This window comes from Poecilia mexicana, unplaced genomic scaffold (genome assembly GCF_051168715.1).
Source record: "Poecilia mexicana isolate PSO_F unplaced genomic scaffold, ASM5116871v1 scaffold_14, whole genome shotgun sequence".
Lineage (NCBI taxonomy): Eukaryota > Metazoa > Chordata > Actinopteri > Cyprinodontiformes > Poeciliidae > Poecilia > Poecilia mexicana.
In genome coordinates this window covers 24584082-24639711 of record NW_028263383.1, presented here as the reverse complement: position 1 = coordinate 24639711, position 55630 = coordinate 24584082, and the positions used below count along the sequence as shown (strand labels likewise).

The 55630-nt window shown below is 38.7% G+C and overlaps 2 protein-coding genes and 1 long non-coding RNA gene across 10 annotated transcripts; 1 reads left to right on the top strand and 2 right to left on the bottom strand.

Moving 5' to 3' along the window:
* Positions 1-27906: 27906 nt before the first annotated feature.
* LOC106909426 (hexokinase-4-like) lies at positions 27907-31677 on the bottom strand. Its single transcript, XM_088012635.1, has 7 exons — positions 31597-31677; positions 30624-30746; positions 30424-30519; positions 30169-30262; positions 28912-29095; positions 28240-28395; positions 27907-28141 (listed from the first exon to the last, which is right to left on the bottom strand). Exons 1-7 carry the CDS (start codon positions 31675-31677, stop codon positions 27907-27909), a joined length of 969 nt encoding a protein of 322 aa, XP_087868761.1.
* Positions 31678-37973: 6296 nt separating this feature from the next.
* uimc1 (ubiquitin interaction motif containing 1) lies at positions 37974-54904 on the bottom strand. Of its 8 annotated transcripts, XM_088012402.1 has the most exons (24): positions 54805-54904; positions 54434-54520; positions 52455-52573; positions 52240-52324; positions 51901-52019; positions 50893-51025; positions 50639-50805; positions 50401-50531; positions 49944-50298; positions 49219-49276; positions 49037-49137; positions 48697-48821; positions 45334-45520; positions 45039-45143; positions 44254-44309; positions 43862-44034; positions 43710-43774; positions 43485-43584; positions 43091-43357; positions 42832-42913; positions 42566-42662; positions 42423-42471; positions 42162-42195; positions 37974-38452 (listed from the first exon to the last, which is right to left on the bottom strand). In XM_088012402.1, exons 2-24 carry the CDS (start codon positions 54471-54473, stop codon positions 38281-38283), a joined length of 2820 nt encoding a protein of 939 aa, XP_087868528.1. In that variant the 5' UTR covers positions 54474-54520; positions 54805-54904; the 3' UTR covers positions 37974-38280. The 8 variants fall into 8 exon arrangements, with proteins under 8 accessions (XP_087868528.1, XP_087868523.1, XP_087868525.1 ...); XM_088012397.1 differs by having other exon boundaries at positions 49944-50531; XM_088012399.1 differs by having other exon boundaries at positions 43091-43354; positions 49944-50531.
* On the top strand, positions 40358-41698 carry LOC148155574 (uncharacterized). Its single transcript, XR_015765248.1, has 2 exons — positions 40358-40463; positions 40989-41698. It is a non-coding gene; the product is annotated as an uncharacterized LOC148155574 (long non-coding RNA).
* Positions 54905-55630: the final 726 nt, after the last annotated feature.

Genomic DNA, 55630 nt, shown 5'->3' with positions numbered 1-55630 from the left:
CCCCCTCTGGAAGTCCGGTTTTCGGACCTCCACCCAGGCTTCCGGGACCGACACCCTCGTGACCGGGGCCGTCTCAGGAGCTCGATGATCCGGGTCTCGGGTCGGTGGGACCCCGGGAACCGGACCGGAGGTCCGGTTGGGCCCAAAACGGTTAAAAATTCGTATAAATTCGGGGGAACGTCCTAGCGGAAATCGGAGACCACCAGAACCATCCGCGGACCGGCCCGGATCCGACGGTGTGCGGCTCGCCCGGGTTCCGGTCCGTTTGGACCGACTTATCGCGGGGCAAAGCCGGCCCGGTTTGACGCTAATCCTTTGGAGACCCGTAGAAGCTCGAGGGAAGGTCCTAGAGACGATCCGAGACCACCTCCGTGTTCAGGAGGCTCGGAGCTTTAAAACGGTATATGACATGCACGTATGGGGGGCCCCGATCTCCCAGGAGAGCCGGAAATGTCGTTTTCAGCCATCCGGAAAAGGGCCCTCCATAGGGAATGAATGGGAGACCACCCGACCTTTGAACCGGGGCTGCAGCCGCAAACGGGGTCCGATCTCCGCGTGCTTCGGCACCCTTGGAGGGTACGTCGGGGGCTATGGCCAAACCGAGTTTGAGACCCCTGGCTCTTATGGTTGGGTCTCCAGGGGGTCTCAAATCTGGGGCCCCCCAGGGCCTGGATCTCGGCCTCGGGGGGCGGGGGGCCCGGACCAACGGTGGCACACGGTCGTGGGGGTTGCCCCCAACCGACCCACCGAGTTTCAGCCCTCTGGGACACCGTTAAGGGGGTCTCCCGCGGGGGTCTTTGCCTCCGTCCCATAACCCACCTTACCTTTGGAGACCCGTAGAAGGTCGGGGGAAGGTCCTAGAGGCGATCCGAGACCACCTCCGTGTTCAGGAGGCTCGGAGCTTTAAAACGGTATATGACATGCACGTATGGGGGGCCCCGATCTCCCAGGAGAGCCGGAAATGTCGTTTTCAGCCATCCGGAAAAGGGCCCTCCATAGGGAATGAATGGGAGACCACCCGACACTTCGGGCGGGCCTGGAGCCGCAAACTTGGTCCGATCTCCGCGTGCTTTGGAACCCTTGGAGGGTACGTCGGGGGCTATGGCCAAACCGAGTTTGAGACCCCTGGCTCTTATGGTTGGGTCTCCAGGGGGTCTCAAAGTCCGGGGGCCCCCCAGGGCCGGGATCCAGGCCCTGGGGGGCGGGGGGCCCGGACCAACGGTGGCACACGGTCCGGGGGAAGGCCCCGGACCGACCCACCGAGTTTGAGACCCCTGGCTCATAGGGTAGGGTCTCCAGGGGGTCTCAAAGTCCGGGGGCCCCCCAGGGCCGGGATCCAGGCCCTGGGGGGCGGGGGGCCCGGACCAACGGTGGCACACGGTCCGGGGGAAGGCCCCGGACCGACCCACCGAGTTTCAGCCCTCTGGGACCCCGTTAAGGGGGTCTCCCGCGGGGGTCTTTTCCTCCGTCCCATAACCCTAACGTTAAACCCCTAACGTTAAACCCCTAACGTTAAACCCCTAACGTTAAACCCCTAACGTTAAACCCCTAACGTTAAACCCCTAACGTTAAACCCCTAACGTTAAACCCCTAACGTTAAACCCCTAACGTTAAACCCCTAACGTTAAACCCCTAACGTTAAACCCCTAACGTTAAACCCCTAACGTTAAACCCCTAACGTTAAACCCCTAACGTTAAACCCCTAACGTTAAACCCCTAACGTTAAACCCCTAACGTTAAACCCCTAACGTTAAACCCCTAACGTTAAACCCCTAACGTTAAACCCCTAACGTTAAACCCCTAACGTTAAACCCCTAACGTTAAACCCCTAACGTTAAACCCCTAACGTTAAACCCCTAACGTTAAACCCCTAACGTTAAACCCCTAACGTTAAACCCCTAACGTTAAACCCCTAACGTTAAACCCCTAACGTTAAACCCCTAACGTTAAACCCCTAACGTTAAACCCCTAACGTTAAACCCCTAACGTTAAACCCCTAACGTTAAACCCCTAACGTTAAACCCCTAACGTTAAACCCCTAACGTTAAACCCCTAACGTTAAACCCCTAACGTTAAACCCCTAACGTTAAACCCCTAACGTTAAACCCCTAACGTTAAACCCCTAACGTTAAACCCCTAACGTTAAACCCCTAACGTTAAACCCCTAACGTTAAACCCCTAACGTTAAACCCCTAACGTTAAACCCCTAACGTTAAACCCCTAACGTTAAACCCCTAACGTTAAACCCCTAACGTTAAACCCCTAACGTTAAACCCCTAACGTTAAACCCCTAACGTTAAACCCCTAACGTTAAACCCCTAACGTTAAACCCCTAACGTTAAACCCCTAACGTTAAACCCCTAACGTTAAACCCCTAACGTTAAACCCCTAACGTTAAACCCCTAACGTTAAACCCCTAACGTTAAACCCCTAACGTTAAACCCCTAACGTTAAACCCCTAACGTTAAACCCCTAACGTTAAACCCCTAACGTTAAACCCCTAACGTTAAACCCCTAACGTTAAACCCCTAACGTTAAACCCCTAACGTTAAACCCCTAACGTTAAACCCCTAACGTTAAACCCCTAACGTTAAACCCCTAACGTTAAACCCCTAACGTTAAACCCCTAACGTTAAACCCCTAACGTTAAACCCCTAACGTTAAACCCCTAACGTTAAACCCCTAACGTTAAACCCCTAACGTTAAACCCCTAACGTTAAACCCCTAACGTTAAACCCCTAACGTTAAACCCCTAACGTTAAACCCCTAACGTTAAACCCCTAACGTTAAACCCCTAACGTTAAACCCCTAACGTTAAACCCCTAACGTTAAACCCCTAACGTTAAACCCCTAACGTTAAACCCCTAACGTTAAACCCCTAACGTTAAACCCCTAACGTTAAACCCCTAACGTTAAACCCCTAACGTTAAACCCCTAACGTTAAACCCCTAACGTTAAACCCCTAACGTTAAACCCCTAACGTTAAACCCCTAACGTTAAACCCCTAACGTTAAACCCCTAACGTTAAACCCCTAACGTTAAACCCCTAACGTTAAACCCCTAACGTTAGGTTTTCCCCAGTTGGCCTATTCCTTAAAAATATTTAAATCACTATTTTTGCACTTGACATGTTGAAATGATAATGTGAAAATTCAGTCTTATACCATGTGAAGATTTACAACACTAAGTTGAATGAACTGCCATTTTATTAATTTAAATTAAAGGGACCAAGTACAAATTTATGTGGAACTTGTCCTATGACTTCACATCCACGTTTTTTGGAAATCAGCACATGAGGTAATTTTACTGCCACATGTTAGTGGCAAACAAAATACAGGTTACAGAAAAATATCTTATCTAAATTATACTCCGGTAAAAATACATTTGCTATTTTTTTAAGATATAAAAAAGTGTTTAATGTGATAACATCTTACAAAATGTAACTATTTTAATAATCATTTACTATGCTTCTTCAAATTATTTACCAATATGTGGATATAAGTACTTAGTTAAATTTTGTTGAAGATGTTTAGAAATTACACATTTTACTACCTGTTGCTTGTTATCTCATCTACCCAGACATCTGATAATGTCATGTGTGTAAAAGTGAAACAGAAAAAAGTAACCATTCAATTTAAAAATTAATTAAGAATTTTATTAAGAATAAAGTGCATGAAATTACAACAGCTCAACATAAGAAACCAAAGCCACAAAATAAATTATCTTTGCAAATTACAAAAATCTTAAGATGCACCTTTAGAAACCACTGTGTGACAGTTAAAAGTTCCACCCCAGTGATCTGACTAGCTGTTTAAGCTAAATAACTTTTTATAAAGGCGTTTCTACTTTTTGGTGCATTCTAACACAAAGTTTAGAGGTGGTCTGAAATGGCCTGTAATGACATGTTGCTGTTTGCACAACAAAGAACATGCAGGTGTTACCAAGGCTAAGGATAAATTCATCGCTGTCTAATCCTTCCTGCATTTTCCCAAGGCAGGAACAATAGATGTGTTCATTTTCATACAGAAACATTTTACTAAAGAAAATGGGACCAAAGTTTATCAACTATCCATGTTTTTATTTAAAATTGCCTCAAACTGGTTCCCAAATCACACAGAGCTCTCCTGAACACTGAAATGACCCTGTGCATCTATAAGCAGATTTTGATTATAAAAATAGCATGTTTCATACAATATTTTCTAAATCTTATATGACCAGTTTCAATACCAAAACAGCTGTTACACAATATTTTCTGATTAGTTTTCTACTTTGGTTTTAATGAAGTAAAACATGTTCAGATGAATATATGAAGTACACTCAATAATGTGATCTATTAAAAGCTTAATGATCTAATTTTAATGAAATTGGGATCATTATAAGAAAAGTCTTCTGCTGATTAAGTTATACATTGATTAAACTGAGTAAATCTAACTTAAATTGAGGTCTATTTTTTAAAATCAGGATCAGTGTAATATTTTAAAATGTGCTAAAGTTAAAGCTAGAATTAAAACTAGCATAATTAAACTATTTCCAATAATGTCCAGTTATGATAACTGAGAATTAGTTTAGTAGAAAATGTTAGGGTATTATTAATGTCAAAAAATGAGAATGAAATTGGATTGTGTGATGGTTTTAGTAGTTTAGTCTTGTACAACAACTATAGCATGTTTCATAGATAAATCTACAAAAAAAATTACAGGGAATTGTTTCAGAGCACTATTCTGAAAAGAGATGGGTTACTGGGATTAAATGGGGGTGATTCTCAAAGGTTGAAGATCTAGAATCTGGGTTTGGAAGGTTTGGTGATGGGTCATCTGTCTCAGACTCTGCAGCCAAGGTTTATTTACATCTACCAAACGTGGGGAATGCATTAAAATAAAATGTATGTAGGTTACTACTGTAAGAATCAGTTTGATGAAGATACCAACTAAAGGGTTGGGGGAGCTTCAACACAAATTACAACAAGTATTAATATATTTACATGGTGAAATGAAATTGTAATGTGCCACTACCAATTATGTCTACTGTTCATGCAAGAGAGCCAAAAGACACCTAACAAAGATGTCAAACTGAAAGTGTCCCATCTCACAACCAATTATTGTCCATATATAAAACTCCAAGATGGGTGTAACTGACCTTATGATGAGTTGTAACCACACAAGTGGCAAGAAATGGACTTTGAGGGTACCAATTACAGATTTTGCTTTGGCCAATAGCTGGCTATTGTACTGCAAAGACCTCTGTGTGGTACACCAAGAAGCATGTCTTGCAGTTTTGCTTGGAAGTAGGGTTCCTTAGCTTGATGATAACCGACTTAAGAGTGGGATTGGACCTAGACATTTTACTCCTATGGATAAAGCACCCAGTGAAGGCATTGCTCCATGCCTCAGTCCATGGAACGGCTAATGCCCATATGCTAAAGGCAGCAAACTTGAAAAATGCAATGCAGAATACAAGTGTCATGAATTGGATTGAGGTGTTGTGAGGAAGATGTCGTGGGACCAGGTTGAGAGATGAAAAAATTGATTTTTAATGAAAAAGCTATCCACAATGGTTCCAAAGCACAGGCAGCACAATTGAGCGGACAGTAAACTTCTCACACTGGTAGCACTGGCTAACAAGGAACATATGATACATTGACTGACTGGAACTACAACTTAGACAAGGACCTGACAACAAAGAGCACAGGTGGGTTTAAATAAAGAGGATAATCAGGGAATGAGACACACCTGGGAACAATAAAGGTGAGGACAGGACATGGACTCACTAGAGAAATAAACCCAAGAGAAAAAAATAAAATCCAACAAAAAGCACATCAAAACAAATTGAGTGCAGTTTTATTTGCAAGGTGCTCTGCTTACAGGCAGATTACAATTGTTACAAAGCTGTTTACAAATTACTGTAAGTGTGATCCCATAAGGGGAAAATAGTTTGAAGTAGATTAAGATTGAATTAAATGTTTGAAGTGCCATAACATTCAGAAATTGAAATTAACTGTTTAGAACAGCAGCAATGCAATTTAGTTTAGGGACTTATGTCTTCCCATACCTGTCAGTCATACTTTGAATGGGACACATTGCTGAAACACTGACAACTACTGTGTATCATTTTGTTTCTGAACTCAGAAATAATGCTAATGTGAACAGAAACTAAAGAAATGTTTTGGATTTCATTAATCAATTGTGAGAATGTTGTCTGCAATTTAAATCACATGTGTCAAACTCAAGGCCCGTGGGCCACCATGTCATTTTATGTGGCCCGCCTCAGCATTTTATAGGCCGATGATTGACTTAAAATAGGTTTTGAGCACGAATTGACTACAAACTACATCTCCCACAATGCATTCCGATTGTTACCAGCCAACATTACGGCTTCTCGCCACGAGAGAGCAGCAGAGTCACCTCAAGCTGCTTATTGATTTTCCCAGCAAATAAAACTGAGACATAGATAAGCTAACATCAAAATGTACAAGAAAAGAAAAGTCAATTTACAAGCAAGAGTGTGAATGAAGATGTGTGAGTTGGTCTCAGGGTGGCAGGTCGCGCTAGACTTTTTTGTTATCCGTTATCTTGACCAACATAAAAAATATCGGTCATGTACTATTTTTATCCATGAAATTACAATCATTATCGGCCATTTAGTCACATTTTATGCAGTTTAGTTAATATTCACAGTGAATCCAGATCCCATAACAAATTAAGCAGATAAATGTATCTACATTTTCTCGTAGTGACAAAAACCACTGACTGAGGCCCCAATAACTTAATAAATTAAATTAAGTGACTTCATTTAAATCAGCATCACTTCACCCGCTGGTTCCCATCTACAGAAAAATCTGTGCTAATTCGTCAGTTGGATCTTTCTGATCCAAACAGATCAACTGAACTCTGAGTGTTTGACCCTGTGCGGTCCGGTATGTGCCCTTTTACCGGGATTTTTATTTGTTTTTTTTTTTGTGTGGTTTCGCTTCTCCGAAATGGAGAGATGTTATGTCTGCAGCTCCTCCAGAGCGCTGCTCTCCTGGGTAACATGAACCCAGAAGGCTGAATTTGTTAAATCCGCTGGATGAGTTACTTCCAGTGGTTTCTAATTCTTTGCAGCGGCGGAGCCGCGTCCGCAGTGGTTGAGCAGCGGACTGCGCATGTTACAGTCTAACTTTTGATCATCATTTATTTCCTCAAGATAAACTGCCGGCTCCTCAAATGGATAAATGCAACATTCCATTCTCTTTAGTTTTTTCTGGTCTGTAATGGACTTGAATTTAATGCACCATTTCAACTAAAAGTTTGTAATGCGCTTCCTAACCAGACGCTCCAAAGCGTCCGGTCCATAACTCTTAAACATGCTGTCAGCTCTCGGTCAGAAAGACGCATTTAGTTCAGAGTCCATGAGATGATATTCAGAAAGGATTTTTTAAATTGATTTCAGTTGCCTCTGAGACTAAATCTTTGCATAAAGTTTAATGTCTGCCCATGTGACTTGTTTTTATAATTTGTTTGTTTACCTTTAAATACTGATTTAAATATCATAATTTTTAAACTGAGCAGTAATTTTACATCCATGGAAACTCAAATGTAATATTTAAAACTTCAATACATAAAATCAGTTATTTAACAATATGAGGTGGTGTTTAATTTATTTTTATACATTTATGCAAGGGGTGCCCAAGTCTAGTTTTCCAGAGCTACCATCTGCAACTTTAGATGGTTCCTTCTCTAACACACCTGGACCATTGACTCATTATAAGCCTCTACAGAACTGAATGAGGGAAGTCGACCTTTTTTCTGGGGTGTGTTTTAGCAGGGATGCACTCCTGATTTGTACCATTAATGTGGTGCGTTGAGGGTGGCAAATATGCTGAAGTGGCCCTCGGTGAAATTGAGTTTGACACCCCTGATTTAAATTGAGTGTTCTCATGTGGAGATAATTTTTCTCAACTACATCATGTAAAATAAATGTTATATTTGGGGTGATTGGGACCCAATGATTGCAAAAATCAATGGATTTAATACATAGCTCAGATCTTAGGAGGTTTAAGGCTGTTTAGCAGACCTTTAAGCTGAAGATTTCGTGAAATGAATCATTTCTTTTGCAGTTAAGAGTGGAGCTGTAAGATTGAAGACAGAATACCAGTTGGTGTGCATGTTGTGTGTGAGGCTAATCCTAATAGAAGACTGGACTGCATTTAAGACTCCTGAGTCCTAGAGTCACCTTTCCCACGTGCTGTTCCTATAGGTGGAACCTGGGAAGGCTGATACGTACCGGGCCCCTGGTTTCAAAAACACGCTATCCGTTAACACCGCAAGGTGGAACTAGCATGCCCAGGAAGCAGAAGCGTTCTCCGTTGATTCTGTTTTGGTCTGGGTTGAGTGCCGATGATCTGCTTGGTGGGGAACTGACTCACCTTTGCCAAGCTAGAGAACATGAACTGTGCACCAGCAGATTTCCACCATGTTGTTACAGCTCCCATCCCACAGTGCCACCTAGAGGAATAAACAAAAGCAGCCATAGCAAAGTATGACCACCCAGCCATCCTCCCAAGGAAGGAGAACCTGGACCAACTGCACCAAGCTGCTGCCTTCCAGGTCTCCAGGCACCTGCTGGGATTCATCACCCCAGTATGAGTAAAGAGTCATTCTAGTGCCATCATACACCGCAAGACCTCTAGAATGTTCAGTATTATGTGAGCAAAGAGGGGTACATGACCACATTAACTTACCCAAAGCTGCCACCAGGGGATGTGTCCTCTGTGATCAGCAGGCAGAAGTTCAACAAAATGCACCCCATTCTGAGTCATGGTGCTGATTTTCTACATGTTTCTAAGTTCATTCTAAGTCATCCAGTTCAACAGCTGAGCTCATTCTGATCACAACAGTATATGGTTTATTAAGGTTTGCAGCAAAAACAGTTGAACTACAAGCTAGAATTTGAAGCCCCACTATGCAATGCATTCTGGGAAATGCTGAAATGCTGAGACATTTTAAAGGCCATTTCTGATGTTCAGAACGGCATTTGCACACATTTTTGGCACATCGCAGAAGCTCAGAGATGAGATTTGAATCTGAGCTGTGATTTATGTCTTAAAACCTGAGTTTGAAGAGAAATCAAATCAAATAAGACATAGTTAAGAGTAGACCCTTAAAACCAAAGTCCAGTCTTTAGAGCAGCAAATCCTTCATCGAAAAGAGGCTTAGAGATGGCATTTTAAAAGTGAAGTGTGATTTATTTAAAAAAACAGTAAAAAAAAAAACATAAAAATTGAATAAAATCTGGCTAAGTTGAAGTAAGAGGCCACTGAGGTTAGGGTTAAAACCCAGCTCTATAGGACATTCCTAGCCAGACTGACTAGGGAGAAAAATTAATGGGAATCTTTAGCTCGGACCACCAAACATGGTGGGCACCTGCAGAGGGTTGGAGGGAGCATAGAAAATCAAGTTAGGTCAAAAGAGCACTTATAATTGTGGAGTTGATTTGAGTGAGCAATTCTTCAAATGAATGGAGGTCAAGGGAAGGAGCCACACCGACCAAACTTGGAGGGTATGTGACGCCCCTTCCAGATATTCTCTGTGCCAAGATTGTCACCCCTAACATTTTTTGTTTATTTTGTTTGCTCTACTGTTCAAGTGGATTTCATCCTATATCCCTGAGCCTCCACTAGATGGCAGCATAAGACTATCATTGAAAATGGAACTCTCCAACGAAGCCCAACCCAGATCTAAACAAAATTAAATGAAACAAATATTAATAACTAAAAAACAAATTTATTTTATAAGAAATTACAAATTTTATTATATTACAACACTGCATGATATTAAATAAAAATATCAACGTCATATCAGGGATATAATAATGTTATTGTAAGACAAATCGACCAATCACAGTCCATCTATTTGTACAAGTATTTTTCATTTCTGTTTTCATGTATTTCTATATATTTTCAAAGTGTATCGTTCCATGTTGTTTTATAATGCTACGCATGGGGGTGCCAGGAAGGGGAGTGCCTTAAAACCCTTTTACTCACCCCTCCACCCTCTCTCCTCCAGCATGCACATGGCACGCCTTCCAGGATGCATCTGTCTTTTTCTGTTTGTTTATAATCTTGATTGAGATACAAAATACATAATATTAAAAAAACAGCATACAGTGTGACATAATGACCGCAAGGGGGCAACAAACATTGAGACAGTACATCAGCCTAGTATTACATAAATACATTAAAGAGAAGATAAAGTGGAAATTTTAATAGCTTTAGCATTGGTGGTATTTCCAATAGTTTTGATATATTGTTTGACCTCATTGCCAAAAATGGAAAGAAGTGTTTTTTATTAGTATAATGGCATTTATGCATGTGCCATTTGGCTAAGTATATAATAAGATTAATAATATAAAAATGTTTTTTTTTTGCTGTTGGAAAGTCCATTCATCCATCCATCCATTAATTTTCTGTACACCCTTGTCCCTTAGCGGGGTCGGGAGGTGCTGGTGCCTATCTCCGGCTCTGTTGGATAGTTAATGAAACAAAACAATACATGTTCAAAACAAATGGAGACATACGGTTCAATAAAAGCAGAAATCACAATGAAAATACTTTTCCAAAATTTAACAGAGAAAAGGCCAAAATAAATCAAACATCTTCTGGGTTTCCTTCACAAAAGAGCACATAATATCCATTATTGTTAAAACATTGTAGAAAAACTTTGGATGGGTAAATTCTGTAAATAATTTTAAGAGACTTCTTTATTCTTTATTAGTTATCATATATTTGGTAAATCCCTTTCCAGTTAAAGTTATCAATAAAGATGTTCCAATAAAATATCACATATGGAGTTGACATGTTTTTCTGAAATAATGAGCATTTATTTTTTATATGTTTGTTGCTTTTACAGGTTGAGCAGATACAGATTTGGAAAAATTTAAAGTTTGGTTGGATAAAAATGACAGTCTTGGATTCTGTCCTATTACATTTTTAAATTTTTAAATAAAATAACTGCTCCAGCATGTTGGGAACCAGGGTTTTTTGTTTCTGTGTGTGTGTGTGTGTGTGTGTGTGTGTGTGTGTGTGTGTGTGTGTGTGTGTGTGTGTGTGTGAGGGGGGGGGCATTCTGTCTGCCTGCTGCTTCCCCTCTTCATCCACTAGAGGGCGACTGGAGGCTGTACCTCTGGAGACCGTGCATGCTGACTCAGCCAGTGCACCTGTGATCTATCAGATAATCATCCTGGAGTATATGAGGAGCTGACTGCCAACACCTTGAAACCAGTCAGCTCGCTCCTCCTTGCCTGTACTTACCTGTCTGCCCTCCACCACATGTGGCCTCCTCATCTCCAACAAAGAGCTGATTCTATCAAGAACTCACTGGATAGTGTTATAAAGTACTTGGAGGGATGGTTAAAGAGTAAAATACTTATTTCACCAAGATTGTGCCTGCTGGGAGACAGAGGTGTGGTCCCTGGTGTCCATAAAGCAGCGTTCAGAGTACTGAACACTGGATTTGTTACCTGTGCCCGTCTCATTTTGACTATGGAAGATGCCACAGTCTCCAGCTTTTAAAACATGGAGAGAGAGAATGACTGAAAATGCAGCTTGTGAGAAAATGCTTGGAAGATTAAATAACTACTCTGAGGCTGCAACAGAAGAATGGGACAGTTTTAGTGCCTATGTTTCCGCTACATTGCAACAGTGATAACTTGAAACAACATCGAGGTTGCATTCACATTTATACATAAACATATTAAATTTAGGGGTACCAAATTCTGAAGTGAACCTGGGTAAGACCAAGATTGGTCAAGTTAAGTGGGACTTAATTAGATGCCCAATCTGTATTTATGTGGGTAGAACCAGGACAATGTGTCGGATGTGAATGCGGCCTTACAATCACCAATGTTTATATTCCTCACTGGTTTTGTTTCTGTTTGTTGTTTTTGTTACATGTTCATAAAACAAAATAAAAACTTTAATTACAAAAAAAAGAACTCACTGGAACCTGAATCACTTCAAGAACGCCCACAAAGAGACCCAACCCTGGAGCCCACAGTATCTCCTCTTTGGTTAAAGTCTGTGGAATTAAAACAAGTAAGATCTTTCTGATTGTTTCAAAGATTCAATCTTTCCGACGACCTCGAACTCATCATTTTCCTCTCACTACTCTTCAGAAAACAGACGACCCTGGTAGCCCCTCCCAAGGACCAGACTCAGATTCTCACATTGTTGAAATAAACTTTATTTATCTGATTATCTGTTCTCCTGGTGGTGTTCTGTATGTGGGTAAAGAAACTGGAACCCAACATGACATTTACAGTATCTTGCAAAAGGAATCTGACCTCATAATATGTTCCATTTTCTCAGCTCTAATCCACAAACCTTGGTGTGTTTCATTTGGGCCATCTTTATGCAACAGGAAGCAATGCTAAAGTTGAAAATAGCTGTGACAGTGATCCAGATTCCACCTGACATGGCAATGCCTCAATCTAGTGGACGATAACAGGAACAGCAAGAAGCCCAAAGAAGAATTCTTTTGGGTTGAACTGACACAAAATGTCCTCCACTGCAAGGAAGGTCAGCTGCTTTGGCCTTTTGACCAAACATTTTACACATGCTCAAAGCCAAAGTTTAAAAGAAATGCAAAAGGAAAACATTCTGTACCATGGTTGGTCAACTGTCTTCTATCCAGGACCAGAAGGAAAATATGGGGGGTGGGGGGGATTTTTTAGCAGCACAAGACAAAACAAAAACTTTAATTGCAACAACACAATTTAAAGTCATACTGAACTTTGGAGTACACAGAAAAGAGCAATTACAACACTAAAACTTCAAACACTGAACTTTTTACACCACAGTCAAACAAATTAAAATAACAATTTTAACTGATAAATTATTGAATAGAACATTGTCAACATAAGACTAAATTATTTCTCTTGGGAGGTGAGCCAACCTCACCGATCCAGCTAAGATCATCCCCTGGCCTTCCAACCCTAAACAAGTGCTGCCTCACCCCATGGTCCACGTAGGCCTCCTCTCCTCTCCTCTCCCAGCTTGACGTCTCTTGTTTTTATTAGGAGAAATGGGTCTGCCAGGCCTGGGACCTTAACTAACAGACATTTGGTGTTGATGATTTTGGCAGAAAGGTTTATCGGTCAGCCAAAGATGGCGAGCTGTGGATGACTGTCACACAGGTGGACCTGAGAGTTTATGCAGAAGTCCTTGGTCCCCAGACTTTAAAATGTAAATGTACCCAGATAGCACAGAATGATTGAAACAACATTGAATCAATGTCAGCCAGAAACATTGAATCAACATTGAACGCTGACATTGAAACAACATTGAAAGTGGTCGGTGACTTGTATGTTGAATCAACGTTAGGGTTTCAACCATAACTGACATTATATCAATGTTGATTCAACCATCATCTGTATGTCAACTTGTATGCATATTTGTGTTGATAGTACATTGAATCAGTTATGAATCAATGTTGATTCTACATTATATCAATGTTGAGTCAACCATCATCTGAACGTGGATCTGCATCCGGATTTCGGTTGATTCTACATTGAATCAATGTTGATTCAACACTCATTTGACTGTGGATCTGCATGCATATTTGTGTTGATTCTACATTGAATAAGTTAGGAATCAATGGTGATTCAACCATCATCTGAACGTGGATCTGCATGCATATTTGTGTTGATTCTACATTGAATCAATGGTGATTCAACCATCATCTGAACGTGGATCTGCATGCATATTTGTGTTGATTCTACATTGAATCAATGTTGATTCAACACTCATTTGACTGTGGATCTGCATGCATATTTGTGTTGATTCTACATTGAATAAGTTAGGAATCAATGGTGATTCAACCATCATCTGAACGTGGATCTGCATGCATATTTGTGTTGATTCTACATTGAATCAATGTTGATTCAACACTCATTTGACTATGGATCTGCATGCATATCTGTGTTGATTCTACATTGAATCAGTTAGGAATCAACGTTCATTCAACCATCATCTGAACGTGGATCTGCATGCAGATTTGTGTTAATTCTACATTGAATCAATGTTGATTCAACACTCATTTGACTGTGGATGTACATGCAGATTTGGGTTGTTTTTATATTGAATGAAAGCTAAGGATTTATGTACATTTTACGTCTGATAGGTCTACATCATAACATGCCACTAAAAGTTTCTTTACTGGTGTTAAACACTGTATTATTGGCAGATGATGCGTAAACTGTGTACAAAAGGTTAAAAATGACAACATGGGTTTGATTTAACATTTTATTTAAGAAAAGAGGGACAGATCTTTAAACATATTTGATTCCTTTTTGACTGTCAAAACAACAGTATGTTGTACACAGAAGAACAGAGTCCATGAAGTTAAGCTTTGTACTGTATGAAGTAGGGAAACAGTACAAGTCGTGGTATCCCCAGTTTGACTCTGGTTGGCGTCACTTTGATTCCTTGTGATGTCTTCCTCTCGTTCTGGTGCGTAATGAAGCCACTTCTTGACAATTTTGCTGCAGTCCTCAAGAGTCAGCTTTCGGTCAAACTGCAGAGCAACAGCTGAAAAAAATAAAAGTGAGGAAGGTGCCAGTTAGAAAGATGATAAACATTTGAAAAGTTCTGAAACACAATGAAAGATTAAACACTGTACTGGTTACAGGTCTGAGAACAAATACAAACCATATAGTTCCCCATGTACACTCACTGTTAAATTAATATCTTAATCTTTCATTAATATTTATCTTAATGTTTACATATACAACTGCATTTACCCATCAAGCTGCAGTATAGTGTAGGATTTATGATATTGATATTAAATCAATATTTAAAATAAAGGGCTGTTTATCAGAAAACCTAACAATAAAACTCAGGGAGGATCAGGTTTATTTAACACACCAGAGACAAATAAATCAAACAAAAGGTGATTTATAGTGTAGTTGGAAAAATTATAATTTATACAGAATAAACTTCCATCAAATAGCTGGTTCAATCTTCCATCAACTACAAATATTTCCAAATAAGTTGATTAAATTCCTTAAAAAGAGTCTATATGCTAATAAAGATCCCACACAAGTAACAATAGTCCAGTTCAATTTAACCAGTTACCAATCCAAGGATCAACAGACTGAATCAGTCATTAGCAGGTTTAGTTCAGTGTTTCACCTGCCTTACATGTTAAGTGTTTCCCTTCTGCCTCACCTGGATTGAATCTGTGGATGATTAACAACCTTCTGCACTTCTTGATGGCTGCAGACGGTCATGTAATCATCCAACTCAGCTGTTCTGGTACAGAGGCTCATTTAAGCACGACCCTAAGCATATCATAATAAAAAGTTAAAAACAAGTGATTACTATCACAACAATTTAAAGCCCACCTGGACCAGCCAGCCTTACACTTCCTTGTCCACCACATGTTCTCCCAGACCAAACAATAGGTCCCGCCCTATTTTAAAAACTCAAATCCCACAAAATCTCGCAGGATTTCATACTTAGGCCTGGAGTGGTGGGTAGGATGAAAATAATACAAAAGGAGACATGATCTCAATTATTAAAAATATCCATTTTGCCCCAAAATAACCAGGATTACTATGGGCACAAAACAATGCCCTTATTTTTCAATAAACACATTTAAGATCAAAGTAATATTGAAAAACTTACCATAAAAGTGCTCAGCGGAGAATTCAATTCAGAAGCCGGTAGCAAACAAGCCAGCAGCAAAGTGGCTTTTTGGTTGGGACAAACCACAAGCGTAAAATTGGGGAGGTGGACTGTACAACTCCTAGTACAGACTTGTAGATGTTTTTGTGTCAACACATTATGCACAGTCAGTAATAATATTTACAGACAAGTAAGAAAATGTACAGAAAGGAATCACAACCCACTGTTCTCAACATGTAGTGCTTAATTTGAAACATGATTAACCCCCACCTAGTAATAAAATGTTCTGACCCAGAGCTCAAGGAGGGGGAGGGAAGAAGGAATGAGAGGGGGTAAAGAGGAGAAGGTTGGGAGGAGCGGCTGGGTGGGGGAGGCTTGGGAGGGAGTAGGGGGAGATGAGGAGGTGATGAGGGATCCAACAAACTGCCCAGATTCCACACAACGGTAAATAAACGTTGAATTATAGTTAGAATGGTTGATTTTTGGTTGAGGTCAACAACTGACGGTTGATCAACCATCAAACAACCATCCACCTCCAGCCAAGTAACCAATGTTGAAACTGTGTCATTGAGTCAATGTTGTTTTGTGGTTGAAATCTAATGAATTAAATGCTAATGTCTGATCAACGACTGATCAATGTTGAATTAATGTTGAATCAATGTCAGCTCTTTTGCCACACCCCTTCCCCTCCTCTCCTCCTCATCAGAGCTCTGGGTCAGAGCATTTTATTAGTGAGTGGGGGGTATTACATTCTAAATTAACCTCTGTAAAGGATAGTGGGTGAAGATTCATTTCTGTACATTTTCTTTCTTTTTCATAAAAAAGTCCTACTGACCATTTGTGTGTGATATATTGACACAAAAACATCTACAACTTACTACAAGGAGTAAGGAGTGGAGCGGTCCACCCCCGCCATTTACATGAGTGGGATGTCCCAAACACACAGCCACTTCGCTGTTGGCTTGTTGGCAAAAGATGTTAATTCAATGTTGAATTGCCATCATGTGCAATCCGGGCAGGCGCAGAGCTATGGGGGGGTGCTTAAATATCTGATTATAGACTGAGAAAGTCTACTGCCTGTTGAGAAAGGTCTATTTAATGTTAAAGTTACTTTCCCTCAATGGAATATATACTAGTCAGTCCCAGTGACCGTTTCACTCACGGTTTAGCCGATGTGTTTCCTGGGTAAAGATCAACCAAAAAACGCAGACCAACCTCCCCGCCCCTCGCTCAACAGTTTCTGGTAGCGCAGGCGATAAACGTCAGGGGCCTGGTGATTCGTTAGGGGTCCGGTAATTAGCCCCGCCCCCCGGCCCAACGCTGACTTGTTCCGCTAGTGAATCTGGGTACAGAACGGAATCACAACTGTTGTCAACACATAGTGCTTAAGTTAAAACGTGATTAACCCTCACCTAAAAGGGGTTGTGCAGTGGTGGCGCAGGGGTTAAGCACAAACCACAATCAAGGACTCAGTCCTCAACACAGCTGTCACAGGTTCAATTCCTGACCTTGGCAACCTTTGCTGCATTACCCACCTTCCTGTCAATTAACCATCAAATAAAGGCCACTAGCCAAAACAATCTTTTAAAAAATGAAAAACCCTCACTTAAAATTAAAGTTGTTTCACCTGATTGAGGGGTAGATGGGCCCAGGTGGGGGGAAAGAGGTGTGTGTGTGTTTTTGGCGGGTGGAGGGAAGGGGGTTGGGCATTTGAATGGCAGGCGGTGGTGAGGGGTGCAAAAAACACCTGAACACTTTGATTACTAGTTTTTCCTCAAGGCAAACTGACCTGCATGCTTTCAGTTCAGCAAAACCTTGTAAATCAAATGTTAATTAAAATCATGTGTGCTGAATTAGGGAAATGGCTAAAACTTGTAGGGCAGTGTGCCTGGTGCCGGTGCTGAAAAACACTGGATTCGATGTGGCATTTCAATCAATGAATGTTAATTGGCTAGAATTGAATGGTTGTTTTATAGTTGATCCACCATCAGTTGTCGACCTCAACCAAACATGCAACCTTTGTGATGACAATTCAACATTGAATTAACATATTTTCCAACAAGCCAACAGCGAAGCAGCTGTGTGTTTGGGACATCCCACTCATGTAAACGGTGGGGGTGGACCCCTCCACTCCTTGTAGTAAGTTGTAGATGTTTTTGTGTCAATATATCACACACACACAGTCAGTGAGAATTGTTATGAACAAGTAAGAAAATGTACAGAAAGGAATCACCACCCACTATCCTCTGCAGTGGTTAATTTAAATGTGATAACCCCCGCTCAGTAATAAAATGCTCTGACCCAGAGCGCTGATGAGGAGGAGAGGAGGGGAAGGGGTGCGGCAATACATCTGACATTGATTCAATATTGATCAGATGTTGATCAGACATCAGCATTTCAGTCATTAGATTTCAACCACAAAACAACATTGATTCAATGACACAGTTTCAACATTGGTTACTTGGCTAGAGGTGGATGGTTGTTTGATGGTTGATCCACCGTCATTTGTCGTCTTCAACCAAAAATCAACCATTAATCAGACTTCGGCATTTCAGTGATCAGATTTCAACCACAAAACAACGTTGATTCAATGTCACAGTTTCAACGGTTTGATTGGATGGTTGTTTGATGGTTCATCCACCGTCATTTGTCGACTTCAACCAAAAATCAACGATTCTAACTATTTTTCAACGTTGATTTAACATCATGTGCTATCTGGGTATGCATCTTGTCCCACCTTCAGAGACCCTGCAAGCCGCCAGCCTCGGCAGCAATAGTGAATATTCCATGGTAGTCACATGTGATGGACCCCTTGATGAAAGTCCTGGTTGCAAAGAGTCATGTGGAAGAAAAAAAATTATTAATTTATTATTATTTTAATTACAGAAGTGTCAGTTTCCAAAACAAGATCCAGGAACCCACCTCTTCTGCTGACAGTCTTCTTGCTCTCCGAAATGACAAGTCCCATTCACCTCTGGTCCTGGATGTGGCACATAAAGTCCTGGCTGGCTTTTGGGGTGTGGTGGATAGCACTGCGCAGATCTCCAGGACCTCCTCTGCAGTGTTAAGAGTTCCCAGTTCAGTTGGACTTTGCAATGAAGCTCTCCATCTTCTACCTGCTCCGTTTAGCCAGGAGACAGAAATTACCCATGCATGCGGTTAGACCTGAATATAACATGCCCTGCATCAGAACCCGGTATGGTAGGGTCAGTAAGAGGAGGAAAAGAAAAAAAAAAAACTCAATGAGGTGGTACCGCCTTGTCTTAAACTGAATCAACTGCAACTTGTCAAAGAGGCTCCTTGTCAGGGCGGAATCCGGCCTCCATTTTCTTTTTAGGAGGCGGCGCATCATTCAGGGTTATCCTAAAAAAGACTTGAGAAAAGTGCCCAGGTCTGTGTATCCCTCACAGCTTCGCCTCCACCTTTTGGGCCTCAGAGCACTGTCTGTGGAGCTAAAGGAGATAAATACATTAAACACATCACCAAACACAAACATGGCTACCCTGAGATCAAATGCACACACCCTGGTCAGCTTTAGGACTCCGCTCTGAGCTTCCACAAGATGCCGGATTATTGCTTGTTTCCTATTATGAAGATTGGAATTTTGATTGTGGAGTCCTTTTTTTCATCACTTTCTTTTATTTCCTTTTTAATTTCTTTATTTTCTAACAGTTTTTCTGACATGAAGCTTGATTCAGTCTTTATCCTCACTTGTGAGCCTTGCCAAGCGCTGGAACAGTTCAATAAGATCAGAACTACAAACATGTCCGCAGGTTTTACCCAGAATGCATAGTGTTCAACATATGTCCTCAATATATAGTGTTTATGTGTTAAGCACACAAGCACATAAGCTTATGTGCTTATGTGTACTGCATATGTTTACACATCTACGCCCGTTTTCTTAAATGAAATGTAATATTAATACCATGTTGTCTTTAAGTTTATTTAAATACATTTCTGGAAATATGGTAATGTAAGATAAATTTGTCATTACATAATACCCACAAAATTGTGTGTTTAATATTAGCGAAGAAACTTAATGGTATGAGTCTTAATGGGAGCAATTCTCTTGACCCACATGCAGAATAGAGACCAGAAAATTAGTTAAATAAAGTTTATTTTTAACAGAACAATGAATGAGTGTAGTGTGTGTTTCTTGTCCTGGAATCACTGGATTGGGTTTGTCTGTGTTCTGAAAGCAGGGGAGAAGAGAGGTGAGTTGACAGTTTGTAATGAGACTGAAAAGGCTACTGGATTGAAGCTTACAGAGTGAATTGAGGTTTTTCTGCCGGGGGGAGAGTTTGGATAACTGGAGCCTGGGTTGCTTGTGGGAGAGAGAGGTGTCCCTCCAGTCATCTGAACTCCTCCAGTTCAGATGACTGGAGGAGTTACTGAGGTTGCTGAAGTGTACAGGTGGAAGAGACGTTTGAAGTTGGAAGGCGGACAGGTAATCAAGCAGACTGTTGACAGAGGAGCGGATCTTCGCCAGTCACGGATGAGAAAACCAGATGAATGTTCTGAAGAAGTCTGATCTGAGCTGAGAAAGTCAGACAACACTGTGGGTGTGATGAGCTAGATGACACAGAAACCTCGGCACATGCTACGAACAAACAAGATGAAACCCTGTGTCAGTGCACGCATCACTGTGACCAATACAGTTCCTGTTTTGTTTGGTTGTGAATGTGCCAAATTGTATTTATGAGTGAGAAACTGTTGACACTTTTGTGGGCTTTGTTGGATGGAGATACTTTGTGCTCTTTGCTTTGTGTTGGCTTTTGGCTTGTACTTGAATACCGCATGGATCAACCCAGGAAGAGGAAGTTTTCCTGAGTGGGATCATTTTGATCTTTTTACGGAGAATAAGGTAAATAATTATTCCGTTCTCATTTCCACTTTTTATCATTTTTCTTTTGGCTTGTTCCAGTTCCTTTTGTTAAGGAAGAATTTTCTAAAATAGTTAACTTTGGTAAAAGTTTGGCTCTCTCTTCCTTAGATCCCAGGTCCTCTCGGCGAGCCACGTGTAGGCACAAGGAAACAACAATGCGTGTTGACGTCACAGAATTACAGAATTTAATCCAATATGAAACAACTTATGAATTAACAACAAAACTGCAGAACAACAGAAACATACATTCATTACCTGAGACAAAAAGATAAAAGAAAAGGCAAAGACGCGTCTTTGGAGAGAGCTGGTGCAAAAAAGGCAAAATAGTGGCAGCAATCTGGCCTCTTGCTCCTGTGCACGAACTTTTATATGTAGGTGTGTCTTTCCTTTTTAATATATTCAATTAAGGCGTACCTCCGCTTGACCAACTGGAAGTTACCTTGGACACCCAGAAAAACTTAGAACTTCCCCTAATTTACTGCTGTGAACAAAGGCCATTTGCTCTTTTGTTTAACAAACGAAGAGGAGAGCCTCATCCTGAACTCCTGCGGTTTTAAGACCATCTAAATAAAGGATATACTGAGAAAAGGATTTCACAAATATGTGTGAAAGCCGGAGTCTCTCCCGCTATCTCTCCCTACATAGATTCTCAGGAACAAACTTAAATTTTGTAATTAATTTAAGGAAAGTTTATGTTAAGAAACCCAGTTTTGCTCTTCTGCACTCAGCATCCCAAAAGATTGAGTCCTGCCTTAAACCAAAAATAACACATAAAATCAACAGAACACAATGAGGTACAATTCCTTTTTCTAACCTATGAAACATAATATTCAATCCTAAGTATACAAGTTAACACAATCGTTTTCCAAAACCCCATTTAACATAAATCCTGAGTAATTTTCTAATACTAAACAAAACATTTTCATTTAATTCTAACATTCAGCATTAATACAGTTTTCAAATCCATTTATCATCGTCTAAATTAATTCTACAACTAAATAATACAAGTTCCATCAGAGAATGCTATCTATAACTAAAAAATATCTTGTAAATAAATGTTAGTGGTTCAAAATCTTCACACAACCCAGATGTTCACAGAAGGGTTCTGGTCTCCCGTGAACTCTGCAAGTTCCTGTTTCCCAAGGTAATTTAAATGATAGTGAAAGTTACCTTCCTGCATATATTAATCCATGGCCTCCTGTCCTATGTGTTACAACCACAGGGGTCCAGGGAGAAGCTCTGCAGATCACCCCATTTTCCTTGGTATTTTTGAATACTTACCCAGCCATAGTTTAATTTTAAATCACTAACAGAAACCTGTTCAAAGTTTAAAAATTTGTTCAAAAAGATTAATCTGTATTAAACACTAAAAATAATCATTTTTTCTCAACACTTTCTATAGGATATTTGAATTAGTTTACAGGGATTAAATTTTATTTATATTGTAGGTGAAATGTAGGACTTGCTCCCAGGAGCTGTCTTGCTGTAACTGGAGCACTTCCACAATACCGAGGCATCATCATGCACGGCATGACAGGGACCTTTGCTGTCTGCAACACAGCACTGTTAATAAATCTAATAAATCTAATAATTTTGATTATTTGATTGTTTTCTTACCGAAGTAACTGAAGACCAGCTGTGTTTGAGCTTAGGTCCAAGAAAATAGAAACAAATTGGTAAAAGTGAAGATCGCTTGATGCCATAGTCCAAAGTGAAACTTATGTGGAGCTGCAAAGACTAGGGAGTCTGATGCAGCACGCTGATTGGCCCATTTGAATTCAGGCACAACTTTTAGATGCATCCCTACACCAACAGACCTGAATCCATCCATCCATTTGCTAACAAACTTATCCCTGGTGGGGTCAAGAGGGGTACTGGTGCCTATGTCCAGTAGTCAATGGGCGAGAGGCAGGGTACACCCTGGACAGCGTTTTAACTAAAACTCTGAGGTTTAAGAATCCATGTCAAATGGCGTTTTGACTAAAAATCTTTAAATTCCGTCCTGTCAGGCGACGGGGCCTGGATAATACCCGTGTTAAATGGATGGCGGAGTCCGGCGACGACAAGTATGTTTGTTTGTTTTTTTTTCTTACGGCTAAATTAGGGTTAGAATGTGGGTTTTGATGTCTTCAATGTTTTTAATGTTTTTATCTTTACTTTTCATCTATTTATTAATGTCACGTACTGTTTTTATTTCTTCTTTAATTATGTAAAGCACATTGAAATGCCTTGCTGCTGAAATGTGCTATACAAATAAAATTTGATTGATTGATTGATTGATTGATTGATTGATTGATTGATTGATTGATTGACAGGTCGCCAGTCCATCGCAGGGCAACACAGAGACAGACAGGAGAAACAATCTCACACACACACACACACACACACACACACACACACCTAAGGAGAGTCTGGACTGTACCCAGAGAGTCATTCAGCAGTACCAGCAGTCATTCATCTCTGAATAGGACTAATGACGAGATTCAGATGTTGGACAGGGATGCCTCTGAAAGTTTCAGGATGGTAGTTCTAGAAGACTGGACTTGAGTAGCCCTGATTTATAGGTTACTTATCAGTATTCAGTACTATCCTTTGTCCGTCAAGTTTTTGCAGTTAGTTTGTTTGTTGTTATTTACCTTTGTGTGTAAACAGGACATTTCCCTCAGTTTGTGTTCAAGTTCCTTGTGTTGTTTCTTGAGTGAAAGCCTATAATCTTGACCTCTGTTTGGACCCAACTTATCATATTTGGAAAAATTTTTGTAAGCATATTGAGAATTCTTTTTCAAAAGTTACAGTGTCTCTCTGGCTACTCTGTATAATTCCTGACGTGGTTTGACAGGTATTTTTCCATATATGTAAAATGAACCACAGACAACTTATGTGAATTTTTACCAAGCTTTCATGAAAGGAGAAGACGCAGCGGACCGCTCCAGTGAGCTGCCCACCGCGCGTTCTGATAACTTCCAGTTAGAGCTCGTCTTTTATTTTCAGAGAAGGGAGGGATAGACAGAAGAGACAAGTTATCAGCAAGTTCTACACACGCAAGGTCATCTCGTCTTTTCCCTTGGGAGTGATTTGTCCTAAAGGCGGAGGGCTGTTATCAGTGTGAGAAAGTCTTCAACACAGCAGTAAAAAGTTTTAACACAGACAGTGAGAAGCCAACACTTCTAAACGAAAATCACAATAATCTATAGTAATAAGACTGCTATGGTAAGATCAATAATCTATATACATGTAAGAATGATAACACATAATATTTCCAACAGTGTTGAGAAAGAGTCACCAGGCCTCTGATGACCTCCATCCATTAGTCAGGATGAGTCCTGAGTTAAATAGGACTCACAGACCACACCTGTTAACATTTGTTCCTTAGAACATTCCTCTCACCATACAATCCATTGAGAGGGTTGTATGGTGACTCGTATGAAACCCCATGGTGATATTTTACCACAGTGTAAAAATACAAAGTCTTAGTTTGGTCTAGTTTCTAGTATACATATCTTACTACACTTGAAATAACACAAAACTAAGCTACAACTAAATTACAATTAACTTTTCATCAAGATATAGTTTATTTTAAGTCAATAATTCCTTAATATTGATTAAATTATTCTAGCAGATTATTTAACTTATAACATGTTTTAAGTTAAATAATCTGTCAGTAGAATTAATAGTTTTTTTTAAAATAAATGTTAAGAATTATTGTCTTAAGAAAGCACATTTATCTTGATGAAAAGTTACTTATAAGTTAGTTTCGTCTTATTTCAAGTATTTGGACCAGAAACTAAAAAAAGCAACTTTTAAACATGTAATTGAAGAACTTAAAACCAAAAATTACTCAAATAATTTAATTGTCCACAACTCCTCTAGAATTGTATGAACATCTTTAATTAGCAATGTTTTGCAAGGGTCAGTGACAGCATTATTCAGCAGCACAGAATATTAAGAAAATAAAAATATTCAATTGACCCTAACCTAGCTTTCCCTAATGCTGATACTGTAGGATTTTAAGTGGAGGATTTGGCAGATGTAATGACATTCATATCCCTCTGGTTGAAATTTCAAAAACAGACTTGTAGATTTTTTGGGTAAAGGGCAAACTGCAATCCACATCTCCTTCTCTGAGTAGGTTGATGGAACCTCACTGACCAAGTTCTTTATTGTCTTTGAGGTTCAAACAGTGGCTGATGAGAGATGCCCAATCAGGAGCCGCAATGTTTAAGGCAGTGTTTCTCAATTCCAGTCCTCAGGCCCCCCTGACCTGCATGTTTTAGGTGTTTCCCTTCTACCACACACCTGGTTTGAATCTGTGGGTGATTAACAGGCTTCTTCAGTACTTGATGGTCATGCAATCTTTGAGTCAGCTGTTCTGGAATAGAGGCACATCTAAAACATGCAGAGCATGGGGGGGGGCTGAGGACTGTAATTGAGAAGCACTGGTTTAAGGTATGCTGATTGATACTCTAGAAAAGGCAGAGTTTTAAAACTAACTGTGGCCCCAGATCTTTTTCTCCCTACAGTGGTCTTGGCAAAAAGTCTTCTGCAAGAAAGACATTGAGCATGATTTGTGTGAGTGCATCTACTTACTACTTGTATGAAAATCTTATCTCATTTTTTTGTCCTTAAAAGGGCATTGTTAACTGTGTGTTGTCATAAACAGTATTGATAACTAATTATGTGTCTGTTGTTTGGAAATTTAACTTGCTTCTGTTAGGATCTTGGATTGTTTCAGTTTGATTTTGAGTTTTGTCCTTTTTTTGTGTTCCTTAGTTTTTTTCTATTAGTTCTGCATGTTTCCATTTCCACTTCAGTTCTTCCTTAGTGAGTCTAGTTTATGTCTTGTTTCTAGTTATTCTTTGTCTCTGTAGTTTGCTTATGTTTCTGTAGTTTAGTTGTTCTTTTATGTTTGATTCATTTCCTAGTCCATGTATTCTCCCTTGCTGCCCTGTTCCACTTCCTTTTCCTTCTCTTCAGTCTGCCTCCTTCACTCACAGCTGGAACCCATTAGCAATCAGCCCAATTCCTTTATTCCAACGTTCAACCTCCCAGTACTTGCGCACTTCATCGTCTGTCACTACTTGCTGGTTCGTCACGTCACTTCTCCCGGGTTTCCCTGCTATCTCCTTGTTTCTTCTGGCTGGTTTTTTGAATTATCTTCATTCAATTTTGGCTGTTTCCATTTTTGTAAGCTGTTCCTATTTTTCATTAAATTTATTATGCTTCACTATGTCATGGCAGATTGCCCATTTTATCCCGACTCTTTTTGTGTTCCGTGTCCTTCTGCCTGTCTGCCCACCTCTGCATCACATTAGAACTACTTTTGGCTTCTCGCTACTCTTAGGCAAATGATCCCTGGTATTATATGAACTTCTACTTTCTTATGCCCAATATGTATCACAATATGTTTTATCTTCATGTGTCTTTGTCTTAAAAAGTACCCCTTTCTGCTTCCACTAGAGCGATTCCACACCCTGTCCCCAACTTACTGATTGACATATTTTATTATTTTTTAAATAAAATCATCATTTGAATTACAAAAACTTTAAGCATCACTTTATTTCCGATTTATTACAATCATCTGGTATGTGTAACAATTGATTCCCCACAATAATCAAAAATCATCCTTGTATTTACTACTTCTAGTTTCAACATATCGTTGGGTCATAATCAGCTTTCTATCATCACAATTATAACTTCTAATTAGATACAGAAATAGGGTTTACTTTAAACACAACACATAGGCGCAGCTTCAGTGATTGTATCATGGTCTTATCCAGTTGTTACCTTCAAATATTCTTTTGTATTAATTGTAAAATTTGACTTCTAAAAAGTTTAATCTAATTAACTATCATTTGACAAATAATAAGAAGTCAATTACTTGTATCTATTTATAAGGGGGAAAAACTCATTTGTTATTGGTGTATTACAAAGATCTGATCACTTCTTTTTACAAAATACACTTTGAAGTTGTAAAAATACAGCATGTTTAAAAATGATCAGATTTGTGTTTGACAATGACAATCTCTTAAACTGTGCTCTTTCATTTGTTTTGTGAATTCTCTTCCTCTTCTTCTTCATCCTTGCTGTCACAAAGCCGCTGAGCCACAGCTGCAACCAAGGCAGCACCTTTCCCACTGGCATCGTCTACGACTTTGATGTTGATGTCGCATTCAGGTGAGAGGGTCTTCAGTGCTGTCTCGAGCTTTGTACTAAAACTGAGATGTTTAGAGATTCAACATGGCTGTGTTTTTTAGAGAAACTGACAGACAGAATAAAAGGAAAGTTAAACAACTATGTCATTTATAAATACAGGAAATCTCTCAGCTGAGAGACATTTTAGATGGTTAAGTCTACAGAGGATACTAACTGACTTGCTTTAAGCCTGTAATTGCTACCATTCACAATGTAAAACCCTTATCAAAATAAAAACATACTCACCTTTTTTTCTCACTGTCTGATGTTAAATCAGACCAACCTTATTTTGTTTTAAGTCAGATGGAATTATCTAAATTATTTATATTTGCTAAATGCCACAATATTGAGAGAGAAAAAATATGCCCGATGTATTTGTTAATATCTTAAAAATGAAAAGTAGCAATACATTTCCTCAGTATTTGACAGAATAATCTTTGAACTTTATGACAGTCAAAGGTTTTTGGTTTTCTTCCACTGTCTAAGATAAAACACCAACAGATAACATCTGATACGGAGAAATTAAGTATTACAACATCAGAGCTGAACTGAGCTGTATTAATGGTTTTTACTCAAACAACCAAATTATTATTCCTCAACAGTGCAGGACAACACAATCTGATGATAATTATCATCAGATTAATGTAGGTTATGAGAACTTTCTATAAAACTATTACCTACCATGTTTAAAGTACAGCATAAAAATGCTTCTGCCAGGAGTCACTACAATACCCACTGTTAATAAAAACTAATTTGGACTACATTGTTTACAAATGTGCTGCCTGAGACACTCCCATGTTCAAAAGTTTTCTCAAACACTGCTAATAATTATCTATGTTTAAAAGAAAATTTGATGATTGAAAATTTGATGTGAAATAGATGATGCAACCTTTCATCTGGTCTTTCCTGGTATTGTCCTGTTTCTTAAAGATCCGAGTTTCATACTTTGTCTAGCAACAATAAATCTTTTTAAAACTTTAATTTTGTTTTTTGCTTGTTTTTTTTTTTTAAGAAAACATTACATCACTTTCTGAGCTAAATAATCAAGTACTGGATTTAAAATGACTACAAATGAAAGAAAAGCTTTCAGATACTTTCAAAAAGGCCTGATGAGCTGTTGGTCATCATTTTAAGAGATCAAGATGGATCAAGCATGTTGCCTTGTGCCTTACTTGGGATGTTTTTTGTAGACGCCCCCATCCATTCCCACTGTGATTTTCAGACGAGACAGCCCTCGGTTGGTACGAATACGGTTGGCGATGGTTACCGCGGCGGCACAGAGACGAGCAGAACGTGAGGAGATGGTGTCACACACCATTTTCACCAAACTGGGGTCAGTCGAGTTCACCTTCAAGTCCAGGTCACTCAGAATCTTGTCGGCATTTTCCAGACCATTTTTCTCGCTGTTTCAACAACACACACAAAAATTTAATACCACATCAAAGTTAATAATGAACTTATCTGATTAATGAGGACTCTGACAAATATAATGGACACTTACTCCTCAATCTCAGAAATAAACTGTGTCTCAAATTTATTTTCTTTACACAGATTATCAGACACACTGCCTTCAAACAGCAGCTTCTTCTCCTTCAGCTCCAACAGCACACGCCTAACGATTTCCCCCAAATACTTCCCACTGATCATCTTCTCAACACTGCAAAGACAACATATCATCAGGAAAGGAACAGAAACATCTATCTCAGTTTATGTGATCTGCTACTCTTTCATATTGTAACTTTATGTTCGTCATTGTTCTCAAACTGCAGTACAAGTTGTGATTCTCAAAAGTATTACATTGCAGATTCTTGAGCCTCTCTGCCGTTGACATAACCATTGATAAAAAGTAAAACTGCTTCTATTGCTGTGATGAATGTGCCAGCAGAGAACTTCTCTTGGTTGCAACAACTAAACATGCAGCTTTGGTGTTTCACAAGAAAGTCATCAGGTGATTTTTAAAAAGAGCAGAAAAAATAATCAGTTTGGTTGTTCAAACCTCAGTGTTCAACAATACTGAACTTGCTAAATATTAACAGCTGTTTTGACAGAAAGTGATGAAGAAAAAGACTTTCATTATCAACAGGCTAAGAAAAAACATACTAGATAGACAAAAATCATTAGCAAATATATTTACTTTTATTTGACTTTTATTTTATTTGTAACTTAGACCTACATGTGTTCTCCCGGGTTGTCTGACTCATTGTCCAAATTCTTGTCGAACTCTGTCAGGAACTCCTTAAGCGAGCCGTCATCCCCGAAGCCGCCCCACTCTGTGTTGATGCACAATTGTCCTTCTTCTCCATCCTCAGTCCCCACATTCTTCATCTCCTCCATGTAGCAGGCGTTGGTTCCCGTTCCTGTCGAGGAAGAGGAGTAGCTCTACCCACCACTGACAAAACCTTGCAGTGTCTTACAAAAGTGTTCACACTCTATGAACTATTCATATTATGAAATTATAGCAACAAACTTCACAGTATTTTCAGTATTGGGATGTTATGAGATAATCCAACAAATGTTAAATAGTGGAACATAGGGATACATGCTAGGACAGTTTCTTAGCCAGGAAAGTACTGAAGTAAAAAGGATTTCTACTTCTCTTGTTTCTGGAAGGTGTTTCAGCACTCATCCAAAATGGTCTTTTCAAAATAAATGGTAAGATGTTCAATAAACAAGAGAAGAAATCCACTTGCCTTAGCACTAAGAAAATGACACTTGATTTTCAAATTTAAAAGAAATCTGAAAAGTGCATGTACTGTATATTCAGACTGAAACTCTGAGGCTCCTAAATTAACTTTCATGCAGTTCATTTAAAGTCTCATTTAAAGTTTGATACAAACCATGAAGCAAAGATTTGACCAACAGACACAACTCCAGGTGGAACACTATGAGAGACTGGAAAAGTCCTGAGACTGTGGTAGAAATTCACTGTCCAGCAGAACGATATCCCTAAACATGCAACTATGTCCGATTGAGAACTTTTGGCAAAACTTCCAAATGGATGTTTAAAAATGCTCTCCAGCTAATATGAAGACTGGATAAATAATCTGGATCTCTAAAGTAAGTAGAAACACCCCAAAAGATGCCCAGCTGTAATTAAAATACGTTGTGGTACAAAGTACAGCCACAAAGGGGACTGAAGACAAACACACAAGTCACACTTTTCAGATTTTCATTTATAAAAAATTAAAAACAATTGTGAAACCATGGTTTCACAATTATGCATGCATTCCTTCCATGTTGTTTTGGGAAAATGACTCATGTTTTTATTTATTATTATTATTTCTGTAGTTTTTCTACATTTTTAATGTAATGTTCTTTTTCTTTGGTTTCTGATAGTTTACCCCTTAGATCCACAACGTTTATTGGGGGGACAACCTGAAGGTTTTCTAAATGTTTTATTCAGATGTTTTTGTTTTGTTTTGCTTTTTACCAATAATCATCCCAATCTCGCAGTTCTTGTCCTCACAACTCATCATTGTAGCCACTACATCGTTCACCATGACTATTGGATGAATGTTGAGGCCCTGTATGTGGAAAAAGACATACATTATGTTAAACTGGGGTCTCTCTCATGAGAAGTTTTAAAAAGGTGAGATTCAGAAGAGGATAAAAGCAGCAAACTAATTCTGAAGATCTTCTAAACAAACTGAGGATATTTATAAATTACTGAGCATTATGCACCAACCCCTTTCCTTTCGATGGCCTCTCTCAGTAGCTCTGCTACATCCTTTCCTACCACCCCAGAGCACTTGAAGCCTTTAGCCCACTTTGTCAGGACGCACTGCTCACACAACGACAAAAATGTCAAAAATTATTAGTGGAAAGGGTCTTCCACTGGGAGAATAGTGACAAACCAAAAAGGATTAGCAGTGTGAGACTAAAGACCTTGTAAAGTGATTTGTGATCACAGGGGAATGAGAAGCTGAAACCAAGTGGTAACTTAGGGTGTCCTTTCAAGTTGTGACCCTTAAGGAACTCATTAAGATGGTCCACGATGTAGTCAAACAGCTGAAAGGATACAAGAACACACAAACATGTTGCTTAAGGGCCAATACATACACCACTTGAGTTCTTGAAGTGTGAAATATCCTGCCCAGACAGTTTTGTTTCTTTTTTTTGTTGTCTTGGGAGGAATAGAAACATTAAATGATAAAGCTTTTCTTTTTCAAGCTTAAGATCCAAGGACCAATTTAAATGACTACATACGAAAACATACCCTACAAAAACAAAGAATTTAGTTCTTTCTTTTTTGTACTATATGCTGTTATTGATTTGTTCTTGGAAGAAAAAAAAGATAGTCCTTGTTTGGGATTACCTACAGCTTATTCTTGAGGCACAGAACTTTTTTATAGTGTCCAATAAATATACAAGATGTGTGTCACAGTAAGAGTGGTGTTTTTACACAGTTCTTGAAGAATGAAATATGCTGCTCAGAGAGAACTTTCTTTATTTTTTAAAATATTGTGTGAAAGAATACATTTCACTGTTTCTGAGGAATAATTATTAGTTAAAACACTTCCATGGAGCAGAGACATTGACTGAAAAAAAAAATCTGTTTTGATAAGATAAAAAAACTAAAATATATGGAATTCCCAGCATAACAAAATACAAAAATAATTTAATTTAGAAATCACTTTATTTCATATGCAACTAATCTTTTCTGCTTTGGATCACATTCATTTCTTCTTCCAATCCTATGTTAGGAGCGAAACTTATTGCTGAACATTTACCCTTAGTGACTCATTTTAATCTGTTTTGTTGCAATTTCTATTAAACTGTTTTCTTGTAAGTCTTGGTTTTGTGACTCTATTTGAGTTTTACTTGTGTTTAAAAAGTCAGATGTGGCCATGTAGATTACCTGTGTTCCGGATTCATTCTTTAGCTCTTGAGGTATTAGCGATTCTTTGCTTTTAAGCTCCAGCTTTATCTTCCCATTCATCACCTCGACATAAAATGCCCGTAAGTTTGTTCCACCCATATCCAGAGCCAAGAAGCTTCCATTCTCTGGATGCAGGAAAAAATGTACAGATACGGTTTGGTTTTAAAATATTTCCTATGAATATCAGGGAATTTGATTTCAGTATTTTTAAGGTCTGGATAAGTGCAGAAAAAGAAAATAAGAACATGGAAAGATATTTGCATTTCCAGTCTTGTTTCTCTATAGTTCAATTTCTCAGTATTACGCCCTTCACTCCCCATTCTTCCTTTCTCGTATTCTTCCTTCTTCAATTTAATTTTCCCTTGTCTTTTCTTTCTTTGTAATCTGATTTTTACTACATTGTATTTCTGCGTCCTCTCATCCTTTCTTCCTTCCTTACTTTTTCCATCTTGTACATGGTATATTTTAGTATACTATTAACTAGTAATGAATAAAGTGTTTGGTTTTGTTTGTATTTTTATTCAGCTGTTTTTAAAGTGAAGAATCTGTTAAATTATTTACATGGTGACAACATGTCTTCTGCTAATACAAAACCATTCTGGTTCCTCTATTAACTTAAACAAAATCTACAGATTTTGTAAATTCAATTATTTTATATCTAGTTTCTGGTGAAAATATGGGTAACACTTTATTTGAAAGGAGGTGAATAAGACTGACATGACACTTTCATTAACATAACACCTCCAGAAAGAATGATACAAGAAAGGACTGGAAGCAAGGCAACAAGAAAGATGGAAGAAAGAGGTAGAACACAAGACGGGAAAGACACCAGGACAAAAGGAATGGAAACAGGACATAAAGAAGGAAGGAAAGAAGGAAATAAATGAGGAAAGATGGTAAGGAAGCAAGGCTGGGAGGGAAGGAAGGAAGAAAGGATGAGAGGACGCAGAAATACAATGTAGTAAAAAAATTAATTGATTATACCAGGAAATCATTACTGATATAAATTTGTTATAAAAGTATTACTGATTGCACTTCAAAAATTAGGTAACTTTATGTTATAAAAGGTCAAGTTTAAACAGTAATGATTTCCTGGTTAATGTCAAGTTGTCATAACAAAGACATTTTGAATAATGTTAACTTTGTATTAAAAGTGTCATAATTTACCAAATGACGCTTTATGACAACAGTCATAAATATTCATGAAGACTTATTGATGTTCATGACAGGTGTTATGTCATGTTTATGACAGTGTCATGACAGTCTTATTCACCCCCCTTCAAATAAAGTGTTGCCAAAATATGTTAGTATATCGCAAAACTAACAAGTAACTTTTCAGCACGATATAAGAGCTTATTTTAAGTCAATCCCTTAGTATTGATTTTAAAATTTATCAGTTTTAAGTTAAATAATCTGCCAATGGAACAAGTCATTTTAACTTATAATGTGGGAAAAATGTATTTTTCCATTTACAGATTATTTATTTATAATTGGTACTTTCTCATCAATATTAAGGAACTGTTGGTCATAATTTGAGTTTTCCTGTGTGTTTAGTTTAGGTGTCTGATTGTTCCCAGGTGTTTCTCATTCCCTGATTACCCTCTGTGTATTTTATGTCACCTATATTTCTGTGTCTTTGTCAGTTCTTGTCTAATCTGTCTAGTCTGTTGTCAGGTTTGTCGTTTTGTTTTACCAGTTGCTACCACCTCTGAGCATTTAGGCTTCTGCTCATCTGTGCTGCCTGGGATTTTGGACTTTTGTATTTTTTGTGGATTCATCATTAAATTCATAATTTTCTTCACTTACCTGGGTCTCAACGTCTACCTCACCTCTCTCAACCGCACCTCATGACACTATTGGCTTAAAACTGACTCCTATTTCCTGAAAAGCTAGCTGTATTTTAGTTGTCTTAATTCAAATGTACTATGGTATTTGTGATAGAAACTGGACAAAAAATACATGGTAAGAGTTCGTGAGTTTGAATAAAGCCAAAGTAAAACCAAATGCTTCACTCTGCAAAATTTAATTCAAGAATAATAATAAAAATTAAAAAAAAAAAAAAATATATATATATATATATATATATATATATATATATATATATATATCTCACAGATTTTCTGAAGTTCTGTTAAGTCTTTTTTGCTGCTCTGTAAAATCCTGTAATTTTGTAGCAGTTTCACACATAGATACATGTATTAAATGTTTCAATTTTCTTTAATCATTAAAGACGAATCTCACTTTTTATGCTGCAGTTGACACTTTAAAACAGTCCCTAAAAAATAAAAATAATCCATCATCTAACAAAACCAAACCATCTAATGTGTCAAATCAATTTCTAAAGAAGCAGCAAAGAGGTAAAACTCACCTTTGTGTTCTGCAATGTACTGCTTCAGCTTTAAGGATGTGACTCCCTTTATATAGTATAAGGTGAGTGCTGATGGAGAGGTTTACACCCATTTCCTTTTTTTCACTATGAGAGGCTGATGATGTTGCAATGTTAAGATCCAAATGTCTGATTTCTGAAACTATTGGTGTAGATGTCTTCTACTATTCAAAATCACTTACCAAAAGATGCATGAGTAGAGATTCTCTATTTAAGTGACCTCTGACCTCTTTCTTATTCATCCCAACCATAATTTCTCCTGATTTTGGAACATTGATAAGTTTACCTGTGACCCCTTGAGTTTTTGCGAGTTTTTCGTTTTGGAATTTTTCAATTTAATTTGCATGATGCTCCTCAAAGCTGAAGAATTTATTTGTCACCTACTTTTAAAAGTAAAGGGGAATAAATTACTCTGAATGTATGGCAAAATATCAGACTTTCTGAAATTCAGTAAAGATTTTTGCTGTTCTGCCCACTATGATCTTGAAATTGGGATTTCAGGCACAGACACAAGCTTTGAATATTTTTAAAAATGTTACTTTGTAGATCTGTACTTTGTTTTGATGATCCTCAGTCAGAGAATGTAGTCACACACAGATTCAAAAAGTGACCAAATTTACCATCTGAGATCCCCTGACTGGATGCGGACGTAGCTGCTCCAATGGGAAAAGAATGAAAGGAGTAGTGATCGGGAGATACCCCTGGCTTCACCAAAGCTTGACGAAAATAATGAGAGAACCAAGAACGAGGTGCTAGATTTCCTGATTCAGAAATGAAGAGTGGATCCTGTGGCGAGGCGTTAGCTGCGATTCGAGACTGCACGTAATTATGAATGGGCTCGTAAGGACTGAGAAAGAAGTTGAGACGAAAAAGATAAATGGGGCAGGAGATGGCAAGCTGATCGGTCTTACTTTTTCAGAGATTAAAAATCACGGTGTCGTGACTGTGACTGGAGAGGTCGGACAGGCAAGGATGAACGAGAGGATTGTGAGTAGACAAATTTACCAGAGGGGCAAACATGAAATAATCATGCGTGACAATAAGTTGAGAACATCGTTTCTGTTACCACCCACTCACTAACTGAATGTTAAGGTGACAAAACCTGTTTTTCACTTTATCACTATGTTTAAAAAAAAACAACACACTACTTCCTCATCCAGTTAGGTAGAATTGAGGTGCAGTCAACAAGGACCCGCTCTTCCGATCCCATCGGGGCTTCCCAACCAGTTCTGACAGGTGTTCAGAAAAAAAATAATGAAACAACATAACACTTAGTCATTCAATATATTCAGTGAATAAAAAAGATGTAAGAAATTAATTTAGTGCCATCTCTTCAGTAGGCTACAGGGGCCGTGGTGGCCTGGATAGTTTTATATTTCCACTAAATAGAAAACAAATGTCTGGGAACAGGTTAGCGCATGTTGGAACACTGAGCTACTAGTTGTTTGGCAGTTAGTGTCGACTGGGGATGTCGAAGTAACCATTTCTCCCTCATTCTTTGCATGTAGCCCCTCTGACTAGGGTTACTTGAGTAGTAGCATTCCAACAGATCCATGTTTTCATCTCTCGCCCATTTCCGTCTTGTTCCAGTAGCCCATTTGTCATCAAGGCGCTCTGGTTCCCCAGCACCTGATGCAGACCTTGTTTGGCCAGGTGACGTCTGAGCCGGCATGTTATGCATATCAGTGTCTCTCATGGTATGAGGTAGGCTATATAGCTCCAAGGGTCTTGCCTAAGGACCCACACTGCACAGCTCAGTTTCACTGTTGTAACTTTTTGCCCCAGCCTGGATTCAAACCCGGGTGGAAGACTGGTGACTTACCCATTGAGCTATACAGTCAGATATTGTCATAATGAGAGGTACCAGGACTCGAAGGCAAGCAGCAACTACGGACACCAAACTCAGTTTACAGATTTATTGAACAAGAAGGTGTAATGGGGGAAACGATGGAGAGGTGTAGATCAGCGGCAGCAGGGAGGAACCGGGCCAGAAGAGGAACTGAGAAATGGGTGAGCAGTTATACAGAGGAATAATGACAGGAATGATGATGTGACCTGATGAGGGCTTACGGATTGGGGGTTCAGGTGAGCAGAGGAGGGTACAGCAGTTGGGGCAGCGAGGGGTCTCCAGGTGGGGGAGTTCCAGCAGGTAACTGAGGGTGGATAGGCAGCAGCAGGGTGGTGGTGGTGAAGGAATCCAGGGGCTCGGCCAAGCCGAACAGCGAGGGCCAGGTAGTCCAGGTGGATCTGATTCTCAGAGAGAGGCCAGGGCTGGTTCTGGAAGGAAGAAAGATGGAAGAGGCGTCAGGAACAAGTTAGACACTTGAGACAGCAATGACAGCTAGAGTGTACCACTGTAGAAGCGGAACCATCTGGCATCTTCTTCTGGGAAGCCGCTCCTATTTAAGGACATTGTTGATTGGAGATGACGAGCACCAGCTGGATCCCGTCAGCCTGCCACCCTGAAAATATAGAGAAAACACTCCCCTGCAGAACCTAACATATATATATATATATATATATATATATATATATATATATATATATATATATATATATATATATATATATATATATATATATTGTTCTTGCCAGCTCAATGGAAAGAACAAGATCCGTGCAATAAACAGCTATGCCTTACCAGTAATCAGATACCCTGCCAGAATAATTAGCTGGCCAATGGAAGAGATGAAGGCCACGGATGTTAAGACTCGGAACTACTAACAATGGAGGGTTCCACCCCAAATCCAGCACCCTGAGACTGTACACAAGCCGTAAGGAAGGAGGCAGAGGACTAGTGAGTGTGAGAGCAACTGTCCAGGATGAAACAGAGGACGAGGTGCTGGAGGAACCATCATGGGAGGACAAGCCCCTACATGGGATGTACCACCGACAAATAACTGAAGTGGCTGTTATTAGGAAATCCTACCAATGCCTGGAGAAAGCTGGACTCAAGGACAGCACAGAGGCCCTCATCCTGGCCGCACAGGAACAGGACCTAAACACCAGAGCAATAGAGGCTCAGATCTACCACACCAGACTTTTACTCTTTACTCTATTTCCACATACATGCACACCACACTTGTAAGCACTCACACGCACACAAGTCACGTGCCCTGCCTCTGGATGCGAGTGCTGTATGCAAAGAGGACAGGCTTGGTGCTGCCTGCTGCACCTCTTCTCTCTGTTATTCGCCCAGGGCACCAAACAAACTAGGACTGGCCCTGCTCCGCAATTTCAGGGAAAATATTTTGAACTCAGAAGATGTGGTTTGAGATGGGTGGTTCTAGACAGGGGCCAGTGGGAGCCAATGCTTTAACCTGGCCCCTTTAACCTAGCGATATGCTTTGGCACAGAAACCATAACTTTTGAACCAATTTTATGTTTTCCTTTAACAACGAATTAAAAATTAAGGTCAGCTTCATCCATATTGCAATGGGATCACAGTTTTCATCAGCTCTGGAGCTGCAAGAGCCTCCTTTTCTCTGCAGGTCACCAAATACATTAAACAATGAAACATTGCCCTTTTTTCCCCCATTTTTTCCTGAACACCTGTCAGAATTTATTTCCCCTGCATCGGGAAGAACCCACAGATTCAGCTGATGGTGCTTCAATTCCTATGAGGAAGTAGTGTATGTTTTTGAAAAAGTGAAGACAGGTTTTGTTACTTCATTGTAGTTGTTGCGTTAGTGAGTGGGAGGCAACAGAAAAATTACATTTGTTCTCACGATGTCACACGATTATTTCAACAGAATGTTTGCTCCTCCGGTAAATTTGGTCTAGAAACTCAACTGCTATTTTTGGCTCCACCTATTTGTGCGAGTTTATATTCTCTAACTTATGATTATTGTAATAAAATACAAATCTACCCTGGTGGACATTTGCTGACCTGAACAAACTTTTACATTTTTCAAAGTGAATCCTCAGTTTTTACTTCATATAGTTTAAATTGTTGGTCAGATCTGTTGAATTCAGGTGTGTAATACTTTATTCTGACAGTAGAAGGCACTACAGTTCAGTTCAACTGTTATTCAGAGAAAATCAATCGTTATTTTGAAGCAGATGAGTTTGCTTGATTAAAAGACATTAAATGTAAATAAAAAGCAGAACTACAGTAACATAACGGGAATGTTTATACAAAGCAGGAGGTAGTTTGACATCAGCAATAGTGGTTTCAACAAAGTCAAAGACAGTTTGTTTTTTTAAATAAAACATCTTGAAAAAGGCTCCATGGCAGCCTGGTGATGGTTAAAGGTTCTGGCTCCTTCTTCATGACATCATCTCCGTCTTTGACTGGGCTTCTTGGGTCGCTGCTGTTTCCTGAAGTCAATAAGGCATCCGGTGGCCTCAGAGATGGGAGTGAAGGATCTGATGGGAGAATTACTGATCCTGTACGCTGAAACTTCCTCATCCTCATCATCATCATCGTCCCGTAGATCAATAACTGCTCTGAAAGTCAGGCACGCGCACACACACACACACACGCACACACACACACACACACACACACACACACACACACACACACACACACACACACAGACAGAGCTGTTGGACTCCAGATCAATCATTCAGGAAAAGATGCAAAACTAGGGATGACCTGCAGTTATGTCAAGACATGACAGACGATTAAAAATGTCAACAGAAGACATGAATGAATTAATGCATGATATTGGAGGTCTGAAAATATTGATTATTTTAGTAATGGATTATTCTGACGATTAAACGGATTAAAAAATTGCTACATTCTGCAGATTTTTTCATTTACCCACTTCAGCCTTTCTTATACAATATTAGAAATACAGTAAAAGGTGCAAATGAACAATTCAACTCCTTTTTAAATAAGACAATAAATATTTTATTGTCTAAAATACAATAACAGTATTTCTTTAGTAAACACTTGATCATTTGAAGCAAAGCTAAACATATTTCTAACATCAACATGTAAAAATTTGGCTCTGTCTGCTTGACTTAACATCAAGATGTTGGTTATTTTTTGGATTAACCGATTAATAATTGGATTGCAAAAGGAGTTTAGCAGGATTTATTTTACATAATTTGAACCAGGTGAAACTAAATCTGCCACTTGCTGAGTTCTGGGTAGAATACATTTACAGAAAAAGAAAAGATTAATCGATTACTAAATTAGTTATTTAGTATTCAATAATTGGTTCATCACAATCAGATTAACTGTTTCAGCCCTACAATATTGACACATGTATAAATGTAAAAATATTAGAAAATAGAAAATTTGTATTTGCTCTGCATGAACCTCAAGATCCTGTGGGCCTTGTGCTAAAACAAACAAAAAAAACTTTGGTAACACTTTATTTGAAGGGGGTTGAATAAGACTGTCATGACACTGTCATAAACATGACATAGCACCTGTCATGAACATGAATAAGTCTTCACGAATAGTTATGACTGTTGTCATAAAGCGTCATTTGGTAAATTATGACACTTTTAATACAAAGTTGACAACTTGTCATTAACCAAGAAATCATGATCTGACATAAATTTGTTATAAAAGTATTACCGATTAAATTTTAAAAATTAGCTTTATGTAGTAATATTATAAAGCTCTGCCATGTTTAGTCTTAATTTTCTTAATTTAATCGATCCTAAAGTTTTACAGCAAGATGTCTACAAAGCACTTATGAACTTAGCATTTGAAACATTATTTAAGGCTGTTTTAACCCTTGTGCGTGCGAGGACTGAGGCAAACGTAGAGAACTGTGTCAAATGATAAAAGTTTTACGTGTGTGGGGTCAGTTGGTATGGACCCCATTTCTAAACACAAGGGCTACGTAGTGCAATACACCATCTCCACCAGTGAGAGGCAGCAGTGCAGGAACAGGCGTGCAGTGTGTTGGTGAAGAAATCTTCCATATTGTGGCGCAAGCCTAACACAAGTTATAACGGCCAGACCTCCTGTTTAAGAAGCCGAAGTTTGATACCTAATACATATGAGGTATGTGTCTTATTAACTTTACATTTTCTTTGAGAAAATAACATTGACTATGTTCTCTTTCTCTGTAATGTTAGCTATAAGCAATTCAAGCCAATCCTACCTTGCTGTAAATTAATGTTAGCTAAAGTTATTAAACACAATTAGAGTAACGTTAGCCCTTAATGTTAAATATATTTTAAAGACAGGCAAATTGTTTTTTCCCCCTCCAATTTTAATCTAGCAAATTAAAAGCTAATATATTAGTCAAAGTTATCCTTCATGTGCATTATTTAGCGACTTGGCTGATGTGACACAGTGTTTGTGTTCTTTGCTTTGGCAAGTTTAGCCACATGAAGACCCAGGCTAGCCTAAGGACACATGGTGGGAGGACAAAGTTGGCTAATGAAGACATGCTTACAGGTGTGGAGGATGATAACCAGCCACCAGAGAAAGAAGTTCCTATTTGACCAAAGAGAAAGAAGCAGATGAAATATTCCCCAAGAAAATTAGGTAAGTCGTTTTTGTGTTAATATTTTCTCCAGATGAAGTGGGGTGGGACAGCCAGGTAAGTGGGGAATGGGGAGCAGGAATCAACATTCACCAGCTGAGTTAAGTTACGTTTTAGACAACTAAAACTGATGTTAAATCTATTTATTTATTAATAAACTTCTTGCAAACAACCCTAAGTTAGAGTATCTGGTTAGAAATAATTTAGAATACTCATTAAGTAAAAAGATGCATTCATGCGCCTAAAACTATGTTAAATGATGCATTCTGAATAACAACAGTTTCAGTCTGTCTGAACTTCTGCCAGACAAATATTTGATCAGAATAATTTTGTTCAGCTCCAGTTATTATTCCACTTGTATTAAGAAATAATTGTATTGCACTTTATAACAACCAGTCGTGTTAACTAGGCATTTGTCTGCCAGTCTACCATTCTGACAGTGTGCAGCAAGGGACATTTTTGAAATGGTATTTAAATAAATGCTGAGTTATGATGATATTGTTTTTTGTTTTTGTTCTTTTTTTAAGTGACCACAATGAATTGAGTCATCACCGACTATGAGGATGTTCAGAAGAGATTCACCAAGTTTGAATTCATGAAAAGGTTTTCACCATGATTAACTATTGCAAGAACAGCTGTAATTTCTGAGCATTTCTGGACACCTTCAAAGAGCTGCTTCCAGGAAATGAAGACAAGAAGATCTCCTGTTTTCAGAGCATTACAGGAAGACTATTACGAAGGAGATGGCTGACATAATCAAAGCAAAAAATGTTGCTGTTGAAAGAATCTATTTTCTTAAGTTAAAGAATAAGTAATTCTGTTTTAGTTTTTCAATCAGCATTTCAGAGTAACAACATACTGACCAGACGTTAAACCCTCTGTTATCTTAGAACAAGTTATCTTTTGTTTTATTCCAATGTACAAAGGGTTTGTTCTACAGTTATGATGGTAGTTATAAGTAGTCCAGTGTGTTTCACTTCATTTGAGGTAAGACTTAATATCAATAACTCTGTTAGCATAGCATTTGACACTGTAATACTAAATTACATCTTTATAATTGTTGCTACTAGTTTCAATTTACTTGAGGTAACAGTTAATATTAATGACACTGTAATAACACTTAATGACATATTCATAACTGGTGCTACTTGTTCCACTTTAGTTGATGTAAAAGAAATTGTTAATGAGTCTGTTATTAAATCATTTGACCGTGTAATAAAGCTTAGTGAAATCTTTATTGCTTGTCCTACTTGTTTTGCTTTATTTCAGGGAGTGGAAATAATCATTGTTTTGTTAAAGCTTTTGCTAGTGTAATAAATCATTATGACTACTATTATGACAAATTTATGTTGGATCATGATTTCTAGGTTAATGTCAAGTTGTCATAACGAAGACATTTTGAATAATGTCAACTTTGTATTAAAAGTGTCATTATTTACCGAATGACGCTTTATGACAACAGTCATAAATATTCATGAAGGCTTATTCATGTTCATGACAGATGTTATGTCATGTTTATGACAGTGTCATGACAGTCTTATTCAACCCCCTTCAAATAAAGTGTTACCAAAACTTCTCTCAGTTCAGCATGAGACAAAAAAAGTTCATTTTAAAAAGAACATCAAAACTTGAGAAATTAAGAACCCAAACACAAGTAATATACAGAAGAAACCTTAGTAGTTTTATGAAATAAATCTTACTCAGGTTGGGGTTTGGATCCTGACGGTCCAGCACCTGAGGAAACAGTAAAACATCAAATCTGAGTTTGTTTCTGAGGAAAAAAAATTATAACGGTAAAGACTGTGAGAAGACCCCAAATCAAAGAAAATCAGAGATGCTTCATCTTGTCTGACAGGGAGTTCTGAATACTGTTTTTTGGTTTCCCTGCAGATAACTTAAGACCAAAACCAGAGCAAGGTGTTACCAAACAGGATTAAAATGTAGTTTTGTGGACCACTGACCTGAGTCCCTGCTTTCAGTTTTCTCCAAAGCCGACAACAGGTTTCCCTTCTGATGTTTGCAGACAAAGGAACAACTGAAACAGTTTTTATCACTGCAGTATTTAAATGTGTAAATAAAGCAGATCTTTTCAGGTTACTCCTACCCTGCTCACTGTCCCACGTTGAAGGCAGAGTTCTGTATGTCGGCTGTAATCTCGTAGAAGAACAGATTTCTGACAGATGTAGCATTTCTCCTGGTTCCTGTGGAGCAAAGAACCAGATCTGCTGAGCTTTTAAAAGGCAAACCGATACTAATGAGACCAGTTTTATAGGGCTTGGATCATACAATCACAATATGCAGAAAAAACAACAAGGTGTCAGATAAAGTAGTGGGAAAAAAACTGCTAATCTGATTGTGGTTTCTACAGACCTGCAAACATCAGAGAGTTGGGTGGTTTCCTCCGACACCACCTCTGTTCTCTTCATCCTCTTCCTACGAGGTTTCAGTGGGTCTGTCAACAACAAGGAACAAACATCACCACAACAAACCAGGGAAACAGGAAATCTGGAAATCAGTTGCATTATGCTCTGTGCTGGTCAAAGTTTTATGTTGTAACGCCGATAATTTCCAATTTACTTTTAATCAAGCAAACTAATTGTAAAATTAGTTAATGTTCCCTCTGCATTACCTTGAAAGCCATCACAGTACGCCGCATGAATCTCAATCTCACTTGCGGGAAACGATCCCTGACAGAGGGGGCAGTCGACAGAGGCTTCAGGGCTGTGAGGGACAACGGCTGCTTCCAGTTCAGGACATTCTGATCTCTGAAGACTTCGGTCCTCCATCTTCTCCACCTCTTGATCCTTTCTGCTCTTGACTTTCTTTACCCTTTGTGCAGTCTGTCCTCTGACATCTTTGTAGCAACTTGAGACGTTTTCCTCCATTTTTGAGTCTGCTGTGGGTAAAACGAATCACACATAAACTCACCTCTGGCAGTTAATTTATAGAATGGCAATGAAACTCAGAAGGGTAAGTATGTTTGCTTTTCTGTTTTTTTTTGTTTTTTTTTGTTTTTTTTTTACTTTTCAAATTTGGCTCTGGCTCCTGACACTCGTGTCTGATTGGAGAATCACCTCTGAGGATCATCTCGATCTCAGGCAGTTCAGGATTTTTCTGTGAAGGCTGTGAGGAGATAAAACAAATATATCTCAGGATGTCTTTTCATCATTATGGACTCAGCCATAAAATAATTCCTGAACAGAACCTTAAAATAGAGTAATATGTTTTACTTCCAGCAGGGGGCTGACCTGTGTTTCAGCATCAACATCCAAGCTCAGATCTTTTGTGCTGTCGTTGTCACTCAGTTGAGTTTCTGTTTGTTTCAAACAGGAAAAATTTGTTCAAGTCAGCAGCTGAGATATGAGTGGAAACCTGGTGCCATAACAGTAAACTACTTCACCTGGACAAACCTCACAGTCATCAGTATCCATCTGCACTTCATCACTCTCCTTGTTCCCCTCTTCCTCTTTTTCTTGCTGCTCCTCTTCTCCGTCATCTTTTCTCTCCTCTTCCTCTTCTGGAAGAAAATCAGCAGCTTCGCTCCTTTTGCTGCCTCTCAGTCTTAGACCTCTCCTGATAAACAGGAAACAACCAGAGTGACAAAGATCAGATTCTCAGGTGACGGTGAACAATGAAAAGACAAAAAATTTAAAAGATTTTTTGTAGTTTTGTTTTTTGTCAGGTGAGAATTTTGGAGTATGAAATTCACATGGGCTTTGACTGAATACATTTCGTCACTAGGAGTCCAACCACAACATTTTTTTCTTTAAGGGTTTCAAGATTCAGTTTTACCTTCGAGAAACACAAGGCTGAGGCGACCCAGCTGATGTTTCAGGGGACATGGACTTCTGAGGAGAAATAAAAACATCAAGATAAGAGCAGACCAACATCCCAACTACGTTAATAACTGCTTTGACTTTTGTTTCTACATGGCAAATCATTCATTCTAGATGTAACAGTGTAACAGAAAACAGTCATGTGACCGATTGTGTTTAATTGAATCCAGGGAAATGATCTGAACAGCAGCAGTAAGGAGTTTAGTCATTTATTCAATCTGCAGTATGCAACTTTTATTTTAAAAAAAGTTATTTACATATTTGTTGAAACTGTCACTATGTCATAACAGACAAGGTTCAGAAAAAAAGTTTCAGTTAATTTCTTGTGATGATGTTGGGAATTTGTTTCATGTTCAAGGAATCATGGCTCAGAATGACTAGAATACTTTGAAGGTTTTAGTTGCCATATACTGAAGATGAAAAGAACTTAAAATGTTTTATTTCCAACGAGACGCCGACACTGAACACACCACAAAGTGAGCAGTACCACCAGAGCAACAAGATGGTCAAAGAGAAAAAATGCTGTTTGTGTGGCAACACTAAGAGACTCAGAGGATTTGTGAATATAGTTTTGAGGTGGAGTGGCTTTTTTCAGGCATCAGAAGCAGGAGATTACTCACCTGTTCAGGGACGATGGATGAGAATGAGCTTAAGCTAAAACTCATGCAAGGCATCTTTTATTAATGTTTTTGAACATGTTTTAATAAACTAAAAAAAAAAATCAAATCAAAGTTGGTTGACCTGTGGCTCCGGCTGGATGGCCTCCCCCCACTCAGCCTTCCTCAGCAGACCCCTTTGAGCCTCTTTCAGACTCTTCTCATAAACCTCCATCTGAGCCACGATCACCTTAGGAAAACATGAGCCGTTCAGCATCTCTGACATTTAACACTTATGCTAAAATTAGAAGTTTAAATATTATTCATTTTGACAGTTAATGAGCTTATTATCTGGATATAAAAAATGAGGAATAATCAAGTAATTCAAGTTTTGTATAAAATGTAAATACTGTGTTTGTCCAACTGGCAATCAGATCCACCTTGGTGTACGTATCTGGATCCAGGCCTCTTGGACAGAAGGGAACCCCCCAGTAGTAGTGGACTGTCTGTCTGTCTGAAGGGTCCCCACGCTGGGGCGACGCCCTGTGGACATCCTCCCGTCTGCTCAGAGGATGGGACTGCAGGGCTGAGGTGGGAAGCTGTGATGAACATTTCTGGGGTTTCAGGCTGGAAACAGAAAGACCAGAGATGCTTGTGTTTCAATTATAAGCCAATCGGCTCCAGATTTTGGAGATTTACAAGGAGAATCAATCAGTTATAAAGTTATGTAGGAAAATACCCAGATAGCACACGATGTTAAATCAACGTTGAATTATAGTCAGAATGATTGTTTCTTGGTTGAAGTCGAAAACTGACGGTGGATCAACCATCAAACAACCATCCAATTCTAACCGTTAAAACTGTGTCAATGTATCAATGTTGTTTTGTGGTTGAAATCTAATGAATGAAATGTAGATTTCTGATCAATGTTGAATCAATGTCAGCTGTTTTGCCACACACCTTCCCCTCATCAGAGCTCTGGGTGAGAGCATTTTATTAGTGAGTGGGGGTTATCACATTTTAAATTAACCATTGTAGAGGATAGTGGGTGATGATTCCCTTCTGTACATTTTTCACTTGTTAATAAAAATTCTTACTACAAGGAGTGGAGCGGTCCACCCCTACAGTGTATATGAGTGGGATGTCCCAACCACACAGCCACTTTGCTGTTGGCTTGTTGGCAAAATATGTTAATTCAACATTGAATTATCGTCACAAAGGTTGAATTTATGTTTAAGGTCGACGACAGAACCTGGATCAGCCATCAAACAACCATTCAATTCTAGCCAATTAACTAACATTGAAAATGAGTCATTGAATCAATGTTGATTTACTGTCAATATCCATTGATTGAAACACCAACATTGAATCCAGTGTTTTTCAGCACCGGTCCACCAGGCACACTGCCCTGCAAGTTTTAGGCATTTCCCTAATTCAGCACACATGATTTTAATTGACGTCTGATTAACAGGGTTTTGCTGAACTGAAAACACGCAGGTCAGTTTGCCTTGAGGATAAGGTTTGAGGAAGAACTAGTAATCTAAATGTTCAATCAATGTAAGCTGTTTTTTGCACCCCTTCACCACCTTTGGCCATTCAAACGCCCAACCCTTCTCCCTTCACCTGCCAAAGACACACACACCCCTCTCCCTCCACCGCCCACCCCTCACCTGGCCCAACTGACCTGGACTATTATTACTTGTGCAGGATCTTTATCACCATATGGACATTTTTGAATGAATTTAATAAACTTATTTGGAAATATTTGTAGTTGATGGAAGATTGAACCAGCTATTTGATGGAAGTTAATTCTGTATAAATTATAAATAATTTTTCCAACTACAGGACAAAGCACCTTTTGCTCCATTTATCTGTCTCTGGTGTGTTAAATAAACCCTGATCCTCCCTGAGTTTTATCGTTAGGTTTTCTGATCAACAGCCCTTTATTTTAAATATTGATTCCCTCATTTTAACATGAGTGCAGCATCATAAATGCTACACTATACTGCAGCTCAATAGGTAAATGTAATTGTATATGTAAACATTAAGTAAATATTAATGAAAGATTAAAATAAATATTAATTTAACAGTGAGTGTACATGGGGAACTATATGGTTTGTATTTGTTCTCTGACCTGTAACCAGTACACTGTTTAATATTTCAATGTCTTTCAGAACTTTTCAAATGTTTATCATCTTTCTAACCAGCACCTTCCTCACTTTTATTCTTGTGTTTTTCAGCCGCTGCTCTGCAGTTTGACCCAAAGCTGAATCTTGAGGACTGCAGCCACTTGAAGTGGCTTCATTACGCACCAGAACGAGAGGAAGACATCGCAAGGAATCAAAGTGACGCCAACCAGAGTCAAACTGGGGTGACCACAACTTGTCCTGTTTCCCTGGTTCATACAGTACAAAGCTTAACATGGATGCTGTTCTTCTGTGGACAACAGACTGTTGTTCTGTCAGTCAAAAAGGAGTCAAATATGTTTAAAGATCTGTCCCTCTTTTCATAAATAAAATGTTATATCAAACCCATGTTGTCATTTTTAACCTTTTGTACACAGTTTACCCATCATCTGCCAATAATATAGTGTTTAACACCAGTGAAGAAACTTTTAGTGGCATGTTATGATGTAGACCTATCAGACCTAAAAATAAATCCTTAGCTTTCATTCAATATAAAATCAACCCAAATCTGCATGTAGATTCACATACAGATGATGGTTGAATCAACATTGATATAATGTCAGTTATGGTTGAAACCCTAACGTTGATTCAACATACAAGTCACCGACCACTTTCAACGTTGATTCAATCATTCTGTGCTATCTGGGTATTAAAATGGGCATTAATCCTAAACCTTTATTTACTATCCACTTTTAAAGCTCGTCTTAAAACCCATCTATTTTACCTGGCTTTCAACTCCAGCGGGATCTAGTTTTAAATTGTATGTTTGTTTTTAAACTGTAAGAGTTGTTTTTTTTTATGTTGTGTTTTAATATACAACACTTTGTATCAGCTGTGCTTGTTTTAAAGTGCTTTATAAATAAAGTTGGTATGGTATAGGGATATTTAAATGAAGCTGCTTGTTTATTTTCTATAAAGTGACTTGAATGTTCAGGCATTAGGATGTCAGTATAAGCCCTCAACTATACCAGTTCTATGCTGTGAACCATCTCTAGAACATTGTTTTCATCTAAAAGGTTTTAAGTTTGCTGTAAAGAAAAAAACTTGGAAAAATGACTAAATATTACTTAGCAAAATGCTACGTTATTTTAGAAGGGTTTAGAAAGAAACGCCATAAGAAAATTATTTAGCTTAAACATTTTCAACAGTGAACATTGAATGTGAATTATTCAGTTTTTTTTTCTTGGCAATCTTAAATTTGTAATAGTTTGTAAAAAGGTGAAGTTGCATGAGACAGTACTGGATAAGACGCCCTCTGCTGGACATTGAGGGAGTAATGCAGGATTTTTACTGTGGGTATAAAACTGAATCACAATCTGTATTTTATATATTTTTATACACCGTGTGAAGATTATACACAGATTATGTTTCAAGTCTATTAGTCATATATTATTTATGCAAAAAAATTTAATGTTTACTATTTTTTAATGGAGAACTTTACATTTATATTTCTTTACTGATCACCTACATGCTAAAAAATAAATCAAAAACTTTAACAGTTAATAACTGTAACTGCTTGTCAAGTAATTCAAGTTACTTGACAGAGAGGGCTTGCTGAACTGTAACTGCTTGTTACAGTTATTAGTAAACTTGGATTTATATGTAAGGTTGATGTACCTCCAGTCTGGCCAGGACGGTTCTTGGGAAGCCACCAATACGTGTTTCGGTGATGATCCCAACTGGTTGTCTGCTGGAACAGCAGGTTTCTCTTCAGGGAAGACTGGGCTGGGAGAACCAACGGGCTGCAGCAGAACACACACACACACACACGCACACACACCCCCACACACGCGCACACACACACACACACACACACACACACACACACACACACACACACACACACACACACACACACGCACACACACACAAAAGAGTGAGGACAGGAGTACAAAGGTTTAACACTGAAAACACAACATAACCATCAAAAACAGCTTTAATCTGAATGTTTCCTCACTGTAACATCATCCTCCTCCTGCTCTGACCAGATTAGCGCCATGTCGCTTGTCAGCTCCTTCTTTCCAGAGGTCCAGCCTTCGCAGTTTTCATTCACCTCTTCTGGGTTAATAGTCACAGAAACACTAAAATCAATTGCTGATCATACATTTAAAAAATGAAATGTGCGATCTTACATCGTACCCGATTTCGGCGAATATCTGTTGCACTCGGCAGTTGGACAGCCGTCAGACTTTATGTCCTTTAGATAAAAAATGAAGGAAACCAGAAGCAGTTTAAGTGCTTCCACATCAGTTGGGACTGATGTGGAAGAATAACAAAAAACAAGCAGCCGATTCGTGCAGTCTAGTTGAAAAGAGTTTCACAATATTTAGGCAAATATTGTGAAGCATCCCAAAGGTGCTGCTCTAAACTTACAGAAACTATCAGAGGTCATTGCGTTGGGCTCTTTGCATCACATCAGATTCATCTGATTTAAGTCCTGCAAGCTGTTCCATTGACAAACATGTTACGTTTTCTATGGAGATCTTAGTAATAGTCAATTTCTTTAAAAAAGGAGACAGGAGCGTAATCAGACCATCAGGAATCTGACCTCGCCTCTCCCTGCACAGGAAGATTAGATTCAAATTCAATTCAAAAATACTTTATTGATCCCAAAGGGAAATGAAATGTTGTTGTAACTTAAATATCTTCAGAGAAGGATTTCCAGTAGCAGTCAGTTAGCAACGACTCTGAAGAGGCCTCTGACTGAAGACTTAACAGGAAAAAGATAAACGTCTCTTACGTTACACTGTCACATCATGATGGTAGTTTTAATAAACATAAAATAAACCATACTTTTGTAAAAGTTACATACATCACGTAACTTTGAGCGTTTTTAACCTGGAATCATTGTAAAACCAGCTGACCTTCCTGCAGCCAGAAGGACTCTGGTCACAGTCAGAAGCTTGGAGCTGCAGGTCGGTCCTCTGCAGTTCAGTGGGGCTCGTCAATCGCTCATCTCTCCGCTCCACCTGTCCTCTGCGGGGGTCTTTACAGAGTGAAGACTGTCCTGAGGGGGTTTTATGGTACACAGGGCTCTGGGGGGAGTCAGACCTCACAGTGGGATTTGAACTCTCCTGAGAGGAGAAGCTGAGCTCTAGATTTTCACAGGTAGGATGATTAGAGCAGTCAGCAGTCCTCGCAAAAACTGGACTCTTAACAAATGTGGGACTCTGCTCCAGCTGTCTTTCACGGCCCATGTCATCTCCTGGGAACACAGGACTTTTGGGACAGAATATGGGGTTACTCTGGGGGAACACAGGGCTTCTAGGCTGGGCAGATTTTTGAGTGGAAATCAAACTGTCCTGAGAACACAAGACAAACCCAGAGCTCTTGCATGTTTCCACTAGATCCAGGTTGAGGCGACTGACATGAACCTCCGCTCTGCAGCCGGTCAGTGGGAAGACTGGAGACATCCGGAGCTGGGAGTCTTCAATGTCTGTTGAGTCGGAGCTCTGCTTCCCGAACAGGAGAAAGCACATAAATTATCACTTTTCTTTGGATTCTTTACTGATTATAAAGTATGAATAGAAAGAAAAAAGAAGGTGAAACTGTAACGGACCTGCGGAGAGTCCAGATGAGCGGAGAACGATTCTGTGATACTGGGAGAATTCTGAGAGGAAACATTCTGAGTCCGTGACAAATCTGGCATTTTCATTAGTGGACTGCCAGCTTCTTTTCTCAGCTTTTTTTTCCTGGTAATAATTTCATCTCCTGGTCCAACAGCTCCTGGAAAAAACACAACACATTTGACCAATCAGCAGCTTTCGTCATAAAGAAGGAATAACTAGAGGAGGAAGAAATCCTCAGACTCACCTGAGTTCACCTCCTCTGGCATCCTCTCCCCGTTAGAGTATGAGAGTTTTCGTCGAGAGCCAGTGCTCTGCGGGACGCCGTCAAGCAGATGTTTATCTGGAGACCTCGGACCAGGTTGTGTCTGGATGACCATCTATGAGGGAGAAAAGCTTCTTTGATTAAAACTGCAAATGTTAAGGTCTACTTTCCGATGATTCCTCTCATCGGGATCATTTCTGGTTTTCTGTGCAGGTTTTGGTCTAAGTTCATGACTTTTCCAGCTTCAGCTCTGAACAGGGAGATATGTAAAGGTGAGATGAACATGTGAGATCCAATGTGATGACACTATTTCAACAAGAGAGAACAGATTTCTCCCTGTATTTAAATATGAAAACACTGAGATATACACAGAGAAAAGGTGGGTTAGCAAAAATCATGGACTTATTCCGCTATTTGTTCAGGTATCAGAGTTTCTGCTGGTTTCACCAACTCAAATTTAAGACTGTTAAAGAGCATTATGAATGGTCACAGCAATTTATAAACTTTGTCCAGCTATAACTGATGATAAATTTGCATTTACCCATGATATATGCAAAATGCTAGTTAGCAAGCAACAGCATATTAACCCACCTGCCTCAAGTCACTGAATGTAATGAAGATGTCTGAGTGCAATGCAATTTCCTTTGACAGAAAATATATAGTATATTCAATAATATATTGAATATCAATCAATCAAATTTTATTTGCATAGCACATTTCAGCAGCAAGGCATTTCAAAGTGCTTTACATATATATTATGTAAAGCATAATCTTGTGAATATACAAAATTAAGTACCAACTTAAAATGAAGTTAAGACATTTCAGAACCTTATTTTAGATAAATTAATGTAAGGCTTTTAGAGGAAGTGTGGATACCCCTGGATGTGCTGACTTTATTCTTCTCTTATCTTACCTGAATTACAGCCCAGATAACCCATAATCCTGTTTCAACAGGATTTCTGCAGAACGTAAAGTCAAATCTGAACTCACGCTCTCCTGAATGGCCTTCATCACATTCTCATCCTCCTGCTGCTGTCTCAGTGCTGTGTTGCTGGCTTCCTGTTTGCTGAGTTGTAGCGCCAGGTCCATCTCCTCCTCCTCAGTCATCTCTGAGCAGCAAACATACAAAACCAACAGCATTTATCTAAACAAATCCAAAGAACTGGGCCAAGTGTGTTTGAGTACCAAACCAAAAACATTTCCTATGGGTTAGAAAGTACAGAAGCAGGAATGCATTTGAAAGAGCAAGCTTTTGAAAGAATAAGTTCCAACATTTTGAAACTTTCTCCAGTGATTAATAGCCTGCAACAGGAAACAATGACTATCCACCTTTTCGTCTGCAGTGGTTCTTCCTCTCCGTTCGGCGTTTCTCTCGTGGTAATAATGTTGACCGAAGCAAAGACGAGAGCTCATCCTAAAAAACAGATTCCAAACCACAGATGGAATTTACTCTTCTGCAGCTTAATCAGTGAACATGTTTTAGGTTCATTTATTAACCCAACTTATACATTAAAAGTATAAGTTTTGATTTTAAACATCTCTACCCTGCTTTCTGTGTCAGTAGAAGCTTTGTCCTCCTGGGTGTTTTCATCCTGTTGGCTATCAGAGGAAACGTTCTGGGTCAGGTTCTTCCTCAGAGCCATCCTGCTCTGCTGCTGAGTCGCTGTGACAGGAAGAAAATTAACACTTGTCAGTTTCTATAAACTGAATATAAAACTTATTCACTGCCTTGGAAGTATTACCCTTTTCTTGCTTTTACAAATCAATCAGAAGCAAAAATTTGGCATTTTGACAAAGAAAATAGTAAAAACAACTCTTAAATGTCAAACTTAAAACTGATTTCAACTAAATAATGACTATTAAATATATTTAACATGGATGCTGTGGTGGCACAGAAGTAAGGCACAACACACTTATGGAGGCTTTAGTCTCCAGCCTGAGGACCTGTGCTGCCTGCCCCCCCCTCTCATTAGCCACTTTCCTGTTTAACCACTCTCAAATAAAGGCCACTGGAGCTAATAAAACCTTTAAAAAATAAATTACACAAAACAAGTGATAATAAAAAATAAAAAGTACAACTTCTTTTCTAGTCAAAATTAAGAAAACAAGTCTTTTGTTTAAGCCTGTTGAAATAAGCAATGAGATGATTAATTAAAATGAACTCAATCATTTCCATTCTGATGAATAATATTTTAGAGTGCCTATAAAACCTCTAAAAAGAGGCAGATGAAGCACGCTGGCTGACTCCTTTCAATGTAAAGGAGCAACATTTCTACTGGATTACTGCTCCTGATTTTCTTTCAGGTAAGAGACAACCACAACTTAGAGCAGCAACCTCTTCAATTCAAACAGCCCTTCGGTTTTTGCCTGAAATTAAAGATGTTTTTACTATATCTTTCTGCACTGTTTTGAAAATAACTTGTTTTTATTTTAGTTCTTAGGATTCAGGACAAAGAAAACAAATCAAATCTTTATAGGTTTAAAAATATACGTCTCTCAGTAGAAATAGGCCAACTGAGGCTCTTCTATATTTAGACAAGGTGACAAATTACATATTGTATTTAGCAATTTAAATACATCTATTATGTACCATCAGTGATATTTTGTTGTTGAACTTCTAAGCAGACGTTTAGAGATACTAAACAAATATTTCCTACTGACTTAATATATAAACTTTTTGCTCATTTTTTATCAAAGGTACTAAAAACTACTTGATCACAAAAGAGCCTTCTGTATCCAGTATCTCTGTATTTGGGTCGTGATCCATAACTATGTGTAAGGGTAGACAGGTCAGTTAAACTGCAATCAAATGAGTTCAGGACATACTTGTACTAAAGCAGCGTGATGTTAGATTTATTTTATTTTCATATTTGGAAAATCATTGAAAATTAATTAACTCAAGCAATTTGCTTCAATAACTGCAACTCATTTTGTATAGATTCATCTCACACACACTTGAAATACAGCCAGTGCTGAAATGGTCATTTAAATCAGTTGTGCTTGGTTGGGACCAGGATTGAAAACACTGGTCAAAAGGAAGATGACAGACTTCAGAAAACCAAATACAAATGAGGTGGATTAGTAGTGCTTGCCAATAATTGAATGCATTATCCAGGACTGTGACGTTTCATCTCTGTTGTCCAGAAAGTGAGCTGTTATCATGTCATGACAGATTGTCATGCAGTCTTGAGTCAGAAGCCTGTTTAGATTTCGTACAAGACTGACTGCTACTGGATAACTTGATTTCTCACAGCAACACCATCTTTGAAGATACTTGGATGATACCAGTTGCATTTTATTTCCCTTACTAAAGTATTTTTAATTGAATTTAATCACTTTCTTTACACCGAATCTACATATTAGTTTTCATATTTTCAACTGAATTACTGGATTTAACTTTTATCTAATGTTCAGATTTGTTGCAGTGGACATGTATGTTGAAACAGTAGGTGAATCCAGACCAACCGCTTCTTTCCCTCGATTTCTTATGTTTTATTGTCACGGAAGTCACGGCAGCTGTTACCTGACGACGGCGATGAAGAGCGTCTTCCTCTTCCTCTCATTTGGGTGTGGGATCATCCAACCCTGAGCGCTGACTGACAGGAAAGGCCTAAAGTCACCAAACAAACTTAATAAATTAATGTTTAAAAAGCACAGTCCCGTTAAACAGCTGAATGTTAAATGACAGCGCGCTAGGACGGCGGTTGGTATGGAAACAAACTGAACACACAAAAAGCCTCAAATAAAGTTCGTTGGCTCAGTTTCCTGATCAGATAACTATCAAATTACAGCACAAATTAACTTTTAATTTGTTTTTGTGTGTGTTTTTATTTTAATCGAAAAACTACCAAAGACAACAGCAAAGTACCACAATTTCAGTTTGAAAACACTCACAGAGGGTTTTTTTCTCACTTTCGCGGCGCCATGTTTGTTTCTGTCCCGCTACCACGTGATGTCTACGTAAGACGTATGTCACGCTCCAATCCAAAGTCCCATTTCGTCAAATCACTGCTGTACACAGCGAAAGACAACACACTTCTTTAATGCACTTCTTTAGAATTGCATTAAAGAATTTATGTATGAATACTTTTCTGACGACTTTTTTATTTTGTGGTTTTAGTCATCTTTTTACTCATTTTTGGCCAAAACAGTATTTTAAAAATTCTAAAAGAGCGTTTATGACTTTACCCTGCAGTAAAGTAATACGATTTATAAATAACTCGAATTCGAGTCCTACATTACCTCAGTGATTTATAAATCTAATTACAATCATGTTACCGAACTAAAGAACACTATTACGTTCAAACACTGAATGGTATTGTTTTTGAGCTTCAGATATTAGATTTTTTATTTTTTGGGTGGCTTAATTTTGTTCCTAGGCCAGTAGTGGTTTTTGATGCAGCCTATGTGGCTCAATGCCCAGAGAACAATTTTATCAAGGGTAGCACAAATACTTGCTTAGAAAAAACAAAAATAAAAACATGGATGTACGTTGTGGCCCCTTTGAGTTTTCTTTTGCTTCCTGTAATGTGTTAACACTTAGATTGACCAGGGTTGAAGATGATCATTCTGCACACAGATTCTCAAAAGGTTTGGGAATTATTTTGAGAACAAAAAATGGATCCACATTCAGAATAAGGGGCTCACCTTATTCTCAAGAACCACCAATGTCGGTAACTTTGTCTGATGGGAAATTCTCAGTTTGCTCAGCATTTTACCT

What these genes read in the sequence shown, in the direction of transcription:
- LOC106909426 (XM_088012635.1), bottom strand. Translation starts at nt 31,677, where the DNA reads ATGAATGGGAAGATAAAGCTGGAGCTTAAAAGCAAAGAATCGCTAATA. An exon ending in AGAATGAATCCGGAACACAG is followed by an intron (nt 30,747 to 31,596) that starts GTAATCTACATG and finishes GTATCCTTTCAG; the next exon opens with CTGTTTGACTACATCGTGGA. An exon ending in TTTATTTCTGAGATTGAGGA is followed by an intron (nt 28,142 to 28,239) that starts GTAAGTGTCCAT and finishes TTGTTGAAACAG; the next exon opens with CGAGAAAAATGGTCTGGAAA.
- uimc1 (XM_088012397.1), bottom strand. Translation starts at nt 54,473, where the DNA reads ATGAGAGGAAGAGGAAGACGCTCTTCATCGCCGTCGTCAG. An exon ending in ATGTTGATGCTGAAACACAG is followed by an intron (nt 43,585 to 43,709) that starts GTCAGCCCCCTG and finishes ATCTCCTCACAG; the next exon opens with CCTTCACAGAAAAATCCTGA. An exon ending in GCCAGAGCCAAATTTGAAAA is followed by an intron (nt 43,358 to 43,484) that starts GTAAAAAAAAAA and finishes TTTTACCCACAG; the next exon opens with CAGACTCAAAAATGGAGGAA.